At 33.4% G+C, this 59427-nt stretch overlaps 6 protein-coding genes across 6 annotated transcripts; 4 read left to right on the top strand and 2 right to left on the bottom strand.

The window, feature by feature from the left end:
- Positions 1 to 24467: 24467 nt before the first annotated feature.
- LOC132598910 (uncharacterized) lies at positions 24468 to 27776 on the bottom strand. Its single transcript, XM_060312058.1, has 3 exons — positions 27328 to 27776; positions 24964 to 27053; positions 24468 to 24850 (listed from the first exon to the last, which is right to left on the bottom strand). The coding sequence occupies exons 1-3, from the start codon at positions 27512 to 27514 to the stop codon at positions 24776 to 24778; spliced, it is 2352 nt and encodes a 783-aa protein (XP_060168041.1). The 5' UTR covers positions 27515 to 27776; the 3' UTR covers positions 24468 to 24775.
- Positions 27777 to 31140: 3364 nt separating this feature from the next.
- LOC132598909 (aspartate--tRNA ligase, chloroplastic/mitochondrial) lies at positions 31141 to 44442 on the top strand. The gene is made up of 15 exons (XM_060312057.1): positions 31141 to 31639; positions 32237 to 32380; positions 33554 to 33663; positions 35109 to 35220; positions 35404 to 35475; positions 35724 to 35815; positions 36058 to 36178; positions 40317 to 40439; positions 40885 to 41080; positions 41420 to 41607; positions 41723 to 41794; positions 42575 to 42673; positions 42775 to 42855; positions 43372 to 43429; positions 43942 to 44442. The coding sequence occupies exons 1-15, from the start codon at positions 31265 to 31267 to the stop codon at positions 44109 to 44111; spliced, it is 2013 nt and encodes a 670-aa protein (XP_060168040.1). The 5' UTR covers positions 31141 to 31264; the 3' UTR covers positions 44112 to 44442.
- A 1346-nt stretch (positions 44443 to 45788) lies between these two features.
- Positions 45789 to 46478, top strand: LOC132644662 (agamous-like MADS-box protein AGL62). Its single transcript, XM_060361263.1, has one exon. The coding sequence runs from the start codon at positions 45789 to 45791 to the stop codon at positions 46476 to 46478; it is 690 nt and encodes a 229-aa protein (XP_060217246.1).
- Positions 46479 to 51410: 4932 nt separating this feature from the next.
- Positions 51411 to 52116, top strand: LOC132600208 (agamous-like MADS-box protein AGL62). The gene has a single exon (XM_060313299.1). It carries the CDS (start codon positions 51452 to 51454, stop codon positions 52088 to 52090), a length of 639 nt encoding a protein of 212 aa, XP_060169282.1. The 5' UTR covers positions 51411 to 51451; the 3' UTR covers positions 52091 to 52116.
- A 4065-nt stretch (positions 52117 to 56181) lies between these two features.
- Positions 56182 to 56850, top strand: LOC132600207 (agamous-like MADS-box protein AGL62). Its single transcript, XM_060313298.1, has one exon. The coding sequence runs from the start codon at positions 56182 to 56184 to the stop codon at positions 56848 to 56850; it is 669 nt and encodes a 222-aa protein (XP_060169281.1).
- A 1173-nt stretch (positions 56851 to 58023) lies between these two features.
- LOC132600206 (agamous-like MADS-box protein AGL62) lies at positions 58024 to 58680 on the bottom strand. The gene has a single exon (XM_060313297.1). The coding sequence runs from the start codon at positions 58678 to 58680 to the stop codon at positions 58024 to 58026; it is 657 nt and encodes a 218-aa protein (XP_060169280.1).
- Positions 58681 to 59427: the final 747 nt, after the last annotated feature.

Here is a 59427-nt window from a genome sequence, read left to right as displayed (position 1 = left end):
AACGATTGTTAAGCTCTGAAAGTTGCAAATCAATAACAGCATAAAAAACTTCCACACGCAAATGATGAGAATATATAACACTTGAGCTTTTACGCTTCGACTTTCCAAGACCATACTTCTCATTCATTTCAGGGATCATAATACCATTTTTTTCACAAAATAAGGAGACGTCTTCTAGTACCACATTTTTCACATCTTCCTTCTTATCGGCATACCACTTTAAGAGATCTAGAAAATGACCCCTTCTTGTAGAAGTTACACACTCATTGTGACCCCGGAAAGGCATTCCTTCTTTTAAAAGATACCTTATCACATCAACCGAAGCATTCAAGCGAACCCGATAATCACCTTTAAATTTCTCAAAAGGCTTGTCAAATAAAGTTAGAATAGATTGTTCTTGATTCATCAAATCTAGCATCATCATGAAACATCGAGTATGAACACTATTCACTTCTCCCACATGCTTTTTAAGCCTTTCTATACCTTTATTCCAATTTCGAAAACCTTTCGTTGTGAAAGCATCACTTACTTTTCTTCCATATCCTCCAAGCTCATTTTTAAACAAGTAACAACATAAGCAAAATGCTGCATCTTTTTTAACACTATATTCTAACCATTGAGAATATGGATCGTCAAACCAATCGGGATTAAAACGACGCAATTCTCCTCCAATATCTCTACTTGGAAATTCAAATTCTTCAGGTTGGCAAGGTTTCTTTAGTATGTAATATATCCTCACTCGATCACGTATATTAGGAGAAAATTTCGACATTTGTTTTCTTTTAGCAGGATCTGATTTAAGATCCAAATCAGCCAACACTTTGTCATTATCCGATGCATTGAAAAGATTGACAGGCGACGAAGAACTTGGCAAAGGAGAGCTAGGAATAGTATTTGAAGGAGCTTGAGGCTTGAAGAAATTCGTGATCATCTTGACTTTTGCTTAAAGATCCTAAAAGTCCAGAAAACACAAATTACACTTCAAATTTTGGAGAGCACACAAAAGCAATATAAATCTGTTGTAGTTCACCATAGCTTTTAAAGGCTATTAACATTTAACAATCAAATAATCTTAGTGTAGACTCATCTAAAAACAGCATTTGCACTTCTTTAATTAATCATAGTTCACAATCTTAAAGTAATTTATTTTGCAAAAAAATATCTTAAGCTTGGTCTCATATTTAAAGAGAAACATATTGCACTCTATGTTGGTACAATTTATATGCAGATAAATATCATACATGTAGATAAATATCATACTGATACATGTCAAATTCAGGAATTCGCAGCTACAACAAACAACAAGGGAACAACAATTGCTGGATAAGACAACAATTTCAAAGAGAAACAAGAGGAAATTGAAGATAACAATGGATACCGTACTGGATATTTGCACAATCTGGATGACACAAACGCAAAATGGGTTCCTCAGCTGCAACATTCGAGCTAAATGGGTACCGATTTGCTTTATGTTTTGTTTTTTTGTCTTGTGGACCCTTTGTTTTAATATTAATAAAATCAGCCCCTTTTGGGGCCTTATTTAAAAAAAAAAAAAAAAAAAAAGGAAAAAAGAAAGCAGTGCCTTATATCAAAGAAAACAAAAAAGAAAGCAATGGGTGCTAGCGGGATTCGAACCTGCATCATGAGTGGGATAGTACTTCCCTAGGCACTACCCAGCCACTGAACCGTTTGCTTGCTTATATATGGGGGTTCGCAAGTAAATATTATCTATATTTACTAATTTTTCTAATACAAATACAGGGTCTACGAAAAAACTGGAGGGTTCGGCCGAACCCCCCTATATAACTATAGCTCCGCCCCTGAAGGGAATATGTACAATAATCTTTACAAATCACACCCAAAACCGGCTAAACAACCCGCCTATTTCTCACCCTCTCCTTAAACATTGAAGCTATGTGAACAAATTCATAACTACTAACAGCAACTGTTCAAGAACTAACTCAAGCTAGACAAGATTTGCCCTTATTTACATATTCCTAAGAAATATTTTAAATTACTCCAACTAGGTTCAACGTTTGATATGCCCTAAAACTGTCATTTTTAAAGTTTTTTACGCATTCCAAGTTTCTTCCCGTTCTTTACACATTCCAAGTGTCTTCGTGATTTTTACACATTCAAAGTTTCTTCACGTTTTAACGTTTTTTAATTTCTTCACGTTTTTTACATATTCCAAGCTTCTTCAGGTTCTTTACACATTCCAAGTGTCTTCGTGTTTTTTACACATTCCAAGTTTCTTCATGTTTTTATGTCTTTTAATTTCTTCACGTTTTTTACACTTTCCAAGTATGCAAGTCATTTCAGGTAATAATTCAATACACTGGATAAATTTCTATTTTGTTACCAAACTTTCTAATATCCAGGGAGTATTATATCCTAACTAGCTCGGCACGTGCATTGCACGTGCATGTCGAGTCATAAAATACAAAATTTTATAAAATAATATTAATATCATCAGATAAAATTCTTAGTAACTATATTGTGTACATGTTCATGATATTTGATAGGTGATAGAAGAATATCCACACGAGAAAAATTCATCACCATACGAGATAGAGGTATCATGAGTCACCAGAATGACAATTTAGAAGGACATGTTTTTCACGAGGGACGGAGTAACACTAGAGAAGAATAATTTTGTAGGTAATTACGGGTTTTTGGTTGTTGAGAGAGGTTTTGTTCATAGAAATGCAAAAAAGGGACTGGGAGTGTGATGAATAAAAGTTTTTTTTTGAAGAAGAATTCAGAGTACATTATCATAAACTGATTAGACAAAAAAAAAATCTTGGGAACAAATTTATTGGGGATAAAATTTATTTGTGTTATAAATGAATAAATAAATTTCTATTTGTGGAAAAAAATGTCCTCAACTCCTTTTCCTGGCGGGTATATTGACAAGCCCTTAAATTTGTGTATAATTCATTTAAATGCTTGAACTATGCATTATTCCAATTGAGCATATGAACATATGATAAAATGTTCTTATGAGTCACATTCGGCTCGAATTTTTGAATATTTTTTTACACGATTCTCAAGCGTTCATTATATATACAAGCTAACCACTTAAAATATGTCATTTCCTTCAATTACTCGTCTTTTTAACCCCCTTTTGCTCAACATTAGCAGATACCACCACACCAGCTACTGTCATACACATGTTGTTCATGATGGTGGGGTCTGGTAAATTGGAGGGGAGGGAAGGGAGGGCATTAATTAGGACATGTGTTGTTTAATTAAATTAAAATGGCTAATTATAAGTGTAATTATCCCAATATCAAATTCATTCGTGAATACAAACATTTTTGAGACAATTTTGTCATAGTGACAAAATGAGTCCAACTGTTAACGGAAGATATTTTTGTGTAGTTTTACAAAATGATTTGAAAGATTAACTTATAGTTTGCTTGAAATTTATTACGTGACATTAAAATTATCAATTGTTTCTTATCTTTAGTGACAAATAAATTTATATTCACACAAATGTTAAACTAGGAAAGTCATATCAGGTAATGATTCAATACATCAATAAATTTCTATTTTGTTACCAAAATTTCTAATATCCAGGGAGTATTATATCCTAACTAGCATGGCACGTGCGTTGCACGTGCATGTCGGGTCATAAATATACAAAATTTTATAAAATAATATTAATATCATTAAATAAAATTCTTAGTAACTATATTGTGTTCATGTTCATGATATTTGAAATGTGATGGAAGAATATCCACACAAGAAAAACCCATCACCAGATCAGATAGAGTTATTATGAGTCACGAGAATGACAATTTAGAAAGACATGTTTTTCATGAGGGATGGAGTAACACTAGAGAAGAAGAATTACTACTTATTAGAAGCACGAGTTGGGCACCTTTTGGTCGTCCGTTTGTGCACTTTTTGGTCGTCCATTTGTGGTTTCAAAAAAAAATTATGGGCCCACATATTTTAAACAACTACTAATATTTAAAAAAAAAAATTGTGAACCCCATATTAAACACCAATCAGTAATAAAAAAAAAAAAAAAAAAAGTGGAACCCACCACATCCAAAGTCACGGGAAAAAAAAGTGAATCCCATATTAACAAAATCAAGCAATATTAAAAAAATAAACAATGTTAAAAAAAAAAAAAGTGCTTAGAAAATCAAACAATTACATCAATAATGATGGATTCATTGCCACATGCGTATCAACCCATTAGAGGGAGCAAATGAAATTATTATACAGCAACATACTTAAAATACAAAAATGCTTAGAAAATCAAACAATTAAATCAATAATGATGGATTTATTGTCGCATGCGTATCAACCCATTAGTGGGAGCAAATGAAATTATTTTACAGCAACATACTTAAAATACTTATATATATATATATATATATATATATATATATATATGTTTTCCAATTTTTGAAAAAAAAAATTGTGGGCCCATATAGCCAGATGGATTCATTGTCACATGCGTATCAACCCATTAGAGGGAGCAAATAAAATTATTGTACAGCAACATACTAAAAATACAAAAGTGCTTAGAAAATCAAACAATTAAATCAATAATGATGGATTTATTACCACATGCGTATCAACCCATTAGTGGGAGCAAATGAAATTATTGCACAGCAACATACTTAAAATACTTAAAAAAAAAAGTGTGGTCCCCATATTAAACACCAACTAATATTAAAAAATTCAAAAAAACACCAACCAATTAAGCATTAAAAAAAAGTGTGGTCTCATATTAAACACCAACTAATATTAAAAAATAAAAAAAACACCAACCAATATTTAAAAATAAAAAGAAGTAAATAAAGTGGAACCCGCCATCTCCAAACTCACGGGAAAAAAAAGGTGGACTCTATATTAACAAAATCAAGCAATATAAAAAAAAAAGTGAATCCCATATTTAAAAAATAAACAATGTAAAAAAAAAAGAGTGCAGACTTTGTATTCGTAGTAAACACTAATATAATAAAGTTTTAGATAAGGAGCACAAACTACAATGTTATATTAATCGTGTTTTGAACATAGTATCCCATATTGATAAAATCAAGCAATATAAAAAAAAAAGTGAATCCCATATTAAAAAAGCAAACAATGTAAAAAAAAAAGTGCAGACTTTGTATTCATAGCAAACACTAATATAATAAAGTTTTAGATACGAAGCACAAACTATAATATATATATATATATATATATATATATATATATATATATATATATATATATATTTTATGCATAAAAATAGTGCAAACTAATAATGTCCAAAAGGGTGTGCCCCATACTAAACAACACCAAGCAATATAAAAATTAAAAAAAACTATATAAAGCAGACCCATGCTTCGTCGTCCGTTGTCCCTTAAAAAAAGGGGGGGGGGCATACTAAATAACACCGAGCAATAAAAAATAATAATAATAATAATAATGGAACTCACCATCTCCAAACTCATGGGAAAAAAAAGTGGACCCCATATTATCAAAATCAAGCAATATAAAAAAAAAAAAAAAAAAAAGTGAACCCTATATTAAAAAAAATATAATGTTAAAAAAAAAAGGTGCAGACTTTATATTCGTAGCAAACACTAATATAATAAAGTTTTAGATACGGAGCACAAATTACAATGTTATATTAATCGTATTTTGAACATAGTATATGTATATATATTATATGCATACAAATAGTACAAACTAATAATGTCCAAAAAAAAAAAAGTGCACCCCATACTAAACGACATCAAGCAATATAAAAAAAAAAAAAAAAAGTGGATCCCACCATCTCCAAACTCACGGTAAAAAAAAGTGGACCTCATATTAATAAAATCAAGTAATATAAAAAAATAAAAAATAAATAAAAAAGTGAACCACATATTAAAAAAAAAATAATGTCAAAAAAAAAGTGCAAACTTTGTATTCGTAGTAAACACTAACATAATAAAGTTTTAGATACGGAGTACAAACTATAATGTTATATTAATCGTGTTTTAAACATAGTGTGTATATATATATATATATATATATATATATATATGCATAAAAATAGTGCAAATTAATAATGTCCAAAAAAAAAAAAGTGCACCCCCTATTAAAAAATTAAACAATATTCATGTAATTTTCAATATATCTCATTAAGTCAATAATGATGAATTCATTACCACGTGCGTGTTAATCCATGAAATTGCTTTTCTTCAAAAGGTTAAGTAGTCAAACCATACAATTTTTTTTTTTTATATTAGCCTGAGATTCGTGCCCAGTCAAATGGGTTCATATAAATTGAAACGGAGGAAGTATATATATATATATATATCACTATCCAAATACAAGTACATACATATAGATACACTATAACCCAAAGTGTTGTGCCTGTGCGCAACATGAGCAAAAATAACTACATACACATAAATGCACTATAATCTAAAGTGTTGGGCCCGTGCGCAGCACGGGCATAGACCGTCTAGTTTTATAGATAAATACGGGTTTTTGGTTGTTGAGAGAGGTTTTGTTCATAGAAATGCAAAAAAGGGACTAGGAATGTGATGAATAAAAGTTGAAGAAGAAGAATTCAGAGTAGATTATCATAAACTGATTAGACAACAAAAATTCTTGGGAAGAAATTATTGGGGACAAAATCTATTTGTGTTATAAATGAATAAATAAATTTCTATTTATGGAAACAAACATGCTCACCTTCCTTTCCTGGAGGGTATATCGACAAGCCCTTAAATTTGCGTATATTTCATTTAAATGCTCGAACTATGCATTATTCTGATTGAACACATGAACGCATGATAAAATGTTCTTTTGAGTCACATTCGGCTGGAATTTGTGAATTCTTTTTTACACATGTTCTCAAGCGTTCATTACATATACAAGTTAACCACTTAAAATATGTCATTTTCTTTACTTACTTGTCTTTTTAACCCCCACATGCTCAACATTAGCAGATACCACCACTCAATTTATTGTGATACACATGTTGTTCACGCTGGTGGGGTCTGGTAAATTGGACGGGAGGGCGTTAATTAGGATATGTGTCGTTTAATTAAATTAAAATGGCTAATTAGAAGCATAATAATCCCAACATCAAATTCATTCGTGAATACATACGTTTTTTAGCCAAAATTTTCACAATGACAAAATGAGTCCAACTATTAACGGAATACAATTTTGTATAGTCTTACAATTCATGAATATATTTTCCCCTTAAAAAAAGGATAAAAGAACTGTTTTGAAATGTCTTCTTTAATGAAAATAGAGAAAACAAGTTTTATTAGTGAAATTCGAAGTTCATTTTCTCCCTCTCACTCACCCAACGCTCAAAACCCTGCCCCTTGACCGTCCACTCCTAAATCTCCACTCCCCACCTTCACTATTTTGCTAGATTACATATAAATGTTTTTGGGATAATTTTTTTTACTTTTTACCAAACACTAGAAAATTAGAAGGAAAAAACTCGTTTATTTTCAAAAGAAAATTCGTGGAAAACATTTACCATAATAAACTTTTTCTTGCATACCAAACACAACCTAAAATAAAAAAATAAAAAGAAAATCAGGTTTGTCAGATTCAGTACCACCCCTTTTCTCTCTCTCTTTCTTTTTCCACTGTTTATGTGCATGGGTGAGTAGTACTGTACATCAAAATTACAAATATTGCAAAACTTTGCCTCTTTCATTTTAATGGTGTGAGTCCAACATCTTCTTCCCACTCATTACCAAATACCCATCTCTTCTCTTCTTCAAATACCCCAAAACCCCGACTAACATCTTCTTTAATTCCAAATGCAAGTATTAACAGAAGATAATTATGTGTAGTTTTACATAATTCATGAACAAATTTGCCCCTTAAAAACAAAAGATAAAAGAACTGATTTGAAATGTTAACTTATAGTTTGCTTGAAATTTATTACGTGACATTAAAATTATCAATTGTTTCTCATCTTTAGTGACAAATATATTTATATTCACACAAATGTTAAAGTATGCAAGTCATTTCAGGTAATAATTCAATACAATGGATAAATTTCTATATTTTGTTACCAAACTTTCTAATATCCAGGGAGTATTATATCCTAACTAGCTCGGCACGTGCGTTGCACGTGCATGTCGAGTCATAAAACACAAAATTTTATAAAATAATATTAATATCATTAAATAAAATTCTTAATAACTATATTGTTTACATGTTTATGATATTTGAAAGGCGGTAGAAGAATATCCATACTAGAAAAATCCATCACTAGATCAGATAGAGCAATCACGAGTCACAAGAATGACAATTTACAAGGACATGTTTTTCACGAGGGACAGAGTAACCCTAGAGAAGAAGAATTTTGTAGATAAATACGGGTTTTTGTTTGTTGAGAGAGGTTTTTATTCATAGAAATGCAAAAAAGCGATTGGGAGTGTGATGAATAAAAGTTGAAGAAGAAGAATTCATAGTAGATTATCATAAACTGATTGGATAACAAAAAATCTTGGGAAGAAACTATTGGGGACAAAATCTATTTGTGTTATAAATGAATAAAGAAATTTTCTATTAGTGCAAAAAAAAAAAATTGTCCTCACCTCCTTTTCCTGGCAGGTATATCGACAAGCCTTTGAATTTGCGTATATTTCATTTAAATGCTTGAACTATGCATTACACTGGCTGAGCACATGAACGCATGATAAAATGTTCTTATGAGTCACATTCGGCTGGAATTTTTGAATTTTTTTTACATGTGTTCTCAAGCGTTCATTACATATACAAGCTAACCACTTAAAATGTCTCATTTTCTTTAATTACTCGTCTTTTTAACCCCACTTGCTCAACATTTGCAGATACCACCACTCCATCTATTGTCATACACCTGTTGTTCATGATGGTGGGGTCTAGTAAATTGGAGGGGAGGGCGTTAATTAGGACATGTGTTGTTTAATTAAATTAAAATGGCTAATTAGAAGCATAATTATCCCATATCAACTTCATTCGTGAATACAAACGTTTTTGAGCCAATTTTGTCACAGTGACAAAATGAGTCCAACTATTAACGGAAGACAATTTTGGGTAGTTTTACAATTAATGAACATATTTGCCCCTTAAAAAAATGATAAAAGAACTGTTTTGAAATGTCTTCTTTAATTAAAATAGAGAAAACAAGTTTTATAAGTGAAATTAGAAGTTCATTTTCTCCCTCTCACCCACCCAACGCTCAAAACCCAGCCCCTTGACCATCCACCCCTGAACCCCCACTTCTCTCCTTCAGTATTTTGTTAGATTACATATAAATGTTTTTGGGATCATATTTTTTACTTTTTGCCAAAAACTAGAAAATAATTAAAAAAAAAAAAAAACTAGTTTATTTGCAAAAGAAAATTCTTGGAAAACATTGACTATAATAAACTTTTTCTTTCATACCAAACACAACCTAAAATAAAAAAAGAAAAAGAAAACCATGTTTGTCAGATTTAGAGTCACCCCCTTTCTCTCTCTCTTTCTTGTTCCACTGTCTATGTGCGTGGGTGAGTAGTACTATACAGCAAAATTACAAATGCTGCAAAACTTTGCCTCTTCATTTTAATGACGTGAGTCCAACATCTTCTTCCCACTCATTACCAATTACCCATCTCCTCTTCTTCAAATAACCCCAAAACCCCAAATAACATATTCTTTAATTCCCACTGTAACTATTAACGGAAGACAATTTTTTGTAGTCTTACAAAATTCATGAACAAATTCACCCCTTAAAAACAAAAGCTAAGAGAACTGATTTGAAATGTTAACTTATAGTTTGCTTGAAATTTATTACGTGACATTAAAATTATCAATTGTTTCTCATCTTTAGTGACAAGTCAATTTATATTCACATTAATGTTAAAATAGGCAAGTCATTTCAGGTAATGATTCAATACAATGGATAAATTTTTATTTTGTTACCAAACTTTCTAATATCCAGGGAGTATTATATCCTAACTAGCTCGGTACGTGCATTGCACGTGCATGTCGAGTCATAAAAATACAAAATTTTATAAAATAATATTAATATCATTAAATAAAATTCTTAGAAACTATGTTGTGTACATGCTCATGACATTTGAAAGGTGACAGAAGAAAGTCCACGCGAGAAAAATCCATCACCATATCTGATAGAGCAATCACGAGTCACAAGAATGACAATTTAGAAGGACATGTTTTTCATGAGGGACGAAGTAACACTAGAGAAGAAGAATTTTGTAGACAATTACGGGTTTTTGGTTGTTGAGAGAGGTCTTATTCATAGAAATGCATAAAAGGGACTGGGAATGTGATGAATAAAAGTTGAAGAAGAAGAACTCAGCGTAGATTATCATAGACTGATTAGACAAAAAAAAAATCTTCAGAAGAAATTTATCGGGGGCAAAATTTATTTGTGTTATAAATGAATAAATAATTTTCTATTTGAGGAAAAAAGTGTTCTCACCTCCCTTTCCTTGCGGGTATATCCACGCATGATAAAATGTTCTAAAGAGTCACATTTGTCTTGAATTTTTGATTATTTTTTTTACACGTGTTCTCAAGCCTTCATAACGTATATAAGCTAACCACTTAAAATATGTCATTTTCTTCGATTACTCATCTTTTTAACCCCTGCTTGCTCAACGTTAGAAGATACCACCACTCCATCTATTGTCATACACATGTAGTTCTGCTGGTGGGGTCTGATAAATTGGAGGGAATGGCGTTAATTAGGACATGTGTCATTTAATTAAATTAAAATGGATAAGTAGAAGCATAATAGAAGCATAATAATTCCAACATCAAATTCATTCATGAATACAGACATTTTTGAGCCAATTTTGTCACAGTGACAAAATGAGTCCAACTACTAACATAAGACAATTTTGTGTAGTTTTAATATTCATGAACATATTTGCCCTTAAAAACAAAGGATAAAAGAATTGTTTTGAAATGTCTTCATTAATGAAAAATAGAGAAAACAAGTTCTATGAGTGAAATTAGAAGTTCATTTTCTCCATCTCACCCACCCAACGCTCAAAACCCCACCCCTTGACCATCCGCCCCTAAACTGCCACTCCCCACCTTCAGTATTTTGCTCAATTACATATAAATATTTTTGGGATATATTTTTCACCTTTTACCAAACACTATTAAATAAGTAAAAAAACTCATTTATTTTCAAAAGAAAATTCTAGGAAAACATTCTACATAATAAACTTTTTCTTTCATACCAAACACAACCTAAAATAAAAAAGAAAAAAGAAAACCAGGTTTGTTAGATTTAGAGCCACTTCTCTCTCTCTCTCTTTCTATGTGTGTGGGTGAGTAGTATTGTACATACAACAATACAATACTGTGAAACTTTGCTTCTTCATTTTAATGGCGTGAGTCCAACTTCTTCTTCCCACTCATTACCAAATACCCATCTCTTCTCTTTTTCAAATACCCCAAAACCCCAAATAACATCTTTTCTAGTTCCCAATGCAACTATTAATGGAAGACAATTTTGTCTAGTTTTACACAATTCATCAACAAATTTGCCCCTTAAAAAACAAAAGATAAAAGAACTGTTTTGAAATGCTAACTTATAATTTGCTTGAAATTTATTACGTGACATTAAAATTATCAATTGGTTCTCATCTTTAGTGACAAATGAATTTATATTCACATAAATGTGTAAGTATGCAAGTCATTTTAGGTAATAATACAATACAATGGATGAATTTCTATTTTGTTACCAAATTTTCTAATATCCAGGGAGTATTATATCCTAACTAGCTCGACACGTGCGTTGCACGTGCATGTCGAGTAATAAAAATACAACATTTTATAATATAATATTAATATCATTAAAATAAAAAATTTAATAACTATATTGTTTACATGTTTATGATATTTGAAAAGTGATAGAAGAATATCCACACGAGAAAAATCTAGCACCAGATCAGATAGAGCTATCACGAGTCACAATAATGACAATTTAGAAGGACGTGTTTTTCATGAGGGACGGAATAACACTAGAGAAGAAGAATTTTGTAGATAATTACGGGTTTTTGGTTGTTGAGAGAGGCTTTGTTCATACAAATGCAAAAAAGGGGCTCGGATTACTGTGATGAATAAAAGTTGAAGGAGAAGAATTCAGAGTAGATTATCATAAACTGATTAGGCAAAAAATTCTTGGGAAGAAATTTATTGGGGACAAAATTTATATGTGTTATAAATGAATAATTAAATTTCAATTTGTGGACAAAAATGTCCTCACCTCCTTTTCCTGGCAGGTATATCGACAAGCCCTTAAATTTGCGTATATTTCATATAAATGCTCGAACTATGCCTTACTCCGATTGAGCACATGAACGCATGATAAAATGTTCTTATGAGTCACATTCGGCTTGAATTTTTTTTTCTCAAGCGTTTATTACGTATAGAAGCTAACCACTTAAAATATGTCATTTCCTTTAAGTACTCGTCCTTTAACCGCCATTTGCTCGACATTAGGAGATACTACCACTCCATTTATTGTCATACACATGTTTTTCATGATGGTGGGGTCTGTTAAATGGAGGGAGGGCTTTAATTGTGACATGTGTCGTTTAATTAAATTAAAATGGGGTAATTAGAAGCGTAAGTATCCTACATCAAATTCATTAGTGAATACAGATATTTTTGAGCCAATTTTGTCATAATGACAAAATGAATCCATATATTAATGGAAGACAATTTTGTGTAGTTTTATAATTCATGAACAAATTTGCCCCTTAAAAACAAAAGATAAAAGGAATGTTTTGCAATGTCTTCTTTAATAAAAGTAGAGAAAACTAGTTCTGACATTCAAAAATCATTTTCTCCCTCTTACCCACCCAACGTCCAAAACCCCGCCCCTTGACCGTCCACCCCTGAACCCTACTCCCCACCTTCAGTATTTTGCTCGATTACATATAAATGTTTTTGGGATAATTTTTTTTACTTTTTACCAAACACTAGAAAATAAGTAAAAAAAAATCGTTTATTTTCAAACGAAAATTCTAGGAAACATTCTTCATAATAAACTTTTTGTTTCTAATCAAACACAACCTAGAATGAAAAAAAAAAAAAAAACAGGTTTTTCAGATTTAGAGCCACCCCTTTTCTCTCTCTCTTTTTCTTTTCCACTGTCTATGTGCGTGGGTGAGTAGTACTGTACAACAAAATTACAAATGCTGCAAAACTTTGCCTCTTCATTTAATGGCGTGAGTGAGCACACTATAACCAACATCTTCTTCCCACTCATTACCAAATACCCATCTCTTCTCTTTTTCAAATACCCCAAAATCCCAAATAGCATCTTTTCTAGTTCCCAATGCAACTATTAATGGAAGACAATTTTGTCTAGTTTTACACAATTCATGAACAAATTTGCCCCTTAAAAAACAAAAGATAAAAGAACTGTTTTGAAATGCTAACTTATAATTTGCTTGAAATTTATTATGTGACATTAAAATTATCAATTGTTTCTCATCTTTAGTGACCAGTCAATTTACATTCACGCAAACGCAAAATGTTTGCAAGTCTTTTCAATTAATGATAAAATATAATGAGTAATTTCTATTTTGTAATTTTTTTTAATTAATATTCAATCACTTAACATATCCAGGGAGTTTTATGACCTAACTTGCTTCAGGTACGTGTATGTCATCATAAAATACACAATTTTGTAAATATATATATATATGTGTATGTATGTATATATACTGTACTTATTCATGATATTTGAGAGGTGAGAGAAATACTCACACAAGAAAGATGCATTGTTAGATCAGATAGAGTTAACACGAGTCACAATAATGACAACTTAGGACATGTTTTTCACGAGAGACATGTATGTTTTTCATGAGGGACAGACATGTTTTTCATGAGGGTGGGGTCTGGTAAAACGGAGGGGAGGGCTTTAATTAGGACATGTGTAATTTGTTTGGATTAAAAAAACTAATTAGAAGCTTGATTATACCAACATTAGATTCATTAAAGAATGCTGACATTTCTAAGCCAATTTGTCACAACGATGATAGAAGTGAGCCCAACTATTAACAGAAGACAAAATTGTGTAGTTTTACCTAATTCATGAACAAATTTGTCCCTTAAAATCAGAAGGTAAAAGAATTATTCTGATAGGTTGAGTTTGAAATGTTAATTTGTAGTTTGCTTGGAATTTATTAAGCGGTATTAATGTCACGACCCAAATCTAATACATAGGCCGGGATAGGACACCCGATGAGCTTCTTCCCATGAGGCGAACCCTCTAAGCTAAGTATTACGGATAATTAAAAGATAAGGAAGAACTACACTTTAAATCTCTCAATATAAAGATAACTGCGGAAATGAAATATGAATAATAAACCCCATAATATGTCTAAGTCATGTAACTACTAGTCTGAAAACAAAAGTACGAGACGCAGCTCAGAATACTACTAAGTCAGCTAAAGAAGAAGAGACCGCCATGATCTAATGGTGGCTCACCTCGGCTGAATTGGACTGAAGAAAGTTGGAATAAAATCGACGTCAACAACACCTGCACACATACAAACACCACCAAGTGTGTGTCTAAAAGACCCAGCAAGATCATCAACACTCTCTCAGCTTACCCCTGGGTCAAGTATGGAAAATCCCTGATAATGCATAAAAGAAATTAAACAATACAAGTTAATCAATGATATACAGATACTGAAGCTGAAACTGAAATCTTAAAACAAAAACAAGCAGCACATGAAATACCCTAAATATGCTCATGGGACACGGTACATATTTGCCCATGTCTTATCCCGTATTCCGGAGTGGGGATTATTTACCCACAATCTTACCCAAGTCACTTGTGACTTTGACATATACCTTGGACCGAACCCAATGAGGCTTGACAGAGTTTGCCCCTCAGAAGATATGATAAAATGGAATAAATGTCCAATCAATACAAAGTCAAGACTTTACATCTATAGCAAGTATCTATTTGCAAAATTACGCTAAAGGACTCATAAGGTCATTACTTTAGATACTTGAAAATTATCCAATTTAAGTTATGCTTGCCCACTCACATGAACTAAATGATTTAACTGCATACATACAATACAATCATATGTTTTTTTATGAAAAACAAGTAATCTAAGAGTTTAAGCCTAACTTGTCTTATAACCGATATGCAAGCCTCTCTTGAAACGCCAAATACTCTTCAAATGACCTCCAATAGCCTCAATCTCAAATGTGAAAATGGCAAGCGTTGGTGTAAGCCTTCAGCATAAAAATTCACGTTTCTCTCTAAAGTTTGCTCTGAATGCCTCTTCTTCTTGGCTTTCTAGCCATTTATTGATAATGCCTTAATATAAATCCCTTCTTGATCAGCAAGAGACCCCAAAAGAACGAGAATTCCTCACTCTTTAAATGCTATAACTGTAGCTTTCCCAAAGATTTCCACTTTTAAGAGATGCTTGACTCCTAATGACATCTAAGCCCTAAGGTATCTTTAACCCCCTTTCAAGACCAATCTGACGTGAAGGCATTCTACAAATGTGGCTTGGCCCAATAATTTAATTATTAAATAGTTCATCAAAGACAATGACACTTAGCTATATGTAAAAGGTAAAATTACTCAGATCACTACCTTATGGTAGCTTCCTATCATTTATAGCTACCCTTTTAAATATTACCATTTGTAGCTATGTTTTTTCAAATTAAAGTATTTTTTCGGATGTATTTAATGCGTGTAAATTCATAGAAACACAGTAAAAAAGAAAACATATCCCTTGATTTTAGGCCATAACAGTGGGATCATTTAACTAGTTATTAATTGGTATTTTTTTACCATACTCTTCCACAAAATCAGATTTTAGATTTCTTTTTCCATAACCGTTTTCTATTCCTTCATCCAATCTTCAACATTCAAACGTAAAAAATCAAAAATTTCAAAATTTGAAAACATTCAACAGCCAATGTATTTGAAGTTTTCAATATTGATTTCGTTTTTTATTTACCCATGTATTTGATAGCATAACTAATGTATTTGAAGTTTCCAATCAAACTCCATGTATTTTATATTAAATATCATGTATTTGTGTGAGTAACAATTTGCATCACCCATGTATTTAGTGGTAATGTATTTGAAGTTTTCAATATTGATTTCGTTTTTTTATTTACCCATGTATTTGATAGCATAACTAATGTATTTGAAGTTTCCAATCAAACCTCATGTATTTTATATTAAATCTCATGTATTTGTGTGAGTAACAATTTGCATCACCCATGTATTTGATGGGATTAATTTGAACAAAATACATAAATATATAGAAAACTTACCATGTATTTGCGTCACTCGTGTATTTGAAACTAGATGAACTGACAGAATTAATTTGAACAAAATACACAAATATATAGAAAAACTTACACCACCAACCACAACAATTGGTAGTTATATCATAGAACATACACAAATACATATATTTTTCATCTTCTCAAAACCCTAAAAAACTTGTTGATTGGTGAGAATGGAAGTGAATTTTTTGCAGAATGGGGAAGAGAGGAAGAAGACGACTATTTCACTGGGCATTCACAAATTCTTTCCTTTTTAGAAAGGTAAAAATTTATGAAAAAAGGAGAGAGAATGGTAATGTATATTAGTGATTAATATTGTTACCATTAAAAGGGGATATCGGATTGGGGGTGCTAATTTTTAGGTGTATTTGTGAAATGCTAATTGAAAGTTACTGTGTAGCTATAATAGTTAAATTAGAAAAGTAATTAGTTATTATTAGTAATTAAAATAAAAGGTAGTTATTACCACTAATTATGTATTAGAAATAGCTATAACGCGTAAAAATTCCTATGTAAAAAGCAACTTAACCCACCAGCTACTTAATTAATCCACCATCTCATACCTTATATAATTGTAAATGTAATTAATGCCGGCTTCGATATGTATCTCACTAAAATTAATAAGCTATTATTAATGAAGTAACTTTAAACACTTGAAAAGATATCAGGTCGTTACAATTAAAATTATTAGTTGTTTCTAAACTTTAGTAACAAATCAATTTATATTCACACAAATTTATGCAAGTCATTTCAAGTAATAGTAAAATACAATTAGTAATTTTCTATTTTATTACCGAACTTTCTAATATTCAGTCACTTAATATATTCAGAAAGTTTTATGTTCTAACTAGTTTCTCCGCACGTGCATTGCACGTGTATGCCCAGTCATAAAATACACAATTTTATAAAATAATATTAATACCATTGAAATAAAACTGTTAGTAAATGTGTATTTGCTTTAAATATTTGATAGGTGAAAGAACAATTTCCACACGAGAAAGATCCATGGCCACATCAGATAAAGCTATCACGAGTCACAATAATGACAACTTAGAAGGACATATGTTATTCCACACCGGTGGGGTCTAGCAAATGAAGGGAGGAATTTAATTAGGCATGTGTAACTTTATTGTTTTTAAAATGGCTAATTAGAAGCTTAACTATCCCAACGTCAGATTCATTATTGAATACTGACATTTATGAGCCAATTTTGTCACAATGAAGATAGAAGTGAGTCCAACTATTAATGGAAGATAAAATCGCGTAGTTTTATATAATTCATGAAGAAATTTAACGTTAAAAATAAAAGTTAAAAGAAATGTTCAGATATGTTGATTTCGAAAAGTTACTTTATAGTTTGCTTGAAATTTATTACTCGACACCAAAATTATTCATTGAAAAGAAAAGAGTTGGAGGATCCAGAGAGGTTTAGGTCTCCTTATATGGTAGCACTCCTGTTTGGAATAATAGGTTGGAGATATACATGAGAGAGTAGCCAGGTGGTGGCGAATAATGTGACAGGAGCGACAAAACTAGATCACATTTTCCGCATGTCCTCTCTTGGACGATTCGGTGAAAAACAATTAGAAGGTATTTCATTAATGTACAGTAAAAGCTGCATTGTCATACCACGAGGAAAACGAACCCTCGAACTTAAAAAAAGGTTTTTTTTTTTTTTAAAAGAAAAGGTGTACTTTTCGGTATAAACATATATTTTCCCTTATTTACTTTTGTTCTCAGTAGGATTCACTATGAACTTAAGATGACTTATCGAATATGCTTTTCTTCCTTACAGATAGCTAAAATCCATTTTCAAAATAATATTATGAGTATCTGTTTATATTTAAGATAATTTCAGAGACCTCTCCTCACGTTTGACTTACAAAAGATGTGAGTTATGCAAATAAGTGTCGTCGCTTCTGACAAATGGATGATTGCAGCAGAAACATGTGGTTTTCAGGATAGTTTGCTTGGGGATTCAGCGGACTAATTCCCTAATAAGTTAGGTTACAAGTTGAAATAGGCAGCATACTTAATTTTGAAAGACAAGAAATGGTCTATATACATACGGGTACCTCAGACTAGGTATTGTATATGCATCCAAAATAATGTCACATGAAAAGTGAGGGGTTCTAGTTTTTTTTTTTGAAACCAATTAAGGACAATATTTTTGCCTCGATTCTCTTCCTCCCTCCAGTTTTTTTCCCAAGAAAAAATAGTGTTTTCGACTAAGTGCTAAGTAACAAGATCTCAATGTGTCTAGTTAATAATACACAAATTTTAATAATGTCCTAACTAATTTATCGACACGTGTCTTGCACGTGTATGTCCAGTCATGTAATACATAATTTTATAAAATATTATTAGAATAAAAAATTTAATGAATATATTGTGTACTTGTTCATGATATTTGACAGGTGACAAAAAAATATCCACACGAGAACCATTCATAGCCAGATCAGATAAAGCTATCACGAGTCAATAGTAACAACTTAGAAGGACTTGTTTTCCATGAGTGACAAACATGTTTTTCACGAGGGTGGGATCTGGTAAGAAGTGAGCTCAACTATAAACGCACTAGTTTTCGATTCCGTTAATTTCACCCCTTGAATTCACAGAAAGTTCTTGGCCTTATGATAATATATACTGTATGGTAGAGCTAATTAATGATATTATTAATAATTAATTAGATTCTATGTGCTACATTATATTTTCTAAAAATTCTATGTTATTATTATTATTAACTTTAAAATTGTGATTATACTGATAAATGTTGTTGTCTTGACAGATCAACCTTTGATCTTTTCCTTCCACGAGAATCTGCTACAGCTAACCAATCGTGTGGCTTTTTGGGCCAAAGTGGTCCATATAAAAACTTTGATGTGATGTTTTAATTTTATTTTTTGAAATATAATAATTATGCTTCGATGTGTATTTTTATCTGTGCATTTATATTGGTGTCTCTCTTCTTATACATGATGAAAATTATCAATTGTTTCTCATCTTTTGTTTCTTCACGTTTTTTAAACATTCCAAGTTTCTTCATGTTCTTTACAGATTCCAATTTTCTTCACGTCTTTACGTCTTTTAATTTTTTCACGTTTTTTACGGATTCCAAGTTTCTTCACGCTTTTACATCTTTTAATTTCTTCACGTTTTTTACACATTTCAAGTTTGACTGTCATTCCACGTTTTTTACATTTGATATGTTAAGTTTCTTTGGTAATTAAGTGCTAAGTGACTAGATCTCAATGTGTCAAGTTAATAATATGCAAATTTTAATTAAGAATAGTTTAATCAAAATACTTTTTTTTGTCTAGCAGTTTAGTATTTTCTCAAGGGGTATGCTAAGGTCTAAGTTGACACTTATTTTGAGGGGCAATTTGCACGATTGTCCTTATTCGGTGGTGGTCTTTAATTTTTGGCCCTCACATTAGTGGTCTTTAATTTTTGCCCTTCTCTAAAACCCTTAGGTTCCTGGTTCGAATCCCGCTCAGTCAAATTTTTTAAAAAAATTCGCAAGGTAGAGTTTCGTAGCAAAGTTAGGCCTTCACCTTAAGGTAGAGTTTTGCCTTCACTAAGATTTTTTTTTTTTTACTCAATTAGAATTTTGTGAAACTCTGCCTTAAGGCCTAACTTTGCTACCAAATCCTGCCTTGCGATTTTTTTTTTTAACTGAGCCGGGGTTCAAACCCCAAACCTCATGGTATCAGGCGAAGGACAAAAATTAAAGACCACCAATTTGAGGGGCAAAAATTAAAGATCAATGCATTTGAAGGGCAATCCGCACCAAAAAAAAAGAAGAAGGTATTTTGAGCCAAAGGAAGTATTAATAATCTGAAATTGGATAAGTATTTTTAGTCTCTTGACACCTATATATATATATATATATATATATATATATATATATATATATATATATATTTTTTAAATCAACTCGTTTTGTTTACAATTGGAACATAGTAAGTTGTTTGTCATTTGAAATTCGTAATTTTCCATTTTGTTTCCAAGCGAAAACAATTTATGTTAATTAATGGTGTTACTAAATTGTTGTGTCCTTATCAATGATTGTTTGACAAATGGGAAAAAAATATTCACATGAAAAAGCTTACGAGTCGCGTGGTAACGACAAATTAAAAAGATCACAAGTTGAAGTACCGTTTTATTGTTTTCCTTTTCTTTGTTATCCCATGAAAATATTGGTCAACATCTACCTTAACAAAAAGTTCTAACAAGAATAACAAACAATACTCCCTTCGCTTCATAATAAATGTCCATTTAATCATTTTATTTTGGTTCAAAATAAGTGTCCACCTATATAATCAAGACGTAATTAACTTTATTTTTTCATAGTCGTCCTTATTGACATACCCCTAAGTAGTCTTTTTAAACTACTCCAGTTTAATTAATATGAAATTATTAGACTGGTTCAACATTTGATATGCACTAATACTGAAAATACTAAGTTCTTCATGTTTTTTTGCACATTCCAAGTTTGACTGTTATTCCATTTTTTTTTTTTACATTTGATATGTTAAGTTGCTTTTGTAATTAAGTGCTAAGCGACCAGATTTCAATGTGTTACGTTAATAATATGCAAATTAATGGTGTCAATCAATAACATATTTGTACTTGTTAATGATATTTTGACATTTGAGAGAAGAAATTCCACACGAGAAAGATCCATCGCCAGATTAAATAGAGCTATCACGAGTCACAATAATAACAACTTAGAAGGACATGTTTTATTTTTGTTTTGTTACCAAGCTTTCTAATGTTCAATCACTTGACATATTCCTGTGGCTCGCCGAGCGAGCTCCATGGCGAGCTCATTACTCGCTACGGGGCTTGCTGTACTAGTTTTAATACTGAGCTCTGTTTGACCTGATCCTTATATGGTTTGAAAGGTATTTTAAAGGTCTACAACTTTCATCAAGTAAGTTTTCCCAAATTCGTTATAGACTTTGAGGTATAATCGCTTTAAGTGAGACCTTGTGCAAACTCACTTGGAAACTAAATCTGCAGCGTAGCTTCCAACTTTACTTTGTCCCGAGACTCTTCTTATACCTAGATTACGTTTTAAAACACTTTCTATACTCCCCATCTTAGTTCCATTATATCCCCATCTTTTGGGTCAAACCTTAGCAGGAAGGTACGGGGTGTTACGAAGTGAGTCCAACTATTAATGAAAGATAAACTCGTGTAGTTTTATACAATTCATGAACAAATTTGACCCTTAAAATAAAAGGTAAAATGACTAGTCTAATATGTTGATTTTGAAATGTTAATTTGTAGTTTGCTTGAAATTTATTACTCGACATAAAAATTACCAATTGAAAAGAAAAGAGTTGGAGGATTTAGAGAAATTTAGGTCTCCTTCTCATTTTGTTCTTTCGTACACCCAAGAACAGACTTCTCATATGGTAACGCTCGTGTCATGGAATAATAGGTTGGAGATATATAGGGGAAAGTAGCCAAGTGGTGGAGAATAATGTGACATGAGCGACAAAACTAGATCACATTTTCCGCATGTCCTCTTTTGGACGATTCGGGGAAAACAACTAGAAAGTATTTCATTAATGTACAGTAAAAGCTACATTGTCATACCACGAGGAAAATGAACCCTCGGACTTCAGAAAACGTTCTTTTTATTGTTTTAGAAATTAAAGTTATAACATACATTTTCCCTTATTTACTTTTGTTCCCAATAGGACGCGTCATGAACATAAGATGACATCGAAAATGCTTTGTTCCTTAAAGAGGACATGCAGAAAATGTGATCTAGTTTAGTCTAATAGGTTAAACTCCAGTCTACCAAAATTCAATAGCTATCACCCACTTACAATCACCCAGCCATCGAGAAAAGAGGAGAAAGCAAAATCCAATTAACAAAACTTGAAACTTATGAAATATAAAGACTCGACATTACAGAAACGTTTACTTGCGTGAGTGTTTGGGAGAAACAATTGAAACACGTAGGGCAATTCGCAAAATTGCCCTTTTTTTGGGGTGGTATTTAAATTTTGCCCCTCATATTTGTGGTCTTTAAATTTTGCCCTTCGGCTAAAACCCATAGGTTCCGGGTTCGAATCCCCGCTCAGTAAAAAAATTTAAATTTTTTTGCAAAGCAGAGTTTAAATTTCGCTATGCCCCCTCCGGTAGACTTTTAGTCATGTTTAACTAAAAGCCTGCCGGAGGGGGCAGACTTTGCCTTGAAGCATATATACGTATTTTTTTTTAACTTTTCAAGGTAAACTTTTAGTAATGCCTTAACTAAAAGTGTGCCCCATAAAACATAACTAAAAGTATGCCGCATAAGGCGTAAGTTTTCCTTAAGGCATAACTAAAAGTTTGCCTTATAAGGCAAAGTTTAAATTTTGCTATGCCCCCTCCGGCAGACTTTTAGTTGTGTTTAACTAAAAGTCTGCCCCCTCCGGCAGACTTTGCCTTGAAGCATATATATATATATTTTATTTTTTTTACTTTTCAAGGTAAACTTTTAGTTATGCCTTAACTAAAAAGTGTGCCCCAAAGATAAAATATATTGTGTGCTTGTTTATGATTTTTAATATGTTTGGTTGATCCAAATTCTTGAGAACACTTTCTTTGGGAACACAAGTTCCTTAAAAATAAGAAAGATATTGTTTCTGGTGATAATAGGAAAAATAAGTTTCATAAGTCGCATTCCAGGTGATAAATGTATAAATGCTTTTGAGGTAATATTATCTGCTTACTTATCAAATACCAAAAAATAAGTAAGAAGACTACTTATTTTCTATAAAAACATTTCCATTAAAGTATTCTTTGTGGAAAACGTTTGTCTTTAATACGAAACATCTCCAATATTTTACTCGAGCAATCTTTTCAGAGTTGTGTGTTTCAAGCAATCAGTTCCAGAATACTAATGATAGGTAGTGACATGAATCCATCCTGCTTTCAAAAATAGTTTTAAGAACATTCAACTGATTGCTAACAGTTCCAAACATTTGTCAAAAGGTTCAAGAAGAAGAGTTCTGCATAGCTCTCAGCATTGATACAAGGACAATCTAAAAACTTGTCATTTAATTATACTGTCATTTCACCCTTCACATAACAGAATTTAATCAGCAAGAGATTTAGAACCAGTTCTTTACATATCAAAGACCAAGCAAACTGATTTTCTCAAGCAGATGAATTCATAATAGTAGATACATTTTTAGAAAAAAAAAATGTTTGGCCAAGTGTATACTTCAAATTTGGCCTCTAAGAAAATAACTGGCCAAGGAGATTTCAGTACATTGCAAAGCCAAAACCATATTGCCATATTTTATGATCTGGTCTCTCTGCATATGCAATTTAGGGGACTACGTCTACAAACCAGACAGATTTCAAAAGGTAGGCACAGCTCATATCCATTTCTGCATATGTAATTTAGGGAACAATCGTTTATTCAGTTAGTTTTAGGTCATTGTTATCTCACAAAAGCTAGAGAACCTTTAATTAAAATGAGATTAGAGCTCACACATTTTATCATGCAGCAAATTTCCACTCAACTAAATCTGAGACTCATGTGAAGATAACCACATGTACTCATGAAAAGGGCCATAAAAATTTGGTTCACATAAACTCAAAAATAGAGAGTCACATAAAATTTGGTTCACATCCTCTCGGATTCATTCTAACACAATTTTCAAAGCTTCGTCTAAGTAGGATAAGTTTTCAGTTTATTTTGACTTTATCTTGAAATCATCACTATACAAGAACTCGAGGCAGAACTCAAGACAAGAAATCATCACTAACACAATTTTCAAAGTTTCGTCTAAGTAGGATAAGTTTTCAGTTTATTTTGACTTTATGTTGAAATCATCATTATACAAGAACTCAAGGCAGAACTCAAGGCAACTTCTCGTATCACAATACATTAATATAATCAAGCTGGAAGGAGAGATAGAAGTTCTGCATTCGACAGTAAAAGAGTTCTGCAAATAAGGTTACTTTTAGTAAAGGTTACTTTTGTTTAACTTGCTAGAGGTGGTGGTCAAATAAGTTAAGCCAAGCGACACATATTTTCATAAAATTACACATCAAATTTCTTTATCTACGTTCATTAAGTCAACATACTACAGAAAGTTCATCAAAGAAGGGATGAGTAAAAATGAAGCCAACAATCAGATCATCCGAAAGTTCATAGAAGCAAAGGGTCAAACAAAGTGCTGTACACAAGCCACAGGAAAATCCTTAACTAATAAAAGAAACTTCAACAAACTGAGGCAGCATGCAGAAAGTTTCACTAACAACAAGAAAGACATCAGCTAACTAGCTAAAACATTAAAATCCTAAAAATCACACTCGAATCACGTCAATTAAGTCAGAAAGTTTTGGTTTAGGAATGACTATGGCCTAAGACTGATTTTTGCTGAGAAGCAAAAAGCATGTCTTCAGTTGTCAATGCAGCAGTGACATGACTTCAGAATCTTCACGGGGAAACGACATGGCTTCTAATTCTGCTCGAGCGCCTTACAGGGGTGATGACTTCTTCTCCTCCACTTGCCTAAAATCACAAGAAAAAGAGCAGGAAGTATATAAGTAACAGAATAGATTAGGGTATTCAATAAGAATTGTTTCAGTTCCAAACAAGGTAGAATATACTAAGCCAATACTCACATGAATCCTCTCATATGTAGTGAAACTTCCCATTGAGAACTCAGATGTAGCCAAGGACTCTCTCCTGTTACTCTTTCTAGGCTTCTTTTCAATGCTTTGAGCTTCATCATTCTCTGATTTGGGATATTTCTTGCTATAAGATGAACTTATCTGAAAGCTGCTCATTTCTGAAGGACAAGACTCTCCCGCAACATCGACCTCTGTGGGCCAGTTTTGAGAGGAATGCTTATCAAATTTCTTACTTGAGACTTGATCAGCATGAGCTGCTAATGGATGCAAAGTCTTATCACTTCTACTCTTCACATAGAGAACTGTAGCAGCAAGCACACCCAATACAAGTGAGGAAATTCCCAGGATCTGATATGCTCCAACATTATCTCCATCATGTCTATCAAGCATTTCCAAAGGTTGGGCATCTTCAACAGCAGAATCATATTTCACTAAGCTTTCAGGATTGTCATTCACGGACTCAATAACGACAAGATCAGTACTGATAGAGTTATCAGCAATGGCAGATTTGGATTCAGCCAACTCAAGCTCAACATCAGAAGTTGTAAGCCCTTGGTCTAAATCCCTTTCTGAACTGTCAGATTCATTTTCCTTAGCTAGGACAACAGAAACTTCTTCGGTCTCCACCAAGTCATGCTGTCCTTGTCCTAAATCCTTTTCTAAGCTATCAGCCTCATTTACTTCCGTCAATTGAATTGCGGAAACTTCTTCAATCTCCAATTCATGCGCTCCTTCAATTTCCACTTCATTTACTTCAGCTAATTGAATTGAGGAAATTTCTTCAATCTCTAATTCACGCGCTCCTTCAATTTCCACTTCATCATCTAAATCACCTTCCATTTGAACTTCTTCCTCATCAGGTTCAGTTTCAGATTCTTCATCCTCATCCAATTCAATTGGTTCAAGCACTTTATCCAATTCCTCACTACTAATATATCCATGATATATGCTGCTACTCTCTTGTAGATCAGTCAAGTTCATGAATTTTAAAGGCTTTTGCGCGTAATCTATTCTACCAATGTCATAAATCAACTTTGAGAAATAAGAAATGGCTTCACCTGAGAATTGCTTAAAGTGACTATTAGCCTTAGCCAGGATTGGAATATCTGATGGAATACTGAGATTAGAGAATCTTAAGTCTATAGAACCAGGAGTAGCAGCAAGTATAGGAGAATCAGTAATTGAAAACGATATGAAACCAATCATAAGTACCAACAGCAGAGAAAAAAACTTTGATATCGTTTTAAAGGACCTTGGTTTTGCTGTCATTTTTGCTTCAGAAATGTCCTCAGCAACAGGTATTACAGGTTCAGAAACTTTAGGCTCCTCTTCCTCTTCCTCTTCTTTATCAACTATCACTTCTTCTGAAGAAGAACCCTCAGATTCTTTTAGTGAATCTTCTGTTAAAGAACTTTCACTACCATCTATGTCTGAAAAGTTATCGGACAATAATTCAGACAAGAAACTGTCTTCTAGACTCTTTGGTTCTCCTACATCCAAACCTTTTTCCTTATTCAGTAAAACTTCAAATCTTGGGTTGGGTTTATAGTGAAGAAACTGAGGCCTTGGAGAGAGGTAATTAGTTCTAGGGTTATATGGAGGTAAAGAGGGATCAGCATCAAGTGGGGCTATTACATCATTGGAAAGGTCTGAATCCATGGTTACAGTATCAGAATGGGATTCAGGGTCATTGTTGTAATTTGAAGGTACCTCTAAAAATGTTACCTTTTTCTGGGGTTTGGTAACTGGATGAACAGTCTCCTTAGGCTCCATCATAACATTCTCAGTTCCTTCCAAAGATTTTATATTATCAGAATTTTGATTATTATTATGCTCTTGAGAAAAGAATGTAGCTTTACCATCAGACAAAGTGATTGAAGTCCTAACAGGATCGTTTCTTTCAACCAAGATTTTCTTTTTAGGGGATTGAGCAATCTTGGAAGAAGCTGAAATCGTTGGAGACATGAAATTCTTTGAACCCTTTGCCGGTGACCTCAATTTCGCTGCTTTCAACTCGTTCTCTTTATCCTCCACAAAAACCAACCCTTCTTTCCCTGAATTAGACACCCTTTTCGCTGAATCTGCAAAAAACCACAAACAAAACAAGAAAACAACAAAGTAACTTAAGAAATCTTGCAACAATTCTTGACGTTTCAAATCAAGAAAATGGAGTAAAAAGAAGGGGAAACTACAATTTTTGTACGTTTCAAATCAAGAAAATGGAGTAAAAGAAGGGGAAATTACAATTTTTGTACGTTTCAAATCAAGAAATGGAGTAAAAGAAGGGAAAATTGCCTTTTTTGTACATTTCAAATCAAGAAAATGGAGTAAAAGAAAGAAGGGGAAATTACTCACCAGCAGGGCTATTGAAAGGAGTAACGGGGTTTAATCCTCTATGGGTTGAAAGAACTGAAGGTCGCGAAAAAGGGTTGCCGTTAAAACTTCTTCTTGGTGTAGAATTAGTGTTTTCAGATGTTCTTGGATGAGGAAGAACAGGTCTTGCAGTAAGTGGAGAAGGAGATCTGTTAGAAGAAACCGCCATTGATGAATTATCTGATAGTGAATACCAAGAAAGGTAAGTGAATCGTTTGCAGAGAATAGATGAAGAAATGAAAGTGAAATTATTTGAGAGTATATCTTGGAGGGTTTTGATTTGGTGAAGATTGCTGTAAATCTTTGTGTAACGGCTAGTTTTGAATTTTTTAGGAGGATGGGAGGATTAGGTATGTATTTGAATGATGTATTTTTTGGACCGTTGGAGTGAAAATATTAAAAGTGGTGACTTCTGTTCGTTGTGTTAGCCGATTAAAGTGGATTTTTGAATTAAAGATGGGAAGAAATAAAAGGGATCAGATAAACTTTCATTTATTTTGCTCCATTGGGGAAAGTGGGAAAGTGATTAGTCATATATAGGGTAAAATATATTTATGCAATCATATCAATTAAAACGTTACTGGAATTAACTCTATTAATAGAACTGATGATTGGATATCTAAAGTAAGTGGTAAGTAATATGTATAACTAGGGGTGTGTACAAAGAAAATCGATAAACAGCATCAAATTCATAATCCGAATCAAATTGAAAAAAAAAACTCAATTAATGGTTTGCTTTGACTTGATTTGGTATTAGAATAAAAAACCTCATCATAATTGGCTTGGGTTGGTTTTAACTAAAAAAAGTCAAACCGAACCAAACTAACCGACATTGCATGTGTATACAAAATTTTAATATATTTTATACATAAAAGATTAGCTTATAATGTAATTTATAAATATTTCTTAAGTTTTTTCATAGTTTTTGTCTTTTGATATATTATTTCAAGCTTGGACTTAAAATTTTGAATATTCTAATAAGTTTTATAGCTCATAGATGTTAATAACTCAAATAAAGTCCAAACCAAAACCAAATTAATATTAATGCTTATAACAAAAGTAATTCAATCCTAACACTAAGAATGTCAATAATGTTGGATATCTATTTTTTAGTTTTGCATTGTTAATTTAGATAATAAAAATACATAACTTATTTTTTTTCATTGTCATGTAATTAATACTCATTAGTTGTACTTATTTTAGCATGCCTTAGTATTTTTAGATGATGATCATTTTCATTATACCTTATTAATTAGCAATATTTATTTTATGCTATTTCATTATCTATTTAGTTGAACCTTATGTGAATGGTTTTGTCTTATTAGGACTAACGAAATATTTGAGTAAAAGATATGTTTTGTATGAAGATTTTTTTGAAGAACCCCCCCCCCCCCCCCCCCCCACACACACACAAAACCCAAGTAAATCGAAAAACCGGACTTTTATTGGTTTGATTTGATTTATCGATTTAAAAACCCAACATAATTAATTTGGTTTGGTAGTTGAAAAAACCCAAACCTACCTGATCCATGTACAATATAACATGTTAAATTACATTGTATTAGTATTTGAACTTTCATTTGTTACAAACAATTTACCTAAGGTTAAGGATTTGACAATTGGTCTCTACAACGAGTTTATTCGAAATCACTCATAATGTTATGTGTGTAAAAATTATTCAAAACATGTAAATATATAATAAATCGCATTGATTAAAAACATGTTAATTCTAAATATTTCAATCTTCTCTATAATAAAAATGTTATTTGTAATATTTAAGTTTAAAATTGAAATTTCACCTAATTTCTTCCCTCGTTCTACCTTTACATTCATGACTGCAACATTTATTTAATAAATATAATTCAATATCTTTTTACGGGGCAATTGACCCTTCTCCAGGTTCAAAATCTAATAGCAACGGCCATTAACACGGACAATGAACAACTGCAACAAGAAAGCACTAGCACATTCAAACTCAAATTCTCCCCCCTTTTTACTAGTTGACAAAGTTATCGAAATAATAAAAAGATTTGAGAAGTTAGAGTTGTGTGAAAAAACTTCACCATCTTTATTCGAAAGATTTGAGAATTTAAAATTTTCCACCATTTTGTTTGGATGAAAAATCCTTTTTCACTTATGAAAAATGATATATTCTAGTGGTATTTTAACTTTCTTTAGGGAAAAAATATTCTATAAATGACGTGATCTCCATTTAGTACATTTTTAGTTTTATTTTGATATGTTGATGTACTCCTTAAAACTCCGGAAAATTAAAAATATGGTGAAGAAATTATTTTATTTTTGCTTGTGGCATGGTGAAAGTAGCTTCCAAATGAGTGGAGTTTCTTTACAGAATTAATACCCGTCTATTACTCCTCGTATTGATCGAGTTATGCCGAAATTTTTGATTGTGAGGTGCAATATATAGTGACACTCGTTTGAATTCAATTAGAAATAGTACGAGAAAGATCTCTCTGAGAGACCTTTTGGGGTTTATGGGGCAGGTTGAATAGATTAGACGGTTTAAGTAGGCGTTTGGTCATGGAAATCAAACATTTTTCACTTTATTTGGTATTTTGGAGTTGGAGTTGCAGATGAAGTCGTGTTTGGTTATAGTTTTTGCCAAGAATATTTGGTTGTTTGAATGTATTGAAAGTGAAAACAAGTTTTTTGGTGTTTTTCAAATTTTGGAATTTTCATGGTCAAAACGTTGATTTTCAAATAAAGTGAAAATATTTTCTGAAAAAAAGTGAAAAAATTTCATGGCCAAACGGGCCCTAAGTCTTTTTTAGGTTATACCTTGATCAATAAGTAGGCGTTTGGCCATGAAAATCAAATATTTTTCACTTTATTTGGAATTTTAAAGTTGGAGTTGAAGATGAGTTGTATTTGGTTATAGTTTTTGCAAAAAATATTTGGTTGTTTGAATGTACTCAAAGTAAAAAAAGTGAAATTAAAGTTATATTTAAAATTTTTATGGCCAAACACTAATTTTCAAATAAAGTAGTGTTTTTTTTTTTTCGGGAAAAAAAGTGAAAAATTCTGATGCCCAAACGGACCTTAGCCATGACTTTCTATAAAACCCATCAAATCAAGATAAATCACTTCTATAAAACCCAATCAAATCGTTAAGGCTCAATACCTAGATGGACCCTTAAACTTGGCATGTTTTATAAGATAGGCATATAAACTTATAAGGTGACCAGATAGACACTTAAACTTACTCAAAGTGTATTTTTTAAGTTTTTCAGTTGTTTTGAAAACAAAAACTATATTTTTCAAACACTCACAATTTTCATGGCCAAACAAGCCCTAAATATATCACAATTTTTTTTTTAAAATGCAAAAATAAGGCAAACGCATATACATGAGACTATAAATGTGCACTTAAACGTATAAATACTCGCTAATCGCAATTTTGCAGCTTTCAATTAACTCGATTTTTTTTTTACACTTGAATAATTAAAAAACAATAACTTTAACCAATAAAAATCCTTAAAAAAAGAAATTTCAAATTAAAAAATTTCTTTTTTTTAAGGATTTTCTTCTCGGCTTTACAGTTTTCTTAATTTGAAATTTCTTTTACACTTGAAATACTGAACTTAGAAATACTGAACTTGTAAAATTTACACTTGAAATACTGAACTTAGAAACCCATCAAATCGAGATAAATCACGACTTCTATAAACCCAATCAAATCGTGAAATCATAAGGGTAACTTTTAATTTGAAAATAATGGGAAGGTGTTTAGGGATGTTATAGGCGAAGGAAGGGTAAAATTGTAAAACAAATCGAAGATACAATTTTGGCCCTCCAAACAAGAAAAATAAAATAAAATCGTAGAAGCAAATCAGATTGAATTCAATCTTCTTGAAGAAACCTGAAACCAGGCCTGTATTGTATTATCCACAAATCCGCCATGTCCCTCTTATTTCGTTCCTTACCAACCATAGCCCTTCGTTCCAAACCTTCACCTCTACGTTTATTCTACCTTAATTTCCACCACAACACCCCCATTACCCTTACCCCCACTACTTCACTTATCAACTGCCGCCCTCTTTCTTCTTCTACTTGTGCCACTAGTCCTCTTTCTTCCACTGAAACAGTTGTTGTTCCGAACACCAAAATTTCAACAACTGATGGGCTTCAATGGGTAAGTAGGAACCACTACTGTGGTGAATTGTCCGAAAACGATGTGGGTAAACGGGTTAAGCTTTGTGGGTGGGTCGCCCTTCATCGCATCCACGGCGGTCTTACTTTCCTCAATCTTAGAGACCAATCTGGAATTGTTCAGGTTATTTATGCAATTATTATTCTGATATTTACAGACAACTGATTGTTACCTTTTTTTTTCCTCTCATTTTGACTTTGCTTATTATTTAATAATTCCCATTTTATCGAGGCTTAGTTGATTGATTGATAACAACGGTCAAGTGTCACATTTTTTCCTTGAGACATAGTTGATTGATTGTTATTTCCATTCATATATTGTGGGAATGCCACATCCTTTGAAGCTTTTATATTTATGTGGAGACAACTAGTTTTCAATTGAGGCGTAGTTTGATTGGTTGTCTGTTTTCCCCATTTTTATATGGAAACGTCACGTCTTTACGAGCTTTTATCTTTATTTACCTTTGTGTATCGTTATGGAAATTGATTTTTCTCTAAGTTTACCGTGTTATCTTTAAGGAACCCCTTTAGTAGTTGAATGAAATGAGACCTGAATAGAGTGGAATGGTTATAGAAATTTATACGCTGGCAAGTAGTTTGAATTGATGCAAAGTTGATTGACTGACATTCTTCTCTTAAAATTGAAATTTCTCAAAGTTTGCTTGTGTTATCTTGATGTAAATATGTTGGTCTTAGTTGGTGATGGAACTCTTAATTTCAGATTACAACACTTCCTGATGATTTTCCTGAGGCTCATTCTACTGTGAGAGATCTGAGACTTGAGTATGTGGTTGCCATTGAAGGTGTTGTTCGGCCTAGACCAGCTGAATCTGTCAACAAAAAGATGAAAACTGGCATGATAGAGGTAACTTCTAATGACCGTTGGTTAATCATGATAATTTCTCCCTTCTTTCCATCTTTTTTGGTGAGTGTCAAACTTCTATCTCTCCTCATTTATGTTAGTTTATTATTGTAATTGATATAATCACGTTCATTGGTTGCTTGTAACAATTCAGAATAGTGTCACATTTCTAAAATTATATTTACCTTAAAACATATAAAAGATCTTCAGGGCATGACAAAGAAAACTTAAAACATGTTTAAAATGTTACAGAATTGTGGTAGTTTACATGAAGTTCCAATTTGTAACGCTCTGATCTACCAGAATCATACTTGATGTCATGTAGAGCTTTTCATTAGCTTCCCAGTTTTCTCTGGCTATTGCTTTTGTCATGAGGCATCTTCTTTATTCGGTCTCTTAAACAATATCTGAGATGCAGAGGGATGCAAGTATTTTATTCAGCAGTGCGAACATATTGTATGCATACATCTCTTAATTTTTTTTAATGACAGTGGAGTCTGGGCCAACTTGCATGCACCTTGACTATTCCACTGGGTACCTGCTGCCTTCAACCAGCGCAGGTACCGGGTAACTCTGCCCACCAAAGCTTGAGCATATGGGAAGAAAATCACCTAGTATCTTTTGCCTCCGCTGGGATTTGAACTGGAGACCTCATGATTCTCATCCTCCACCCACTCATTGACCGCTAGGCCACACCCTTGGATCCATCCATACATCTCCTTAAAATGAATGCTAAACAACATACGAGATTGCACGGAACTGATCCAATTGGTGTAATTGGACTTTAGGACTTCTGATTAACTAGTATGGTTCTTATGTGTATTGCAGTTAAAATAGTTAAATGTTGCTGAAAAGACATGAGAAAGACTAAACGACTTACATTTTACTTTTGGATAAATTAACCTCTAATCTAAAGTGCTAAGTTTTTGAATAAGTACCTAGATACTACTAGTCTAATTAAATCAGAAACTTTATAAGGGCCTTAGTCAAATCTCTTAAAGCTGAGGTTCTTATCACCCAAGGACTTTTGTCTTTCTGCTTTCACGATCTTCTTATTTTTTTCTTAATTGATTGGATCTGTTTAGTGGCCTTGTCTTATATCCAATCATGCTAAATTTATTCTATATGCTAGTTGCTTAACAAAGTTATATTTCCACTAATTGGTTATGTATGCAGGTTGCTGCAGAGGATGTCCAGGTGTTGAATGCAGTAAGGTTGAAGTTGCCCTTCTTGGTAACAACTGCAGATGATGCAAAAGATTCAGCTAAAGAGGAAATCAGATTGCGGTAACTAATGAAAGCTCTATAGCTGTTTGCTGAATCTTTTGTTTGTTTTTCTTTTCTGGTTCCTATTTGACCTCATGATCTGCTTCCGGATCCTTAATTCTCATCTTCCCTTGAACTTATTTTTAATTGCACACTGTTCCTTGATCGTCAAATTTTTTTGGATGGAGAAGTTCACTGATGCTGGAGCCATTTATGCAAGGGTTATTTATTGGGCCTCCTTAGGAAGAGTGGTATATCAAAGTCAATAAAGTTAATTACTAGCTGGCAAACCTTTTTATCTTGGATGAATATACGGCTGGAGCTTTTTAACACACCAATTCTTAATATGGTCTGGAGGGTTGATGAGGGACTTAATTGTTATCCTCCACTCTTATTAGGGAGGGGTCAAAACCAAGAACTACTTCCATTTCTGTTTTCTTTTAGAGAAGTGTCTTGAGTCCTCACAAGGTAGGGGTAAGGCTGCGCACACACCACCCTCCGCAGACCCCACTTGTGAGATTACACCAAATATGTTGTTGTTGTAGAGAAGTCTCTTGAATTTTACTAGATTTATTGTTTCTGGGACCTAATTGTGGACTTGAAAGTTAGCCAATAATGCCATTTATCTGTATATATTTCAAACTGAAAGTACCTTTTCTCTATAATGACACAATGGGGAATTGGGCAAGGGGTGGGATCACGTCAGAAGTTATTAAACTTTATAAGTCTCTGTGCCCTAGATTTCATCTTGTATCTCTTTGCTGGTACCTTCCTTCCCTCCTCTGTGTCAATACATGGAATTATTTAATGTTTTAATTTGCTCCATATTTTTCTGGTGGAATCCATGCATGAACAATTACAGGACAGGAAAAAAGTTCCAGGATAGAAGTTGCATTTAGAAATTTATTGGTTTCTATGTAGGTGCTAAAAGTCATCTATTGAGAAATCTCTCTAGTCTCTAAAAACTCGCCTCCGTTGTTGTTTCGAAGTGCATTAGCCTCCCCTAATTTTTGTTCTCTGTTAGAAATTTTCTTGCAGGTATTGATCAATACCCCCTGAAACTTTATTTGGAATCTGGAGAACAGAAATAATAAATGAACTTTCAGCACTCAAAATGATCATCTTTTTCTAGAAGAGCGTTTTGACGTTTCACTTTTTTGCTTCTTTCTCTACCATTGCTTTTCTATTGATGTGATACTGCCGCAGTTCAGAATCGTTACCTTTCTCATAAAAAAAGAAACTACTCCATATTAAACAGTAAGGGCATAGTCCAGCTCTCTTGCACGTATCAAATTGTATCTTTGATTTGTTTTGGATCTTGTTGTTTTTCTTGACATATGTATGTGTTCTGCGAAGACTATCCTTTTTTTCATTGGAGGAGAGTTTCTTTTTCCTGAAACTTTTTACCCTTTTCTTATATTGACACAGTGCTTCTTGATAGAATTTAATCTTGTACACATTTTTAGATATCGATGCCTTGATTTGCGCCGTCCACAGATGAGCTCAAATATAATTTTGCGACATAGAGTAGTGAAACTTCTTCGAAGATACCTAGAAGATGTGCATGATTTTGTTGAGGTAATATGTTTGCCCTCTAAATGTACTTTTATAGAATTTGGATATCTATCTTCTTCTTTCTTTTGTGAATAAGTAATTTGGTTATCTAGTCTTGATGAAAATGTTGCTTCTTTATTTTCTTTTATTTTTTTTGTGGCTTTTGTTGTTAGTATTGACCCCAACATTCTGATGGTTACAAGGTAGATTGAGACACCAATACTATCTAGATCTACTCCTGAAGGTGCTCGTGATTATTTGGTTCCTTCAAGAGTTCAGGTATTCGTCACTTATCTTCTGTTTTGGTACTTTTATTGCTTATTCGGTCCCTCTATTTGCTGTTTTTAAAAATGAAGGTTGTTGGTACAAAAGTAGCGAGTCTTCTTGCAAATAACGCTGCTTGTTCCTCCAGCTCTCTGTTTTATTCTTTATGCTCTTTTACCTTTGAAGTGAAATACATTTGTGGAGTTCTCTCTCTAATTATTTCTCCATGACATGGAATTTATTTTGTGGTTGTGTTTGTAAAGCCAGGAACATTTTATGCACTACCCCAGAGTCCGCAGCTGTTCAAGCAAATGTTGATGGTCTCCGGTTTTGATAAATACTACCAAATAGCAAGGTAATTCATTTGTGTAATAGAAATTTAAGATATTTCTGCTTCAAGTCTCTTGCATACAAAGTTCATGGTGATCCAGATTTAAAGTTCAGGCGTTTTCAACGCTAAAAACTATGTGAATCAAAATAATTTTATTGACACCTCAGAGAAGTCATCTTATTCTTAAAATAAAGAAAAAAAAAATGCTCATGAGCAGGTACCCCATCATTTATGACTCACGTTAGTCTGTATGGTGCAATTCTCAGGTGCTTTAGGGATGAAGATTTGAGAGCTGACAGACAACCCGAGTTCACACAGCTAGATATTGAAATGGCTTTCACTTCCATGGAGGACATGCTGAAGCTCAATGAAGATTTGATTAGAAAGGTTAGATGTCAATGAAAGGAGTAAGATTTGTTAAAGTGTTAATTGTAATAAAAACAGCATCAACTTGATAATGCAAGAGCCATGAACGAAGTAGGGGAGTTAGAGAGGGTAGAAGTGGGGAAGGAGTTAGAAGTGGGTAGAAGTGGGGAAGGAGTTAGACGTGAGGGAGAAGGAGAGGAAAGAAGGGTTGAAAAGGGAGCTAGCTGATTTTGCTTTAGCCCAAGAGGTTAGTTGGAGACAAAAATCTAGGGCGTTATGGTTGAAGGAGGGCGACTCTAATACAAAATTCTTTCGCAGGATAGCAGTTTCAAATAGAAGGAGAAACTTTATAGAATCGGTGGAGGTCAATGGGGTGAGCCATGTGGGGAAGGAAGAAGTGGAGGGAGCAGTTGTGGATTATTATGAAAATTTGTTTAAAGAGGGAGCAGAGTGGAGGCCTACTGTGGAGGGTCTGGTGTTTAATCAAATTGGAAGGGAGGAGGGTGAGTGGTTGGAGCGGGCAATTGAGGAGGATGAGGTAAAAAGTGCGTTGGAGTGTTGTGCGGGTGACAAAGCTCCGGGCCCAGATGGTTTCTCTGTGGCTTTTTTTCAACATTGTTGGAATACAGTCAAATTTTATGTGATGGATACTATTGCTGAGTTCCAAGATAGGGGTGAAATCGAAAAAAGTTTGAATGCCTCGTTTATTGTCATCATTCCTAAACGGGAGGGAGCCACGGGCATGAAGGACTATAGACCTATTAGTCTAGTGGGAAGTATCTACAAGATTATTTCTAAGGTGCTTTTCATTAGACTTAAGAAGGTGTTGGATGGAACTATTTCTACTTCACAAAATGCCTTTGTGGAGGGTAGACAGATTTTGGATGCAGCGTTGGTGGCAAATGAAGTGGTGGATTCAAGGAGAAAGCAAGGAGTACCAGGTGTGTTGTGCAAACTTGATATTGAGAAGGCATATGATCATGTGAATTGGAAATTTCTAGATTCCATGTTGTTTCAAATGGGATTTGGAGAGAAATGGAGGAAGTGGATCTATTTTTGCATTTCTTCGGTGAGATTTTCCGTGTTGGTGAATGGTAATCCATGCGGTTTTTTTTTGGGAGCTCGAGGGGTTTGAGACAAGGAGACCCTCTATTACCGATGTTGTTTATTTTAGTTATGGAAGCTCTGAGCAGGATGATGGATAGAGCTGTACTGGGGGTTACCTGAAAGGTTTTGATGCAGCGGTTGGGGGTGTAGGGGCAATGTCGGTGTCTCACCTATTGTTCGCGGATGATACATTGGTTTTTTGTGATGCAGTTGAGACCCAGTTGGACTATTTAGGCCAAGTTCTCATATGTTTTCATGCGGTATCAGGACTTAAAATTAATTTGAGGAAGTGTGAGATTATCCCTATTGGGGAGGTGAATAACATTGGGTCACTTGCTCGTGTCTTGAATTATAGGGTTGGAGCTCTGCCGACTACATACCTCGGATTACCACTAGGTGCCTCGAACAAGGATCTTACGGTGTGGAATCCGGTTGTTCAGAGGGTTGAGAAGAGACTAGCAGGGTGGCAGAAAAGATATTTGTCCAAGGGTGGGAAAAAAATGCTTATTAAAAGCACATTATCGAGTATTCCCACTTATTACTTGTCTTTATTTCTTGCTCCAATTTTGGTCATTAATAAGTTGGAAAAGAGTCAGAGAGATTTCCTTTGGGATGCGGCGGATGGGGCAAGGAAGTTTCACTTGGTGGGGTGGGACATTGTCACGTCTCCTAAAAAATGGGGAGGCCTCGGAGTTAAGAATTTTAAAGTTTTTAATAAAGCTTTATTGGGCAAATGGATGTGGAGGTTCGGGGTGGAGGTACAAGCTTTGTGGAGAGGGGTGATAGTTGACAAATATGGGATTATGGAAGGAGGCTGGAAAACCAGAGATATCTTTTTGCCTTTTGGTTGTGGTTTATGGAGAAATATCATGAAGGGTGGGGATAATTTTGTGAAAAATAACTCATTCAAGGTCGGAGATGAGAGGAGGGTATATTTTTGGGGACACAACTGGTGTGGGGACATATTATTGAAAGATGATTTCCAGAGTTTGTACAGAATATCTTGCCAAAGAGATTTGACAATTCAACAGATTAGGGGGACTCAAGGCGGAGAGACTTTTTGGGATTTGAGATTTAGAAGGGGTTTTCAAGATTGGGAAGTGGATGAGTTTCAAAGATTGATAGATTTGCTTCATAGGCAAGTCAACCGGGTGGATAATCTCGATGTGTGGTGTTGGGCCCAAGGAAATAATGGAGTGTTTTCAGTGAAGTCTTTTTATGAGAAACTTTTGGTTAGGGAGGAAGTTGATTTCCCATGTAATGCAATATAGGTTCCAACTGTGCCGAGGAAGGTGTGTTTCTTCACTTGGCTAGCCACTAGAGGAGTGATTTTGACGGCGGAAAATCTTAGAAAGAGAAAGGTTGTTTGCGTCAGTTGGTGCTACATATGCAACGAGACAGGGGAGGACGTGAACTATCTTTTTCTACATTGTAGGTTTACCATGAGACTGTGGTGGGACATGTTTGGGTGGTTCAACACTTCTTGGGCAATGCCAAGAACTGTGAAAGAGTTGATGGTTAGTTGGAAGAGCGAGAGGAGGAGGAGAAGACAAAGGGCTTGGAATTTGGTTCCGCTTGCATTGATGTGGGTAGTTTGGAATGAGAGAAACAAAAGAGCTTTTAAAGGAATAGAGTCAAGTTTTTCTCAATTAAGGAGTAGTCTTCGCTCCCTTATTTTCTTTTGGTGTAATCAGAAAGTTCCTAGTTGTATAGAGGATTGGGTGGAGTTTGTAGAGAATCATATTTTGTAGATCCTTTATCTTTTGGTTTATCCCTTGTATACGGTCGTTCTTTGGCCATGTTTTTGAATGAAAATACTTTTACTTGATCAAAAATAAAAAATAAAAAAATGCAAGAGCCACATTACTGGAGAAAGTATTGTTTCCTACAGCATTGCACCTCAAGTTGTTGCACTATTGAAGAATTTATGTAACATAGACATGCATATGGGGAAATATATTTCACCAGAGGTGCTGGAAATAACAAAGCTGTGAAATGATTGCCACATTTTTATTAGTTATTTATTAGATCACCAAATATACATATGGTGCCGATCCTAGGGAGTATGGGTGCCGGTACTAGTGATGGCTACAGATTTGGTAAGATAGGAAAATGGTGCTAGAGGTTGAGCTATGGGACGTTAGTCACATTGCACATAAAGCAACTCGAGCCTTATGTATATCTTAAAGGAAGTTTTTCCTGCAAGAAAATATTAAGCTGCTCTAGGATTCTCTTTTGGTATGCCTCCCTTAGTGTGCATTGAGGCAAAAACATTTGGTGATTTCTTCCCATCTGTCTAAGCCTTGGTGGATAAAGTTACCTGGCGATCTGTGCTGGTGTGAGATAGCAGACACCCCGTGGAATTAGTCGAGGTCCAGGCAAGCTGTCCTGGACACCACGGTTGCCAGGAAAAAAGGTGTGCATTGAACGTCTTCTTTTACAGAGACATTAGTGTAATTGCTGAGCCTGGGATATATAGCTTTAAAATGTAAGCTGTGATACGCAGTGGAAACTAAGTAACTAAGAACTTAAAATTCTCTTTCCTTTTGGTTTACTGCATATGACCTGTCCAAATTACTTATAGTATTTACAATATGGCATGCATGCTTATCAGTCAATTTCCCCATATGGGTATTACTTCTGTTAGCAACAAAATCTATCCTCTTATTCTTCCTTCTAAGTCTTAACACTCTTCAAAGATTGTAAGTTGTGTGATTCTAGTCCTGCATGGCACCAAGTGTCTAAGACATTATCTCTGGAGGCACCTCGCCTTTGCCTCTTATCTCTATCTTGAAATTCAAGTTTTTAGATGAAGTGGAATGACGTCATACAATTTCGTTTAAAAATTGCTAAGCAGGCATTTCATGTTTTAAAAGAGTGTGTTGTCACTTGTCAGAAATTCATGGGATGATTTTCTTAAGTTCTTGATGAGGTTGTTTTTATTTAGTTTGTCTTTGCACAGTAAGAAGTTCAAAACAAGTGAATTTTTACCTATCTATCAAAAATAAATAAATTCAAAACAATTGATGAATGATCACATCTTTTATTGCAGCTCTTTCAGGAAATCCAAGGTGTCCAACTGCCAAGCCCTTTTCCAAGGCTTACATATGCCGAAGCAATGAGTCGATATGGTTCAGACAGACCAGATACTCGTTTTGATGTTGAATTACGAGATGTAATTTTTCTGCTGACTCCAATATAGATCTTTGTTCTTCTTTATTTCTGTTTTTCTTGGCAATGTACTTTTTCTTTCTTTCCTATGATGAATGTGTAGTTGTTGGCTTGTTGATATACCTTATTCTTTCTCTTACACTTTTGGCTTGGGGCTTTTGGGGGCCGGGGGGGGGGGGGGGGGGATCATACCAATTAAGTTAGATTATGATCCAGTTCACTTTCTTAGAATTAGTATATTTTAAGATTTTGCTCTTTAATCTGTACAACTGATAGAGTTAAGAGTATCTTAGTCTACAAGCTCACTGCTTCTATGTTAAAACTCCCGCTCCTTGTCTATGTAGTTGTATTATTTCCAAAGATGCTTAATATGAAGAAATTTAACTAAATACGTCAAAATTTGTGATGCCACCCTATAGCTGATGATACTTGTTTTGTTTGACATGCAGGTGTCCAGCATTTTCTCCAATACCACATTCAAGGTTTTCTCAGATACCTTAGCAAGTGGAGGAATTATTAAGGCCTTATGTGTGCCTTCTGGGACAAAAACTTATTCAAATACAGCTTTGAAGAAAGGCGACCTTTACAAAGAAGCAATCAAATCTGGAGCAAAGGGTTTGCCTTTTTTAAAGGTCTTGAATGACGGTAATGGAAGTTCTCTTATTGGCAACGAGTGTAAATTATATATTTTGTGTAGTTTTACTTCTGGTTCTCTTTTAGCCGTATATGACGTTCTTCTTTAAGTTCAGTAATTTTTTTGGGGTAGTCTACTTCCCGCAATGAAAGAGATTTTGCTCAATAATTTCCATACAAACAAGACTTTCCGCCCTTCCCCACAAAAGTTACACATCCATAACCTCCAATAAAGTATGTTTGAAGAAGAAAAATTAGGTACAGGAGATATGGGCCATATTGAGGCTTCAAGTTATGTGGATGTACCTTAAAGTTTCTCTTGACATAAATTGATTACTGTGAATTTCTCAGGAAGCATTGAAGGGATCCCCCCTCTGGTTTCTAGTTTGGATACGGCAAAGAAAGAGGAATTGCTGAATCAGTTCTCTGCAGTACCAGATGATCTCATCTTGTTTGCTGTTGGTCACCACACAGAAGTCAATAAAACATTGGATCGTCTGAGAACATATGTAGCACATGAACTGGGTTTAATTGACAACGTGGGTTTCTGATGTTCCAATTTGGGTCAACATATGTGCATATCTGTAGAAGAGATAGGTTCATGACTAGCATCTTGTATGTCCTAATGTCCATCTTTCTTTTGTCTATATCTAGTCCAGGCATTCAATACTTTGGGTGACCGACTTCCCAATGTTTGAGTGGAACGACTCAGAACAGAGACTTGAGGTATGGTGCCTTGAATTATCTCCCATGATGCATGTGCACAGTCAGTCCATTAGTCATTTTGCTTCTTGGCCTTAGGTGGTCTGCTTTTGAATATTGAGAAGTAAATTAGCAAGCCCAAGGTGTCCTTTATTATTGTGAGGTATTGTGCCCTTAATGACGCAAGAGGTCCATGAAAGAAAATCAAGGAAGAACTCAATGTTTAATTATCAAACAAAAGGAATAAGAACACCAAAAGAACTCAATGTTACATTTAATGCTACTGCCACTTGGTCTTGTTTGTTGGTTATTATGAGCTTCACAATTATTTTATGTGTTATTGTTCTTACCTTACTAGCCTGAGAGGTACAACCCTGTTCTCAATGGCCAATTTTTTTTTGTCATGATCCTACCCTGATTTTCTCTAGTATACATTCCATTTCCAATACCTAGGAGGCGCAGGTCAATAAATCCATAGCAATCAAGAATTCTACCGCCAGAACTCTCACCAGTAGCTAGAAAACTATTGCTTACTTGTAAAATTGAGAAAACTCAAATAGAACTTTTAGATGCGTGACAACTTGTCACATTTCTACTTTTCGAAGATACCAGAAATTTATATGTCTCTGCTTTTAAAGAACATGAGCAAAGCAGTTCCTTACATTGATTATTATGACTGTTCTGGCAAGGATATCCTCGATCTTGCATCTAAGTTGTGTCAATCAGATGGTGTCATTTTCTCAAAGACTAATCTGTTTCTCTGTTACGATATCTCGTTAAGTGAAGACCATAACTTTCTTACAGGCCTTGCATCATCCTTTCACTGCACCTAATCCAGAAGATGTAAATGACCTCTCTTCTGCCCGTGCTTTAGCTTATGACATGGTTTACAATGGTGTTGAGGTACATAAATTCGCGTTCTCTTTACTAGCTGCTTGAGTGATAGAATATAATAATGTGATGAAAATAATTATATTATATTGCTACCTTATATCTTGAATTAGATTGGTGGAGGAAGCTTGAGAATTTACAAGCGTGATGTCCAAGAGAAGGTTCTCAATATTGTTGGCATTTCCCGAGAACAGGTAAGCTGACTCCTTTGGTTTGCATTGCATCCAGTGATTGTCCAGGAAAGAACCTTTTTGTCTATAAAATAGACCAGATTATGTACTTTTCTTATTGTTAAATCATTTTGTAATTTGATTTTTCCTTGAATCTTTTGTTTTAGTCTACTTACACATGGTACTATATTTGCACTTTATGAGTCTAAAATCTTACTGGAAACATAGAGAGGCAAGTTAGTTAGTATAAAAAGGAAGGGTGATTTGTGGATTGGTTTTGTGCGTACAGCTGGCCAAGGTTAGGGTCACTGATGGTATAGGTTCTTATTTTTGAGGGAAATCGAGTGCATTTGATGCTGTTCTTGATCTTTGCTGAAGTCTGACAGACTTGGAACACTGATGGTATAAGTTCTTATTTTTGAGGGAAATCGAGTGCATTTGATGCTGTTCTTGATCTTTGCTGAAGTCTGACAGACTTGGAACCAATTTTCCAGCGAGTCAATTGAAATTAACATGTATATGTTGTCTCATTCGTGGCAGGCTGAAGCAAAATTTGGCTATCTTTTGGAGGCTCTGGACATGGGTGCTCCTCCACACGGTATTGCAGGATGCTTTCTGTTGTTTTGACATTTTATTTACTGGCATGAGGCAAACTCTTTCTGCTAATCAAATGTTACGGAGTTTGTATGTGAATACTATATTTTATGAAGACCTACCTTCCTTATCCGCTATGACACAATTAAGGTGGATTTGAACTTCTATAGTGTCCTGGCCTTGAGGAATAGATCTGTCCCTCCGAAGCCAAAGACAATGCTTGGATGCCATAGGCCACTAAATTACAATTCTTGAAAGAACTATAATCTTTCTTTGATAGCTACTGCCTACTGCTAATAATTCTAAAGTAGAACGTCAAACCTGAACTTGGAACATGGTGGAGCTTTTTTACTAATTCCTAGAACTTTTTTAGAGCAGTTGCTTCTTCAGGCTTATACTTTCTATTTTAATGTTATTTGGCCCTGAGAAATCATTGCATTGTTCGAGTGAGTGGTACTTTTTTTTTTGTAACTAGAGTGAGTGGTACTTAAAATTGTATTACTCATTATGTTGCAGGAGGAATTGCTTATGGGTTGGATAGATTGGTGATGCTCTTGGCGGGATCTCATTCCATCAGGGATGTTATAGCTTTTCCAAAGACAACAACTGCTCAATGTGCCCTTACTCATTCACCATCAGAGGTTGATCCTCAACAGCTTAAAGATCTTTCGTTGCAGAAGATTTAGTTTCTTAATTGATTTTGGGAAGTATTATGTACTGGAAAAATTGGGAAAGCAAAAGAAAACGATAGATACCGGGGGTAGGGGTAAAATTGGAGATGTTCAGAGAAATCCTGGGATTATCGCCCACAGACATGTTTTGTTAAAGAATTTTACCTTTTTTTCATTTTTTATGCGATTAGAGAAGGCGCCCTCATTCCCATATAGTTATTTTGAAACATTAATGTAGTAGCACAAAGATTATTAGGTTCCAGTTTAACTAGTGAAATTCTGAATGCTTTATGGGCATACTGATGAGGGAAAGGATTCTTTTTACTGGACTCGACTTTCATTCTTACTGATGGTGCTTTACTGTACATTCTAAATGCGGTCTACTTATACAGTATATATTTACATGTGTAGTCTTGCTTCGCAAATGACATTCCATCATAAGCTTTAAATAATGTGAAAATGTCTACCAGAAATCTGCGTACTTTTCATGAATTTCCCATCGGAACATTGTCGATAATTTTGGATTTCAATCGGGAAAACGCGAGGTTTCTAGTATTCTCTTACTATCAGATTTAGGGTTGGCAATTTCAGCCCACATTTGTAAAATCAGCCCATTTAAACCCACATTTTAATGAGTTTAACCCCTTAAATTCAGTTCATTTTTTAGAGCGGTTGTCCTTCAAACGCGCTGGTGTTTAATTTTTGTCCTCAAATTGTTGGTCTTTAATTTTTGCCTTTCGCCTTAAAAAATGGCCGAAAATACTCTGAGGTTCTAGGTTCGAATCTCGCTCAGTGAAAAAAAATAAAAATTCGCAAGGCAAGGCTCTAAGAGAATTTTGTGGGACAAAATTCTCAATGGCATCTATGATTGGTCATATAATCGTGCTTACGTAGATGCTCTTTATACAAGATTCTTTGTTGGTGGGATAAGAGGATTAGTTGAATTTACTCATTTTTTTGATCAGCTCCCTTTTTCAGTAGATGAGATTAGGATTCGAGGTATTATCTGAACGCTTCTTTTCTCTGACTTGCTCTTTCAAATCCAATTTTGGCCTGCAGTAGTGCAATCCAATAACATAATTCTGATTAAGAAAAATATGCATTGTCTAATTATGATAATTAAGGACTATCGCTACCGAGACAAAGAATGAAGGCCAAATGAATTTGGTCCAAATTCTTTAAAAAAAGAAAATATATCTGGACTCCTAAGTTTTAAATTAATTTTCGTCAAACAAGAACAAGACGATAATATCTTATCACAATAAAGGTTATATACTGATCATACGATATTTTCTTTTTTACTAGTACTTTTCTTCAATTTGTACTCAAATAAAGTGATTAAATAAAAGGTTATGCTGATACATTTAATATTTTCCTTTTTAATACTTTTCTTCAATGTGTACTCAAATAAAGTGGTGGTCAAGTGCAATTCAACAACATAATTGTCTAATTATGGTCATTAAGGACTGGCGCTAACGAGACAAAGAATGGAGGCAAAATGGGTTTGGTTCAAATCCTACAAAAAAAAGGAAAGAACATAAATTGCTACACTCCCAAGTTATTTGAATCCATTTTCTAATACAATGACAAAGAAAATGCAATTCCGCAATTTCTTATATAAAGCTCTTGGTGTTTGAGACCCAAAACCAGTATAATTCCTGAGTTTATCAGATCTTGAGAGTTAATTTAGCCATGCCAAGAAGGAGCAAAGGTCGTCAAAAGGTTGCCATGGTGAAAATGCAAAGTGAGAGTAACTTACAAGTGACTTTCTCTAAGCGTCGTGCTGGTCTCTTCAAGAAGGCTAGTGAACTTTGTACACTATGTGGTGCTGAAATTGCCATTGTGGTATTTTCCCCCGGCAAGAAAGTTTACTCATTCGGCCACCCTTGTGTAGACTCGGTGGTGGATAGGTTCCTCGCGAGGAACCCACCACCAAATAATGATGGCCACAACCAGCTCATTGTGGCTCATCGAAATGCTAGTGTTCGTGAGCTCAATCTAGAGCTCACGAACATCGAGGGAATTCTCCAGATGGAAAAAAATCGCGGAGAATCCCTAGAAGCAATCAGGAGGAGAGCTAATGGTCATTGGTGGGAAGCTCCGGTTGAAGTACTTAACCTTTTTCAACTCCAACAACTGAAGGAGGCATTGGAAGCTCTAAAGCAAAAAGTTGAAAAAGAGGCACAACACCAGCAAATGGTGACTAATAATGCATTCCCATTTCTCACATTTGGAAGTGCTTTGGCTCCTACTAATGGTGCTAGGGCAAGCTCTTCATATGGTTCTTTCCCATTTCAAAATAGGGTTTCTGGAGGACTCAATTTTGGTTCACCCTTTGCTAGTAGGGCCAATGGATCTACCTCTTCCGTAGTTCCCAAGTAGTTCAAATTCATTCCTAGTGCGTTATGGAATTGTTGGAAATAAAATTAAAACTTAAATATGAAAAGCATGATTAAGCATCAAGGTTCATTTGTCATTTGAGTTATCCTAAGTGCGTGTCTTTTGAATCAGCCTGTATTGTTTATCAGCTATGATTCATTCGAAGTCAGTAATTTAATTTTAGTCATATATGTTATCAGTCCCGTGTCGGTTTAAGAGTAGTGGAGTTTTTCATAATGTTATCAGTAAGCTTTATGTTTATCTCTCTTTCACCTTTTGTTGCCTTGTAAGATTTTATCCTATGAATTGTGTTACTCACTTCTTTTACTTATAATAATTTCGTCGTTTAATTTATTGTTTAGTATTTTTTCTGAAGAAGTAATGGAAAGATCTCTTAGATAAGTTCGTAAAATTTGTGAGAACTGATAATTATATGTAACTAACATATATCAAGATATTAAAAAACTCTTAAAAAGAATTGCAGTATGCCTGCATATTTTATCAAATCGTGCTAGGTATATATAGTGGCTACAAAGACGTGATTGATTTTGCACACGAAATAATCATTTTTAGAATTAACGATAGATTATAGTATAATCTACTAGAAATCTAGACTTCTTTATTTTACTATGTTGGTTCATTTAACATTGTCATTTTCTTTTAATCTTTGAAGCCCTAAATATTTTTTCCATAGAAACAAGGTCATTTTAGGTCTAATGTTTCCTCCTTCCCGAAAGAAAAGAGTTAAAATTGCTTATCGAGAATATATTAAGTAAGTAGATAAAAATTAACAACTTAAATTTTTAGATGAGATGATTACACTGACAAGTTATCAGAGCATAAGGTGTATAAATCATTGATGTCTCACTAAAATGACCTATAACTTTCAATGATTCAAAAGAAACTAAGAAGATAAGCATAACCTACATACTCTTTCCATTTATTTTTTCTGCAGGTAGGCTTTTGCAATATTAATTTTACCATAACGTAATGTTCCAGCATCACTTATAATAATTCAGACCCAAATTAAATTGTAAGTTGTATGGCCCTAGTCACATAACCTATATCTGATATCGAAATTGTTATGGACTTATTTATCGTGACATTCATCGATATATTAAGAAACCTCAATAATTTGATTTCAAAGGTTATTAGTTTCTTTTTCTTTTAAATTGTATTTGGCAAGATAACAAAGTTGCTTCTTTTCCCTTTTGTGTGAAAAGGGAATGTAAAAATATATATATGTTATTTCCATACTATTTACAGGTTTAAAAAAACTAAATTCACATCTTAATTTATTGGGTTGAGAAGAACTACTACCTTTCACTAAAACAATATTTGTGATTATGCCTATATTCGAAAATATAAACATTCATATAATCAGTGCTTATATTAGATGGTTAATTAATAGATTGAGACGATCTTACTCGTATCTTTGCTCGTTCAATGAACAACGAGACATGTCATAATTTACCGCGACAACTGGAATATTAGCAAAAATGGAAATAACAAAAAATAAAGAGAATATCAACGTAAACTAAATGGGACACATATTCATGATTCATTCATTTGCAAATTCAGAAATATTATAAAGTGATTATCAAATACTAATAATCTTAAACCCAAATCATTCACCATGTGTCTATGGGCCTAAAACTCGACTTACTTGACAATTACAAAATTCTAGAGGTAAATTTTGAAAATCTTCAAAAAAAGTGAGAGTACAGTCATCACTATGATTAAGTATAGATCCAAATTCATTTGCCTCATACTATGTGAATACCAAAAGAATGAACTAGAGATTCATCTCTAACATACCAAAACTGAAAACAAATCAGGAACATGATGTCCCAAAAAACTCTATAAATACTAGGCTCCTATATTACAAGTTCATATCATATAGCAATTCTCTACTAGTTAAATTATTATCATCATATATTTTTAATAATGAGTACTAGTAGGCTGAGTAAGGTTCGCAAAAAAGTTGCTATAGAGAAGTTGAAAATCAAAATAAACTTCAGGTAACGTTTTCCAAACGTCGAAACGGCCTATTTAAGAAGGCCAGCGAACTTGCCATCATGACGGGTGCAGAAGTTGATATCATCGTGTTTTCACCAGGTTAAAAATCTAAAATTAATTACATGATCGATTAAAAATACATAATTTAAAGCGTAAACCTAAATGCATCTTCGTAATAAATAAATCCAATATCTTTAACATGAATTAATTTCACGTAAAAGAAGAGTGGGAAGCTCTGTCGATATATAAATTGGTTCTTCTCCTCTTGCCCAATCTTACTTCACTACGGCTTGATGTAGGGAGAGGACCGATCTATATGTTTTTTTTATCTTAATCCGATTTGTACATTCGTCAAGTAACCAAATGAACAAAGTAACAAGATTTGTCCACTATTAAATACCAGTTACAAACTTGGCATAATACTAGACTACACATATAATAGAAAAAGAGCTTAACCTACATACACTGATAATTTAATTTTCTTTTATATTATCATGCCAATTTTATCTACTGTAGCACTAATTTATCTTATTTTCAAGATACGAATTTCAATTTTTTTATCTGTAGAAATCTTTTAAATAATTTGATAGTATAAAAATTCTTGTTTTATCCTGTAGGAAACAAGGTTTATTCTTTTGGTACTCCAAATATAAATGATACAATCAACAAATACATGGGAGATAGGCCTGCATCATCAATTCCAGGCATTAGTTACAAGTATGTCCAAATATACCGACAAGTTAGATGACCGAACCTCAAACGACAAGGTGAATGCTCTGCAAGACGAGTTGGACGGACTGATTAAGGATATGAATAAGAATAATGTGGAGGAACAAGACTGGTACAGGGGTCCTATAGAGGAGATGAGTATTATGCAACTTAAAATGTTGGAAGAGGCACTGCTTCATGCTCAAGTGAAGGTGGACAGCCATCCTAATGCTGCGCAAAATTATGCGCAATCCTAAACCTTGTTGAGGCAATTCATGGTTCTGTGTCACCACGGGATGTGAAGTTGAGGTTTTGGGGGGGGGGGGGGGGGGGGGGTTACGTAGTCGTTCTAGCTGTTTTATCGTTCTAATGGTTGTAATTACATGTCATCACTTCTCCGATAAAATCTGTAATATTACCTATCTGAATCATTTGACGTTAAATTTATCAGAGAAAAAGAATTCTTTATTGATCCCATTCCAACCTCATTTGATAGACCTACCTCTATTAAAAACAAAATGAAAAACTTTTTACGTGCTTCTGAGATTCAAGTTGTAATTACATTTCATCAATTCTCCGATGTAATCTGTAATATTACGCACTTGAATCATTGACCTTAAACTTATCAGAAAAATAGAATTCTTTATTTGATTGTGTTTCCTACCCCATTTGATCGACCCTATTAATCCTGTGTAATATATTCATGTAATGATCCAAGTCTATTTATTTTTGTGTTTTTCCTCCGGTGTTCCGTATTCGGTATTCACATTGGGGCTCGATTAAAGTTGCGTAGGGCCCATTCAGAGAAAGCACTCACTACCATGAAATTTTCATATCCAGAACTTGAACCCGAGACCTCAAATTAAGAATAAATAAGCAAATTAAAGTTCTTGTAAGAGGAATTAAATTGATTCAAATAGAATTTGGTCAACTTTTTTAAGTGTCTGTGTCCCGATTGATTTTATGATAACCTTTATTTTATTGTGCTAAAAGCACATAATTATCATTTGTAATATAGAAAAAAAAACTCAATTTTATTCAAGTATCACGAAAAAATCACAAAATAACTTTTTATCAAAAAAAATAAAAAATCGTTCCACTTTGCGTAGGTATCACAACAAGTTATTAAATATTTTTTAAAAAAAAAAAACAAAAAACTCATTCAACTTTTCCTAAATATTAATTAATATATTTAATTTCTTTTATTTTCTTCTAATAACTTTTTATGATTATAAGTAAAATTAACTATTTAGTAATGAAAAATATTTTAGACTTAAATGATACTCCCTCCGGATCAAAAAGAGCGTCCACTTAGCAATTTGCACACTCCTTAAAAAAATACTAACTCCTAGATAAAAATAGATAATTTGACTAAACTACCTCAATTATATATTTATTGGGATTTGATTACATAGCATTTAATAGGGCAATCTGGAAAAATAAAGGTAATTCTTTCTTGATTTGATAAGTGAACACTCTTTTTGACTCAAGAAAAAAATGCTAAGTGGACATTCTTTATGATCCGGAGGGAGTACTAGCTAGCATATCCAAAATTTATAATCTTGATTGCCCCTATGACCCCTCTATCACTATTAGTCGTAATGCACGAGATTCAACAATTGAAGCTACTGTTAGTTTGATGGAGCAACATTTATCCTATAATAGTTAGTATTTGGAACCTTAATTATTCGCTTTATAATTTATGTATTAGCAAGTTATATAATTAATGTAATCCTTTTTTTCTTCTTCTTTCCAAAATAATTGCTAGTCGAAATTCAGAGAATAAAGGCTTGATAGCCTTGCACTGAGCCACTCTCCACAAACACAGTAAGCTATTTACTTATTTTTTTTAATTGGAATTCTGCATTTTGTTCATAAAATCAACAAATAAAAAGAATCTCGAGTTTCAGTCACAAGCCAGTTGGAAAAATTAAATTTTCGAGAAACTTTTTATTTTTTTTTCCTTTGAAAGTAATTCTCGAGAAACTTCACTGACTAAATCTGTGGATATTCAGTGAATTTCGACATGTACATGAATGGCTAAGCGCGTCGATAAAAAGACATGAATTTTTTGTTTCCCAATTTGTGAACTCAAATCATGGACTCGAATGGAAACAAAGACCACATATGTAACAAAATCCATGAATATAAATTCTTCAACAATTTCCCTAGAATTGAACCAAACAAACAAACATTATATATAAGTTTCTCTTGCACAAAAAGAAGTTAGGTTTTGTTTTTAGCTAGCCATGGCAAAAAAGACGAGCAAAGGTAGGCAAAAGATTCAAATGACCAAAATGTCAAAAGAAAGCAACCTTCTTGTAACCTTCTCAAAACGTCGTTCTGGCCTTTTCAAAAAAGCTAGTGAACTTTGTACACTTTGTGGTGTTGAGATAGCGATCATTGTTTTTTCCCCTGGTCATAAAGTCTTCTCTTTTGGCCATCCTAATGTTGAATCCATTGTCAATCGCTTCCTCACTCGTAATCCTACTAGTACTTCTTCTACCACTAGTCAACTTGTTGAAGCTCATAGAAGTGCGAATGTTCGCGAATTGAACATGCAACTCATGGAGATTCTCAATCAGTTGGAGTTTGAGAAAAATCGCGAAGTTGAACTTGTGAAAATTAAGAAGGCTAAAATTGGGAAGAATTGGTGGGAAGGTCCAGTGAATGAACTTGGACTTGGTGACTTGGAACAATTGAAATTGGGAATGGAGGAACTCAAGAAAAATGTTACCAAACAAATGCAGAAACTCATTTTTGAGGCTTCAAATACCCCTGCATTTTTTCTTGGAGGGTCTTCTTCTAATGGAGGCCAAGTTGATGTCAAAAATATCAAGGGTCTTGGACTTTCTATGGCCACCAATGGGCATACATTTTTTCCTTGATTAATCAAGAAAGATTATTATTTTTTGTCAAGAGGGTTGATCATATTGAGATTTTAAATTATAATTTATTGGTCTTATAATATATGCGAGTACCATTTGAAATATCAATTTATGATGCTATGCGATTTGTACGACCAAACGTATAGACAATATGCATATTAATCTGGGCTATTATCGTGGTCTTGAGTTTTTATCATCCAAAGGGAATAACAAAGAAGTTTACAATAATTTCAATGGGAAATCTGTTCTGCATTGGGCTTAGTTTGTCCCCTGAAAATTAATATTAGTCCAGTAAATTTACAACCGTGGCAAACCTTCAAAGTTGTGTTTGATAAAAACTTATTTGGGTGAAAAAAAAAATCGCGGTGAGTCTAGTGGCAGAGTCAAGAATTTATTTAAAGACATTCAAAATCAAAATACTATAACGTCATAGTTGGCACAAATTTGTGGAGTCCGGAGCCTAAAGGGTATAAAAATACATTGTATAAACCAAAAGGGGATAGCCAAAAATTTACAGACCAAAACGGGTATAACGTGGACCAGTCCACGTTATACCCCAATTTTTTTTTTCAATTGTCAGACCACTGAAAAATTAAAAATAAAATAAAATACAAATAATTTTGTATAACGTGGATCAATCCATGTTATACCTTTTTCATTGATTTTGTCATCGCAATTTACTTGTTTGATCTCTTGCGTTACTGATTTTCCTTCCTGCTCCAATTTTGTTTCACAATGAATTCCATTATTATCGTGTAGCTCCTTGGCTACTGCCTCAACTTTTCCCTCCATCACTTTCTTTCTTGCAACTATAACCAGCAGAGAAGTATACAGAGGAAAACCCAACTTTCAAAACGTGGACTGAAGGTATAACGTGGACTGATCCACTATACTAACCTGACCAATCTTCGGTCAAAGTACGAAAAAAAACCTAAAGATAACAAGTTTCCAAACTTACTTCGGAGCATTTTACAACGCCTAAAACGACGATCCAAACATCTATGTATACCTAATGTAATGAGCCGACATTATTGTACGCTAAAAAAATATTAAGTTCTATATAAAATATTTATATATCTTTGATCAAAGTACGAAAAAAAACTTAAAGATAACAAGTTTCCAAGCTTACTTCGAGGCACTTTACAACTCCTAAAACGACGATCCAAACATATATGTATACCTGATGTAATGAGCCGACATTATTGTACGCTAAAAAATATATTAAGTTCTATATAAAATATTTATATTCTGGAGTTTAGAAACGTTACTAATCTTCAGTCAACGTACAGAAAAAAACTTAATTTTGAGTGATTTTCAAAGAACAAAAGCTGGATTTCAGTGCTTTTATGCGTAAAAGAATTTAAGTGTAAATGTACACTTTGGTCCTTTTATCATATATTCTGTGCGTAAAGCCTATTTTAATTTTTTAATTTTTTAATGGATTATTTTAATTCTAAAAATTTATTTTTGAGTTACATAAGTCTTGGGCTCTCATCCCGCCATATGTTATATTCTAACTTCGTAAGAGCTAGAATACGAGTATATAGATACTCATCTTGAAGGTTGTACAGTATTTGGTCCCTTTAAATACATCAGTCAACTACATCCATTGCGGTCCCATTTGATTTACTCATTCAGACAAAGTCTTAAATTTTCTAACCTCGTATATGGCTCCATTTAATTTCCTCTCTATGTTAGGCATAAATTAAAGTAGAACATTATATTATTTTGAAAGTTGGGTTTTCCTCTGTATACTTCTCTGCTGGTTATAGTTGCAAGAAAGAAAGTGATGGAGGGAAAAGTTGAGGCAGTAGCCAAGGAGCTACACGATAATAATGGAATTCATTGTGAAACAAAATTGGAGCAGGAAGGAAAATCAGTAACACAAGAGAACAAACAAGTAAATAGGTATAACCTGGACTGATTCACGTTATACAAATAATTTTGTATAACGTGGATCAGTCCACGTTATACCTTTTAATTTTTAATTTTTTTTAATTTTTCAGTGGTCTGACAATTGAATTTTTTTGGGGGGTATAACGTGGATCAGTCCACGTTATACCCGTTTTGGTCTATAAATTTTTAGCTATCCCCTTTTGGTTTATACCGTGTATTTTTATACCCTTTAGGCTCCGGACTCCAAATTTGTGACCTTAACATAATTTCTTACGCTTTTATTATTGTAACACTAGAATTTTCCTGTTGGTCAAAATAATTCAATAGTTTCTACATAATAAAAAAGTCATTTTTCCTCATTTTAAACTGCATATATAATTTTTTGACTAAAGAGATTAAATAAAATCACATGGTTCGTTTGTAGTGCCGTCCTTAAGCCCCCATCCCAAAATGTCTATTTTCCCTTAGTTTGATGAACAACAAACATTTACTCTTTATTTATTCGTCAGCGGTTGACCGACCTAAAATATGTATAAAGACCGTATTACCTTAATGCATAATTGAATTACGTACAGATCATGTCCACTCTAAATGTTAATTTTTTTTGATGACATGGGAACCCGTAGCCGCTACCCTTCGGGTGCGCACAGGGTAAACCCAGCTCCTGTGCAATAGTTCGCAAAATGTTAAATTTAAGAGCTTAGTTTATACTCTCTAAATAAATTTTATATCATCGGCCACTCAAAAGATGATAATTCTCCAATAAAAGTAGGATTTCGTAATTTTGAAAATGGGGCAAGTTACATGCTAGAACAGATAAAGATAACCGACTTGATTATGTAAATTTTTTTATGTTGTCAATATATTTAAGATAAGTTGTATAGTTTAAAGTATAAATACTAAAATATGAATTGTTCGAGGGAGGGAGTGATAGTCATATTTAAAGAATGTAAGTTATACATACTGATTGTATGAAGATTTTCTTACATTATTAGTGAATTTTAACTTATTATGATAGATTAGTTGTCAGTTTCATCAGACTATCAATAAACATTTCAAGAACTTTATATGTAATTACACTGTACATAATGGATGACCTGATTAGGTAACCATTTTTAAAATAGCGTAAGTTAAACCTTGCAGTAGCTAGAGAAAAGAAAATATACTAAAATAATCTTACTATATGATTGTCTGTCATGAAATCAAGTTAAAGTTTTGATAAGATGTATTCAAGCTAGAGTTGGCATCTATCATCCTCAACTAAAATAGCACAAAATCATTAAGAAAATTAAGAAGTACTAAAAAAGAAACCTCACTCATTCTTTTATTTTGCTAACAATATATTACTTTGCATTTTAATTTGTTTCTCTTTATGGTGGATGGTGAAATGCACCGTATGATAGAACCATCCATCTTAAGAAATATGTCATATTTCCCTTTATTTAATTCTTATACAACTTTATTATTTGTAACCGTATGATTCAACTTCACCAAATTATTTCAAGAAATTCCCATATTCCGACACATTTTTCGCATCTTCATTTCTTGTAATCTATATATGTTATTTAACTTTTATGATTCATAACTCATCCATATCTAAACCTAGTTATGACCACTTGATTTCTCAGGCTTAGACAATATTAATTATTATCCAACTATTATCATAATTAGCTTCTCTTTAGGTTACAACTCAAAAGTAAAATGCAAAACATGATTGTCTTTAAGTTACAACTTAAAAATAAGATATTTCACCTTTCTCACTCACCATTATTTATTTTGTAAAATAATTATTCTCTCTTAGTAATTACCATTTATCCAGCTGCATAAAAACCAATCAATAGATAGAAGAGTTGACAATTGTACTAAGTACTACGTAACAAACAATTAAGTCATTACTCCAAGGGATTTATCAGAAACAACAAAAATGTTGACTTTCACAATTAATAATATAATATGTCTTATTGTTTTTATAATGCCAACTAAGGTGCATTGAGTAATCGCATTATTTATCCATTAATAGGATAAGATTTTCTAACTCCCAAATCAACACATTACATAGAAATTATAATAGTAAAAACAGATATCAAGTTTGAGAGTGTACTGTGTACCTTTAAATAGTCCATCTTTTTCACTCAATGTAAACTCAAAACCACAAGAATTCTTATACTATCTCTAATTTGTTTATAGTTTCAGCCATGGCAAAGAAACCTAGCATGGGTCGTCAAAAGATCAAAATTGCCAAGATAGAAGTCAAGAATCACCTCCAAGTTACCTTTTCAAAACGTCGTTCTGGTCTTTTCAAGAAAGCTAGTGAACTATGCACACTCTGTGGTGTTGAAATAGTCATTGTAGTTTTTTCACCGGCAAGAAAAGTTTTTTCTTTCGGCCACCCTAATGTTGAGTCCATTATCGATAGGTTCCTATCAAGAAATAATATTAATAATAATCCAATCGCAAATAATTCACTTCATCTTGTTGAGGCTCATCGAAATGCTAGTGTTCGTGGGCTCAATTTGCAACTTACTCAAATTCTTGGTGAGCTTGAAACTGAGAAGAAAAGAGGAGAATCACTTGATCAAATGAGGAAAACTAGTCAAAGCCAATATTGGTGGGAAGCTCCTATAAGTCAACTTGATTTGCATGAACTTGAACAATTAAAGGATTCAATGGAGGATTTGAAAAAAATTGTGACTAATCAGGCAAGCAAGTTCATGGTTAATGAGACTGCTAATTCTTCTTCTTTTTTTGGTGTTAGTGGTAATGGGATTTTTGACAACTATGATATCAAGCCAGCTCGAAACATAGTTGCTTCAAATAATCTTCACAACCATGATTTTGGTTTCGATTCAGCTGCATTTTTTTAATTCTTTTGTGGTTCTTCAGTGTGTGGTGCCTGCTTTGGACCTGACTAATTCTCGCCGGAGAACTTACTTTACTTTGGGTAAAGCTAGCGTGCTCCTTATGCCACTCCATGCCAATTGCCATGACTAGGAATGGGGGAGTATACTTATCACCCCATCACAACCTTTGATGGTCCCTTTTATTTTTATTTTTATTTATTAATTAAATCCAATTAGTACCTCACTAGCTGGCTTAATTTGCTCGGAGTTTTATAGTTCTCAGTTTGTGTATTTATTGCCTATAATCAACAACAAATGATTGCCCCTATGAATCAATATTTTATTAATTGCTCTTCAGCAATTTTTTTTATTACGTTGTTAGTAATATTTTTGCAATTCTTTTTATTACGTTGTTAGTAATATTTTTGCAATTCTTTTATCTGCTATTATCATGGTATTATCCGGAATATAGATCAACAATTAATTGTGGGGGAACGATGCATACAATTTTTCGTAAACAAAACTATAGAACAGACTTGTCAATGAAGGTGGAATAAAGACCACGACAACATACTCAAATTCTAACAATCAAAACAAGCTACTCCTACGTGATATTTTTACATTCTTTTTCAAATATTAGTGGATAAAATCACCAATATCTATATTTGTAACCGATTTTATGAGGACGTACATATTACCTTTCACAAGTATGTATATCAAATAACTCTTTACTCCAAAAACTATACATATATATCGAAAAAATTGACTGATTTTTTTTTTCTGTTGGAATTTAAATTCGGATTTATTATGCATTCTTATCCACTGTGTTGTAGTAATAATTAGGTAAAATGTGACTTCTATAGTGTTAAAGCTGAAGAACAAAAAAAAAAAAGTACTCCTATTTTTTTAATGAAGGAGAAAACACAATATATAATAAATAAGACGATTAGCAATTTCTCCAAGATGAGTCCATCTCGCCAAAGAAATACTATATTTTAAAAGAGTATACATAAAAGAGTATAGTAGCATAATTGAGCCAGTTTGCTAGCTAGAAATTAGTAGACCAACACAAGAGCATGTTTGTTCCATTGCTAATAGTTCAATGGCACGTATACAAAAAAACCACGGCAAGAGAAAGAAAAGAAACATAAAACATGCTATACTTCTTTAATTAATACTTGGCTAATCATAATTGCTTCAGAATTGGCCATCTCCAGGCTGATTAAAATCATAAGGAACTATGGAAGAACAATAATCAATAGCCTGCTGATTCAAAAATTGATCCTCAGCCCCAAATCTAGCTATTTGCATTGTTGAATTCGATGAAGAAGAACCATTTATCATATTCAATTCATCAACTCTCATTGTTACTTTCTTCTTCAATTCTCCCAATGCAGTCATAAATTCTTCAAGTTCCTCAATTCCCATATCATCAATTGGTTCATTCCACCAAAATTCACCATTATTATCATTATTCACCAACTTCGATTCTTCAATACTCTCCTTCTTCTTCTTCTCCGTCTCCAGTTCTCTACAAAGTTGAGAATAGTACTGGTTATTCTGTTGCATATTCAATTGATCGTTAGTGGACGATGATGATGATTTTCCTGTGAGGTAACGGTCAATGACCGCGTCAGCATTGGGATGACCAAAGGTGAAAAGACGCTGTCTTTTTAGTGACTGAACTAAAATAGCGATTTCTGCACCACTTAAGATGCAAAGTTCACTAGCTTTCTTGAAAAGTCCTAAACGGCGTTTAGAGAAAGTAACATGCCTACTGTTTTGATTGTCTATTGGCTTGATTGCAATTTTCCTACGCCCTTGAGTTTTCTTAACTGCATTAGTAGTGTTCATGGTGTGGTGGTGGAAGAGAAGAACAATTTAATTATGGCATCGTAAATTGGGGACTTCATAATGTATAATTTATAGAGTTACTTGATTTGTAAATCAAAGATTTTCTTACATTCAAGAATCGGAAAAGATCTTTTTTTACTACTTTTTGTTATAGTTGTAAGAAGGAAATTGGGTTTTAAATTTGGAAAGTATTAGTACTAATTAAAGAGGAAAGGAATTTATGGAAACTTCCTATGATTTTGGAAAAATAGAATCTTTCAAAGGAAAAAGAAGGAAAAAAATATATATAATGATTTGTATATACTTGAGCGGCAAACCTCGTCACAGGATTTTCTTGTATTTTTTTTTTAAAAAGTTTATTAAACAAAAAAGTAAATTACGAAAAGCACGGGGACTAGACCAAAATTCGAAAAACCATATAGTAATGGGAATAGTCTTCTGAAGTTTTGTAAATGCCACTTTAGTTGAGAACTTGTAAAACTAAGGCGGCAAAATTATCTTTGGATGTTGAAACTATATTAAAAAATAAGCTCAACAAATGTTCTAGAGTTTAAGAATTTGGTAATATGGTGTGAAAGGTGTGAGCAAGAAAAAATTACCTTGCTTGACAGGGTAAGGTCAATTAAAATGAAATATGCATGACTAATGGTCCGCAATTCAATTTATTGAAAAGTCAGTGATGGGTTGTTATGAAAGCTTTGTAGAACGATGTTCCAAAGCACAAATACTGTTATAAAAGTTGATTTT

This window comes from Lycium barbarum, chromosome 6 (genome assembly GCF_019175385.1).
Source record: "Lycium barbarum isolate Lr01 chromosome 6, ASM1917538v2, whole genome shotgun sequence".
NCBI lineage: Eukaryota > Viridiplantae > Streptophyta > Magnoliopsida > Solanales > Solanaceae > Lycium > Lycium barbarum.
Note: the sequence above shows the minus strand (reverse complement) of the source record. Positions and strands in the feature narration are given on the sequence as shown.

Bases quoted from the DNA above. Each gene is read 5' to 3' on its own strand.
- LOC132598910 (XM_060312058.1), bottom strand. From the start codon at position 27,514: ATGGCGGTTTCTTCTAACAGATCTCCTTCTCCACTTACTGCAAGACCT. The intron at 27,054-27,327 runs GTGAGTAATTTC...GGTTTTTTGCAG, and splicing joins TCCTTTCAATAGCCCTGCTG to ATTCAGCGAAAAGGGTGTCT. The intron at 24,851-24,963 runs GTGAGTATTGGC...TTGTGATTTTAG, and splicing joins CTACATATGAGAGGATTCAT to GCAAGTGGAGGAGAAGAAGT.
- LOC132644662 (XM_060361263.1), top strand. From the start codon at position 45,789: ATGCCAAGAAGGAGCAAAGGTCGTCAAAAGGTTGCCATGGTGAAAATG.
- LOC132600208 (XM_060313299.1), top strand. From the start codon at position 51,452: ATGGCAAAAAAGACGAGCAAAGGTAGGCAAAAGATTCAAATGACCAAA.
- LOC132600207 (XM_060313298.1), top strand. From the start codon at position 56,182: ATGGCAAAGAAACCTAGCATGGGTCGTCAAAAGATCAAAATTGCCAAG.
- LOC132600206 (XM_060313297.1), bottom strand. From the start codon at position 58,680: ATGAACACTACTAATGCAGTTAAGAAAACTCAAGGGCGTAGGAAAATT.
- LOC132598909 (XM_060312057.1), top strand. From the start codon at position 31,265: ATGTCCCTCTTATTTCGTTCCTTACCAACCATAGCCCTTCGTTCCAAA. The intron at 42,856-43,371 runs GTAAGCTGACTC...CATTCGTGGCAG, and splicing joins TTGGCATTTCCCGAGAACAG to GCTGAAGCAAAATTTGGCTA. The intron at 43,430-43,941 runs GTATTGCAGGAT...ATTATGTTGCAG, and splicing joins CATGGGTGCTCCTCCACACG to GAGGAATTGCTTATGGGTTG.